Genomic DNA, 72,089 nt, shown 5'->3' on the forward strand with positions numbered 1-72,089 from the left:
ATAAGAGCATCAGCTAATTCCTGTCCCAAAGGATAGGGATACATTTTTAGTTGTAACTCTTATTTAAAATATATTGATGGTATTACATGCTTTTATGTTTTGATATTTGGCATGTATTGTGTTGTTGTTACTTCTGTAGTAAGATGGCTATTCCCTCAAGTTATGTATCTTCCATCCCAATGCTCATTGGTAACAACTATCAAAAGTGGGCGAAGGAATTAGAATTGCATTTAGGTCTTCTTGACTTAGACTTGACACTTAGGGAGCCTAAACCTGAGCTTCTCACAGACTCGAGCAGAAGTGCTGAAAGGACCAAGTTTAAGAAATGGACTAAAGCAAACAGAAAGTGCATACTGGTTTTGAAAAAGGCAGTTCCTGAATTATACTTGGGAACATAGAGATCAAAGACACTGCAAAAGAATTCATGGATGCTATTAAAGCTAGATTTCAACACAACAAGAAAGCTGAGAAAACCACATTGATGACCAGGCTAATGAATACAAGGTATGATGGATGTGGGAGTGTTGGAGAATACATTTTGGGTGTAGCTACTGTTGCTGGTAAACTTAAGGATCTTGGAATACAGATCGATGAAGAATATATTGTACACATTGCACTGAATACCCTCTCTAGTCAGTATAAAGTTATCCAATCTACCTACATTGCACTGAAGGATGATTGGAGCCTAAATGAGCTCATTTCCATTTGCACTCAAGAGGAAGAAAAATTGAAACAAACTAGGTTTGAGAGTGTAAATGCAACTTTCCACAAGGGATCTTCTGGTGGACCAAGCAGAAGGAACAAAAATTTTTTCAACAGAGGAAGCGTCAAGCCATATGACAGGACTAATAGCTCTCAAGAACTTGACACATCTCAAAAGGCTCAGGATGAAGAGAATACCAACAACGTAGAGTGTTTCTGGTGCCATAAGAAAGGACATGTGAAGAAGGATTATTTTATTTTCAAGAAATGGTTAGAGAAGAGGAAGAATTCTGGGGCTGATAAGCAGGATGATACTAAGAAAGGGTGAGGTAGAATGATCACCAGCAATTGAGAGCAAGTAAAATTTGGTCCCATCAAGTAGTTAGGATTTCTTTACATACAGTTATTTGAAATGCTTGATTAGTGGGAGCTCTGGTTTTGTTTAGTATTTGTTTATGTTTTGAACCTTAGCCCGTATGTTTTGGGGCACAGTTTGATGAATTATGGTTAAGTTTTAGCATTTACATTATGCACAGTTATTTCTTGAAATATTTGGTTTATGATTTCATTTGAGAATGTCTTTATAGGCAATAATTGTCTTTGTTATAGGCAATATTTTGCCACAGTTCAAAAGATAATGTTTGCCACATTTTAAGACAGTATTTGTCACAGTTCATAGGCAATATTTGCCACAGTTTATAGGCGGAAGGCCACAGTTAGATATTAACCACATATCAAAGGCGATTTTCCACAATGAAGGTTAATATCACAGTTAAGGACCTACATGGAATGACAACAGTGTAATTTGAGGATATGCCAATATTTCTATGATGGTATCCCACATAGTTTCGTGTTAAGAAACTTACTTATGTTTGTAATAACAGAAAGTTGTATGCCGTATATTGAGGTGTATCTTCTGCTGTTATTCGATGTGAGTGGTTGTTCAACTGAATCACAGTAAGAGTGGTTAATGTAATAAGATTCTATGGCCACGACGTCGTCATCTATTATTACTACGTTCACTAGAGGTCTAGAGTTGATGTTGAGGCGATGGTCGTAGTAGTCAAACCTCGAGTTCACCAGCCGTACCTCCCTCCGAAGTCGGCCAAAATCTACTGAGATGGCATTGGCTGTGGTGTCCAAGTCCTGGCCCAGTCTGAGGAAGGAATCCTCCAAAGTAGCCTGCCTCTCCAGGATGCGTTCCTCCCTGGAAGTACTCTCGTTCAGCCGTCTTAGCAGCTGATCTTCGCCATCCTTCAAAGTCCTCATGGTGGACATCATGCCCTCAAAATCATATGCACCACTCTCAGGTGGTGGGGCTCTATGCTGTGGGGCTGCAGCTCTGGTGAAGCCAGGATCGGTACCTCTTGACTCCCGAGGCATCTCCTCAGGGATGTCCTCATCCACCAAATCATCCTCCTCATCCTCCTCACTGGACTCCTCCTCCATGGGAACATCCTCCATAGGGTCAGCTCTCCTATCCCTACCTCTCTGAGCTCCTGCTCTCTGAGGTGTATGCATAAGGGTGTGGAGACCCATCCTCAAGAGGTTACCCCTGTTGAACTTGTTCGCCGGAGTCTTCCCCTCCTCGCCACTCAGGTCCACTCCAAAGAACTCGAACATCCTAGTGAGGATCCTGCCATATGGGAATCCTCCATCCTCGGGGTGAGAAGTGTGGTGCTCCATGGTCTTGAGGATGACATAGGGTAAGCACAAGTGCTCGTCACCTCCCTCTAAAGCCTTATAGATGCAGAAGGCTAAAAAGGCTGCCATGAAGCCCACTTGGTTCCGGTGACCTCCTCTGGGGAGCAAGTTGAACTAGACTAGTCGGGCAAATACTCGAACCTCTGGGAAAAAGGATGTCTTGGACTCCAGACGGGCACTGCTGCCACAGATGGTCTCATAGATGTAGTTCGGTGTCTCCAAACTCATGAATGGGCCCAGGGGCTTACTCCTGGGAGGACTGTAGTAACGGTGCCCGGCTGCAGAGATGCCCAAAATGCTGGCCAAGGTGTCCACGGTCAGCTGGATGTCCACCCCCTTCACCATGCTAACTATAGCATACTCCCCGTACCGATAGGAAACCTCCAGGTTACAGTAGAATCTACGAACCAGCTGCTCATAGCACGGACGGTCTACCTGGAGGATGGACTGCTAGCCAGTGCTGTAAACCTCTCTCGGAGCTGAACCTTGTGGAAGTCATCGACTACCACAGTCTTCTCCATCATTACCGACCTCTTCAGGAAGGCCGGCCAGTTGGCTGCTACCTCTGAACTGTGGAAGAGCTCCTCATCGTAGTCAGAAGGATCAAACCGGCCAGGTCTGGGTCTCCTTGTGCGGGGGGCTGGAGAACTAGTCCCCACACTCTTCTGCTTAGAAGCGGTGGTCTTACATCGAGTGCTAGAGGATGCGGGCTCCTTGCCTTTGCAAGATGACATTCTGGCAAGAAAAAGAGGAAAGAAGGGTAAGTGACAAAACAGAAATCATGGAAAGAAATAGAATGTGATACAATGTGACAAGTGAGAAATGATAAAAAGTCTATGAATGAAATGCCTGGGCAGTGACAAGACAGAGAGTAGGGCAAAACAGCAAGGTGACAAGGGGCATATAAGGCATGACAATTAAGGAAGGAGAAAACCCCAATTCTCAAGGTGCAAGTCCAAGCTAAGAAAAAGTGCAAAAGACTCACAACAGAGAAAGCATGAAGCTTACATGTTCATGGATGAAATGCCGTCAATCTACAAATTAAAATATGCAAAAACATCTACTACTATGCTATTGAGGTCCACAAATACTAAAGGATGTAAAGAAAATCAAAGAAAACCTAACACAAAAGATGGATTTTCATGGGAAGAAATGGGGTTTTACACATAAGGGACTTCTTATGATCTCTACAGCATGTTAAGTACAAATCAAGCATAATGCATTGCATTTGAGTCATTAATTGGGGAAAAAGAGCAGGAATTGAAGAAATCCCCAAATTTGAGAAAACTAGGGCAGGATTGGGGTTTTCTCTCCAAAATGGAGAAGTAACTCCTAAAACTAGAAGTAAATCACAATAGAAGCATCACATTCATATGTTAACACTTTTCTATGGAAGGAAACATGGGAAAAGAACCTAGATTGAAGCCTACACATGAGTTCTACCCCCCAAGTAAAAATTCTGAGAAGAAAGGGAAGAAGAACTTACTTGTGAGTAGAGGAGTGATCCTTTCCAAAAGCGTTGAATCGTTGAGTGAGATCGCGAGTGGAAGCGTCACAAAGCTCTCAAAACTCGCCTGGGAGAGAGAGGGAGAGAGAGAGAGGAAAATAAAGGAAGAAAAGGAGGAACAGGGCTTAAGTGCCCTGTTCGCAAATTTTAGCTCGGTCAGAACCGGCGGGCCATCCTGCCCGCCGGTATCAGCTCGCCGGTTGAAGTTTCTAACCGACGGGCCAACCTGCCCGCCAGTGTCACCCGGCGATTGAGTAAAAACTTTAAAAAAAAATTGGAATTTTTATTGTTATTATGGTTATTATTAATATACTTATTATGATTATTGTTATTATTCTTATAATGATATGTTATGGTCAAGTGGGACCATTGTCATACTTGTTGGAGCACTAACCCTGTATTTTTGGAATCAAGTTGCGGTTAGCTGTAAATTATCATACACTACAATACCCTGTGGGTTGGCATACAATTATGTGCCGATATAAATTCTATGGTGTTTAACCAATGTGATGTATGATATGTTCCAGGTGCAGGGATACAATGGTACGTACTAGATCCGGTAGCCATGCCCGAGGTACCCCGTGTGGTCCTCGTCCGATCGGTCGACCACCGAATCCCAGGAGGTCTCGCTCTGTGGGGCAAACCTCACCTCCACCACCTCTAGAGACCCTTGGTCATGGTGGGGCACATGGGGACCCACCTATGACTACACTTCCGGACCCTCCACCGGTTATTACTCCGGGGGACGTTGCTACTATAATTTAGCAGTCACAACAGGCTTTCTAGCAACAAATGCTTTAGCAACATCAAGCATTTATGACTGCTATTCAGCAACAATTGGACCTTTCTCAATCAGGTCAACCTCCCCGGATACTTACTCCACAGGACCCGCCTGTAGGGTCTGGTACGAGGCCACAAGTGGGAGGTACACCTCCAATTCCACCATTCAGTATTCCTCAGTATGGGGTGCCCCCTCCATACTCTTACTATCCGGCTTATGCTCCTAACTTCCCACCGACGAATAATACGTCAAAGGTAGTGGAGTCATTTAAGGGGAACTTACCACCTGTATTCTGTAAGGTGGGGAGTGATCCTCTGGAGCCGGACCAGTGGATCCAGGAGTTAGAGAAAATATTTGAGGTGATTGAGTGCACAGATGCACAGAAACTCATTTGTGCGGGGTTGCAACTCAAGAAGGAGGCCAACTCTTGGTGGCAAGCCTCTAAGCCCATATTGTTGGCTGCCCATCCAGAACCCACCTGGGAACAGTTCAAGGAGTTGTTCTTGGACAATCATTACCCAAGCAGCTTCAGAGACCGCAAGGAGACTGAGTTTATGGCTTTAACTCAAGGAGGTAAGACTATCCTTGAGTACCAACAGCAATTTGAGAGCTTGTTCCATTTTGCCCCAAGGCATATGAGGACAGCTGCAGAGAAGGCTGCAAGGTTTCTAAAGGGCCTAAAGGAATCCATTGGGTTTGTACTTGAGGTCTTGGATTTGACTGACCATGGCCAGATTATGCAGAAGGCCAAGACCATGGAGGATAAGCAGAAGGGAGAACAGTCCCTCACCCCTGGACTGTGGAAGAGAACAAATCCATTTCCGGATATGGGCAACTCCTCCAAAGCATACCGTGGGTCGTACAGTTCTGGGCCTATGTATAGGCAGCCCTATAAGCCATCTGGCTACCCTCCTAGACCAGCTGGTGGTTCGGGCTCCACATCTTTTCACCCGAATACTAGTGCGGCACCTACAATTCTAAGGCCACCCCGACCTCCACCTGCAACGGGTCAAGTGCAAAGGGGCCCCGCCCCAGTTCCAAAATCTCAGATTCGTTGCTTTAACTGCCATTCATATGGGCACTATGCAAAAGACTGCCAGGTCAGACCAGCCTTGCCCTCCAGTCAGCCCTCGGCGTACCGACCTCCCTTAACTCGGGGAAGTCAACCGCAGGGAAGGATGTATACTCTATCAGCTGAGGAAGCTGAGGCCAGTACAGAAGTAGTAGCAGGTACATTTTAAATTAAGAATTTCCTTATGTTAAATATTGATGACCTGCTGAAATTATATGCATTGTTACACTAGGTGTCCTACCCATATCAAGCATACCAGTCTATGTTTTATTCGATTCAGGAGCTACTCATTCATTCGCATCTAAGAGATTTGTTGAGAAACTTGGGATGCCACCCAGGATCCTAGATCACGGAATGATTGTTAGTATGCCTACTGGTAAAGTTACTCAGTTGAAGGAGGTGTATGGGCCGTGCCTAGTGGAAATTAGTGGGAAGAACTTTGATGCACAACTCATTAAGTTCAATATGCAGAATTTTGATGTTATACTGGGCATAGATTGGTTGTCGGCTCATCGAGCTAATGTGATGTGTGCTGAAAAGCTGATTAGGGTGACAGATGACGAAGGAAGAGAATTGGTATATCGAGCAGATAAAATGAAATGGGTGAGAAAGGTCCTTGTCTCCGCCCTTCAAGCAGTAAAATTGTTGAAAAGTGGGTGTCAAGGCTATTTAGCATCGGTACTAGATTTTGATGCAATGATTACACCTCTAGAAGAGGTAAAGGTGGTTAAAGAGTTTCCCGACGTCTTCCCAGATGATCTGATGCATTTACCACCTGATAGAGAGTTGGAGTTTGCCATAGATTTGACTCCTGGAGCAGCTCCAGTATCTAAGGCTCCGTACAGGATGGCACCAGCTGAATTGAAGGAGTTGCAGATGCAGTTGTAGGAATTACTGGAAAAGGGGTTTATTCGCCCAAGTGTTTCACCTTGGGGTGCCCCAGTATTGTTTGTCAAGAAGAAAGATGGCAGCTTGCGTATGTGCATTGATTACCGGGAGTTGAATAAGCTAACCATTAAGAACCGGTATCCTTTGCCATGCATTGATGATTTATTTGACCAACTGCAGGGTGCAAGGGTATTTTCAAAGATAGACCTTAGATCAGGCTATTATCAGCTCAAGATAAAGAGAAGCGACATCCCCAAGACAGCATTCAGGACTCGGTATGGTCACTATGAGTTCCTAGTGTTATCTTTTGGGTTAACCAATGCACCGGTAGCATTCATGGATTTAATGAATCGAGTATTTCAGGATGTACTCGATAAATGGGTAATTATTTTTATTGATGACATCTTGATCTACTCCAAGATCGAAGAGGAGCACACTCAACACTTGAGAATGGTGTTACAGAGGTTGAGAGAACAACAGTTGTTTGCCAAATACAGCAAATGTGAATTCTGGCTTGAGCAAGTTGGATTCCTAGGGCATGTAGTGTCCAAGGCTGAAATCGAAGTGGATCCTGATAAGGTGAAAGCAGTAGTAGAATGGGAAAGCCCTAAGCATGTCACTGAAATTAGAAGCTTCTTAGGTTTGGCTGGATATTACCGGCGCTTCATTGAAAATTTTGCTTGAATCTCAGCGCCTATGACTAAATTGACCAAAAAGGGTGTGAAATTCGACTGGGTAGAGGAATGTGAGAAGAGTTTTCAGGAATTGAAGAAGAGGTTGGTGTCGGCCCCTCTGTTGACCATCCCTGAAGGCACAGGTGGAATGACAGCTACACTGATGCTTCCAAAGTTAGGTTGGGTTGTATTCTCATGCAACGCGGAAAGGTGATAGCGTATGCATGACAACTAAAGGAGTATGAGAAGAACTACCCCACTCATGACTTGGAACTAGCCACAGTCATTTTTGCCCTTAAGATTTGGCGACATTATTTGTATGGGGAGAAGTGTGAGATATACAGTGATCACAAAAGCCTTAAGTACTTTTTCACCCAGAAAGATTTGAACATGAGGCAGAGGAGATGGCTTGAGCTCATGAAGGATTATGACTGCGACATTCAGTATCATCCCGGCAAAGCTAATGTAGTAGCATATGCGTTGAGTCAGAAGGCACAAACTGTATCACTCTCATGCTTAGCAGTCAGCCCCACTGTTAGTTAAAACACGTTTAAAACGCGTTCGCGTTTTTTTGCCGTTTAAAACACGTATTACCGTATGCTTCCTTACAATGCGGGAAAAAATGGGTACGGCTGTCTAAACCGTTTTAAACACGTTTTAAACGCACGTTTAAAATGCGTATACATTTTATAAGGGCAAACTGGGAATTTCATCATACTATTAAAAAAAAAAAAAAACCCAAAACCGAAGAAAACGTTTTAATATTCATTTCTTCCCCAAATCCCTTCCCTTCGTTTTCTTCCTGTTAATGTCTTCCAAGTTCCATCTCTGCTTCTTTCTCATAGAGCTTTTGAAGGATCCTTTGATTCCTTTCTTCGGCAAACGAGAGAGTATGGACTCTGGAGTTGATTGGCCTGAACCTTCTCTAGGATCGCTTCTTTCTGAGTTCTGAAATTGTACTCCGGTGAACGTGAATCGTAGCCGTAGTCCGGTGCTCCGGTGTGTCCGTGTCTCCGTGACTCCATCTCTCCCGGTGAGTCCGTGGCTCCATCTCTCCCTTCTTTCATGAGTCGATTTTCCAACCTAGGGAAAACCGAGCTAACGAAGCCATTACCTGAAGGCGACTCACGATTCACGAATGTTGGCCGCAGCGGATTGACGACGGTTCAGAGTTCAGACTTCAGAGCGGCATCAAAACGAGTGAGCAACAGCGAGCAACAGCTGCTGAGATCGGCGTGAAGGTTTTGGCCGTCAGTTGGAAGCGGATCCATCGTTCAACGGATCCACAGTTCCACACTCCATAGTCGGCGTGAAGGTTTTGGCCGTCGTCAGAAGCGGCATCAAAACCAGTGAGCAACAGCTGCTGAGAGCCTGAGACGAGTTGCCATCCTCAGGAGCCGTGGTTTGAGAGGGTTGCTGTTGAGGTACGCTCTTCGAGCCCTTGTTGTGACTTGTGAGCCTTTCTCTCTGTCTCTACTCTTCTTCTTCCTCTTGTTCTGTAATATAGCATCGAAAGTGTCTGGGCGCAAGGGTCACTTTCGCCATGGCTTCTTTTTCCAAGTTACTTTCAGTCTGCAATTTCAATCAACCATGGAGTAACTCCCAACTCCGGGGGCCCCTAAGAATTTCAAATTTGGAAAATGTTGGTAATACCAGGCCACCGTTCCTTCTCTAATTTAGAGGTTGTTATACTCAGTCATTGTCATAATTGCATGGTCTTGCCTTATCTAGGGCAATTGTCCTCTCTCAAATACCTCATGATCGACTGTTGCAGTGAGTAAGATATAATTCTGTTTTCTGATTGATTGGGTATTATAATTCTGTTTTTCTGATTACTAATCCGATTTGGCATTTTACATCCCTTTTTTTTTTCATTTACTAATCTATGATTAAATTTTTTTGAAAGGAATTTACTCATCGTTCATTCGTTATATGTTAATTATTCTATTTGTTGAGATTGGAAAGGATGTTTTATTATATTATGTAGGTATTTCAAAGTTGAGCTACCTGAGCTTAAACAAAATGGTGAGACCTAAGGATAAATTTTGGGAACATGTAGAGCAACGTGGTTTGGGCCGTTTCATATGTAACTATTGTGGACTTAATTATTCCGGGAGTGTTTCACGAGTGAAGGCTCGTTTAGCTTGTCAACCTGGACATGATGTTCAAATTTGCACCCAAGTTCCTGAGCACATTCAAGCTGATGCCCTGGCAGAATTTAATTTGAGTAGATCTGCTAAGAAAAGAAGGAGTGATTCTCTTGAAAGTGGAATGGGTTCCACAAGTAGCACACCATCTATGCCTCATGTTAGGGTTGCACATCAACCCACAATGCTAGAGATGGCTGCTAAGCAAGACAAGAAATCATTGGACATGTTGGTAACTGATTTTTTTGTCAATAATAACATTTCCTTCAATGTTATTCAGACAAATTCTATTATTGAGATGTTAAGGGGTGCATGTGCTTATGGTACAAGTTATGTTGTACCTAGTTATAGCAATCTTCGGACCAGTTTGATTCCTGGAAAAAAAGCGGAAATCATGCAATATGTTAGCAGTATAAAGGCGACATGGGATATTACAGGTTGCACAATTATGTCTGATTCTTGGACTGACATAAAGAAGAGGTCATGGGTTTATGTGATTGCTTACTCTCCTGGGGGTGCTGTGTTTTTGAAATGTATTGAGTGCGGTATAAATAGATTAACTTCCACATTTCTTTTCAATGAAATTTCTGATGTCATTGAAAAAGTTGGACCAAAGAATGTTGTGCAATTTATTTCAAATAATGGTTCTAACTTTTGTTCTTGTGGTGATATATTGTCTGGAAAATGGCGTCATATATATAGAACAAATTGTGCTGCTCATGGGATTAATCTACTTTTGAAAGATATTCACAAAAAAGTTAAATGGGTGAGGGAAGTTATAGAAGATGGAAAACTTGTAGTGGATTATATTCACAGGCACACAGGTATTGTAGCATTGATGAGAAAATTCACCAACAATAGAGATATCAAGCAGCCTTGCAAGACAAGGTTTGGTACTTATTTTTTTATGCTGCAGTCTCTTATTGTTGTTGAGAATGAGCTGAGGCTTTTTGTTGCATCATCTGAGTGGAGAGCCTTTCAATTCAATAGAGCTGAAATGGCAGTGAGAACTATTGGAATAATTCAATCAGAGACATTTTGGTAGGGGGCAAAGGAAGTTGTTGCTTTCATGGAGCCACTTATTCGTATTCTTCGCCTTGTTGATTCAGATGGTTCTACTGTAGGTTACTTATATGAAGCAACAGAAAGGGCAAAAGAAACATTGAGAAAATTTGTGGAGAAGGATGGAGGGAAGTATTTAGCCATAATGGATTTGTTTCAATTTAGGTTAGAGAAGAACATTATTCATCATGTTCATCTCTTTGGTGCACTTTTGAATCCTTCTATTATGTTTGGTGGTCGACTTGATATTGATGGAACTAAATTTATGAATGCACAAGATTTTATAATAGACATCATGGTTCCTTTAGAAGATCGTGAGCAATTCATGCAAGAAGTCATTGATTATCGCATGAAAAGTCCATTGTTGTTCAATATGACAGGGCAGACAATGATGAAAACTAATCATCCAAGTAAGTGACTTAGTTAATTAGTTTATTATTGTATTTTTTTTAATTAAATATAACATTCTTATATTTGTTTACTTATGTTGATTTGTAGGGATTTGGTGGCAATTTGTTGGTAGTGCATTTCCTGTGCTTCAAAATATTGCTTGTAGAATCTTGAGTCAGCCTTGTAGTTCCTCTCCTTGTGAGCGTAATTGGAGTGCTTGGGATGCAGCACAAACAAAGAAAAGAAATAGATTAGCCCCAGAGATGCTAGAGGATTTGGTGTACATCAGGATGAACTCTATGATGAGGGAGAACTATGAAAGCCAACTACATAAAGATTCAAGGCCTATTGATTTAGATAATCTTGGTGAATTACCTATAGTAGACTTTGAGCTTGAAATGGAGAGGCTTGAGCAGACGTACAAGGAACCTGAACCATCTGACACTGGAGCTGATGGAGGATCTACTTCATGTAGTTTAATGTCTCCTCATTGATCTTTTTCTTTTTTTTTTATCATTGATCTTTGGACCTGTTATAATGATACTGAGTTCTTTAGACATCTTGGATGATATGGATGGATGGTTTTTTTTTTTATATATTTTGGACATGTCGTTTTTAATATGGTGTATTAAGTATTAATTTGGAACTTACATTGGATGTTATATTTTGGATGATATATGCATGAATGTTTGATGTTGATGTAGTTTAGAACATTAGATGCAGGTATACAGACAATAATCTCTCAAATTACATGATGATATATTGCCATTTTTTTGGTTTCGTTTTTTTGAAAACTACACGTTTAATACTCGTACCGTTCGTTTCCGTCCGTTTGACGTTTCCTATTTTTTTGACCGTTTTTTTGACCGTACCGTTCATCGTTTTTATCCTTTTAAAACACATACCGTACGTCTCTGTTTTTTTGCCGTTCCCGTTTTAACTAACAATGGTCAGCCCACCACTCATACAAGAGGCGACGCTAATGGATGAAGCTCTCTTATATGAAGGAGTAACCTTAGAATTGGAACGTCAACCAGAAAACCTTAAATGGTTGACTATATCCTTGACGGCTCTACAGGTACATCCGGCTATTAGGCAAGAGGTAATAATGAAACAACCTTTGGATCCTGAATTGCAGCGGATCAGAGTTAAGGTTCAAGATCAAACAATGAACGACCTCAATTTTGTTTTAGCCGGTGATGGAGCATTGATATTTCGAGGCAGAATGTGTGTACCCGATGATTTGGATATACAAGACAAGATAGTGCGAGAGGCACATAGCTCCGAGTACTCACTCCACCTGGGAAGTACAAAGATCTACAAAGACTTCAAACAAAATTACTAGTGGCCAAGCATGAAAGTCACAATAGCTTTGTATGTGGCGACTTGTCTCACATGCCAAAAAGTAAAAGCTGCGAGGCATCGACCTTATGGTACTCTTCAGCCACTCCCAGTATCAGAATGGAAGTGGGAAAAGATTACAATGGACTTCGTCACCGGACTACCATGTACACCTAAGGGGATGGACGCGATATGGGTGATCGTTGATCGGCTTACTAAGACTGCTCATTTCATTCCCATCAAGACCAAGTTCTCTATGGCCAAACTAGCACAACTTTATATGGATAACATAGTGTGCTTACATGGAGTGCCAGTGAGCATTGTATCAGATAGGGACCCTAGGTTCACTTCCAGATTTTGGAAAAGCTTCCAGCATGCCTTAGGATCACAGTTGAATTTGAGTACTGCTTTTCACCCACAGACTGATGGTCAGTCAGAACGAACCATATAGATATTGGAAGACATGCTCAGGGCATGTACAATGGAAATGTGTGGTAGTTGGGAAGAATATATACCCCTTATGGAGTTTGCCTATAACAACAGTTACCAAGCTACAATTGGGATGGCTCCGTATGAGGCATTATATGGCAGAGAAGTGCAGAACTCCTTTGTATTGGGATGAGGTAGGTGAACGTCGAATGTTAGGACCTGAGATGATACAGATGACTTGTGACAAAGTCAACGTTATTAGAGAATGGATTAAAGCAGCTCAGTCCCGTCAAGAGAGCTATGCAGACACCTACAGAAAAGACATTGAATTTTAGCCAGGAGAAAAGGTATTTCTCAAGATCTCTCCTACTAAAGGGTTGCAAAGGTTTCATAGAAAGGGGAAGTTGAGCCCAAGATACATTGGACCATTTGAGATCTTAGCCCGGGTTGGCTCAGTAGCCTACATGCTTGCTCTGCCACCTTCACTCGGGGATGTTCATAACGTATTTCATGTATCCATGCTAAAGCGATACGTTCATGATCTCTCTCATGTATTACACGTGGAACCAGAATACCTAGAAGCTGACATAACCTATATAGAGCAGCCGACAGAAATTTTGGACCGAAAGGTGAAGACCCTTCGCAACCGCTCCATTTCCTATGTAAAGGTGCGATGGGCTAATCATTCACTTGAAGAAGCATCTTGGGAGAAAGAGGATGAAATCCAAGCCAAGTACCCTCATCTCTTTGAACAACCTGGTACGCCAATTTCGAGGACGAAATTTTCAGAAAGCGGGGGGAGGTAAATGTAATACCCTACTTCTTAAACCCGGTCTGATTATACGGTTGACCCGGTTTAACCATGCAGGACCCGAACCGGAGAGAGTTAGAGCGGGTTCCTTATGGACTATGATGGCAAGGGTGACCTTAAACATCGGCTGACCCGATAAGTCCGAGCCACTGCTAGAAGAGACGGGTGTACCCAAGCTGTGTACATGCACCTATCATAAGGCCATGTATGGATAAAGCAGGTATGTAGCCGTATATTAAGGTGCATACGTATATTATATCGTATGCCAAGAGTGAGATTCGTGCCAAGGGCCGAATTCTGTTAAAATTCCAAGTTTTGGCCCTCAGGTGGGCGGACAGGTGGGCGCATCCACCCACCAGAGTGAACCACCCATGTGAATTACTTAGTTATTTAAGAAGTATATATATAGCATTTATGTTTTTCTTTTCTTTTCTCATTTATGACACTCGTACGTTGGTGAGAAGAGTAAAGAGGAGAGAGAAAAGAAAAGGGAAGAAGAAGAAGAGAAGAGAAGGAAGAGGAAAAAGAGATGGATTTCAGCGGTGCCGAGGCTTGATCTTCCCATTCCGACGCCGGAAGAGTGATCTCCAACACTAGATCTACGTTTAGAGGTGAGCAAAGGTTGGGTTCCTTAAACTTTCACCATACCCAAGTAAAACCTTTGATTTGGGTAAGGTTTCTTGAGATCTTGTAAATCCCCCTTGAAATGATGAATCTAAGGTTTAATAGATGATTTATGTGTTGATCTTGAAGGATTTGAAGAAGTATTTACAAGGTTGGGGAAGCATTGTGGATTTGAAGTGATTTTGGGGTTTTGAAGGTGTTCTTGAGCAAAGAAGGTAAGATGGCTTTCCATTCCTTAAATCTAACCTAGATCTAGGTTAGAACCATCTTATGAGACCTTGAATGAGTGAAGAATGGGTTTGGAAAAGCCCCATTTGAATCCCCAAAGGTTGGGGGAAGTTTGAGAAGAAATAGCAGTTTCCCGCCAAGACCAGTGGGCCAAGACCGGTGGGCCACTTGGCCCGCCTGTGGGCACCCGCCTGAGAGGGCAGGGCCTTCGAGCCCAACCGACGGGCCAAACCGACAGGCCGACCTATGGGCCACCTTGCCCGTCGCTCTTAGCAAGACACTCTGGCCCAACCGACGGGCCAGACTGATGGGCCAACCGGTGGGCCAACCTACCCGCCAGTCCAGACTGGTGGGTCAGACTGGTGGGCTGTCCGACCCACCTGAGAGGCTCCGAATGTGATTTTTACGTCCGATTGGACCCAAATCGGACGTGTGACCTTCTTCTAGGATTCTAAACATGATCTTGTCATTGGATCGTGTTAATCTTGATTCCAAAATGGTGAAATACTAACCCCGCTTACTTATGTTAGGTTCACCAAAGCGTACGCTTCTCGCACCGTATCTCACCCGTACCGAGCGTGAGTCCTTGTACATTATAGGTAAGTGTGGAGAGGACGTTTGGCCTTATTTCAAGGCATTGGTTGGCATCATTTAATTGTATCTAGTCTAGCCATGCCATCATGAAAATGCTATGTAGATTAGTCATCCTCACATGGTTATGCATGGGTGTTGTGTTTATTTTCTAAATGCCAAGTGATAATATGCTTCTGTGATGAATGTGAACATGATTGTGCATGATGCATAAATAGACTAGATGCCGTAGTCGGCTTGGAAACGAGTACATTGGTGGCCCGTGGTATGGGATGCGATGGCATTATGCAATCGTACTATTGTCATATAGGAGCATGCAGTTTAGGATTATCATCTACCCGTGCTACGACCCTTCCCAGCAGGGGTTAAGGTGTTGGATTACCATTTGGGGGGAAGCAGTGGTCGCGGTTGTCGAGTCACTGTGGCGGTTAGACATTACGCCCGGCTAGTCAATAGGACAGTCGGCAACCCCAGTGGTACATTCAAGAGGGCCAATCGTACTGCTTTTAAATTGTTGGAGTCAGCGCCTTTAATTTTCAGTCATTTACTTTATGCTGAGAGCCGGTGGTCAGCATGTTTTTATTTTTTCGAGTACTCATGGTGGGCCTTCTCCGACAGCCCCATGGGCGTATCGCGGGATAGAGTTCGTGGCTCGTACCCAGAGCATACGCGCACTGTGGTTGTAGTAGCACTAAACCAAAGACTTAGTAATGTTGCTTAGGTGGATGTGATTTAAAATGTATTGCATAGCATATAGTGTATATGGTTGTGATTTGTTGTGTGGTTCATCTTTCCACTTACTGAGCTAGTGAGCTCATCCCACGTGTGTACCTATTTTAGATGATTTTGTAGGTCATCAACCAGATGAGCACGGGGCGGGTCCCACGGTCGAGTTCCCTGAAGAGGACTGGTGGGTCCCTGAGGAGTTAGAGCACGGCACTGATTGCTCGTGCGAGAGTTGTGCTGCGGGACCACAGTTCTGATACAGAGCTGAGCTCCACTTTTGATGCCGAGCTGAGCTCTACCTTATGATGCCGAGCTGGGCTCAACCTTTGATACCGAGCTGAGCTTTAGGCTGTGATACCGAGCCGAGCTGTATACTCTGATTTTTGATGATTTCTTTTATGTACTTGATATGTGAATTGTACTCTTATTGTGTAAATATCATGCCTTCGGGCCCACGTGTAATTAACTATTGTATCACAATTCGGGTATCAAGTATTATGGGATTATTCACAGGTAAACCAAGTCTTCCGCTAAACTGATGAGCTCTTTCTTAGTTGTGTGTATGCTGCGGTGGAATACTGTATCAGATGATCCTGACAGGTTTGGGTTAACCGGTGTTAACCCGGTCACTGGCCCGGTTCTATGTGAACGGGGTGTGACGACCGGCTGCCAAAAGCGGTCGACCGGTAGACCCAAAAAGTGATCGTTTGAGTGAGATTTCTTGTATATTTTTCATCCCTGACCTCACCTATAAATACCTATAATGCTATTCGTTAATTAACAATGAATTCTAACTTTGGAGAAGCATTATTTAATCATTAGAAGCGAGATTGGTTTATACCATCTCTTGAGTTCAAGATCTTCATTTTCCTTTCAAGAGGAACTCAAGTCTCTCTACAAGTCTTCTGCACTATCTTGACATTTGCATTGCAAGCATTAAGAAGACTTCAATGGTACATTATTTTATATCATTGCATTTCATTCATGCACCGTACAAGAGGTAACTCTAAACCTTTTTATTCCACTTTAAATTTGTTTTTGTCCAAGAGTTGGTTTAACTTTAGAATTTGACACATTGTTTACACATTATTCTAGATCGTACTTAAACAAGTGTGTAAGGGCCCTCTCATCCTTAAGAGATTATAATGACCCTCTCATCCTTAAAAGAGATTGTAAAGATCCTCTCATCTTCGAAAGAGATTGTAAAGGACCCTCTCATCCTTGAAAAATATTGTAAAGTACCCTCTCATCCTGTAAAGAGATTGTACGGATACTCTTATCCTTAAAAGAGTTTGTAAAGGTTTTCCTCCCTGTATTGAAAGGGAAAAGTTAATGGAATATCATACAAGTGAAACTTGTAAGAAGTGGTCTAGACTCGGATTGAATCGAACCACTATAAACCTTTGTGTTGTGTGATTGTGTTCTTTTTACTTATTATGCAATTTTTAATTCACAATCACATTTGGGGATTATTATTCGAAAAGGTTTAAAACTTCACTAGCATAACCTATTCACCCCCCTCTAATTTATTTCAAAACTTTTCTGTTTTAGCTCGGCATAGAGGTCACTAGCACAGAGGACCAAGATCGAAATAAATAAGATGCGAAAAAAGATCCAATACTTGACTGAAAAAAGAAAAGGACTTCATCAAACATTCACCAAAGTTCTTACATAAGGAGGGCCTAATGGCCATTACAAGAGATGACCACAAAAAGACAGAAAATGATCCCTAGCTACTTGGTGTCATGCTCGTGGACTTTGGCATCGAGTTCCTCCCTAAGGGCTTCAGTGTTCCCCTCATCAATTCCACCATGGTTGGGGGTAAAGGGAAATTTCAGTTGACAAGGCCCTCAACTCAGTATCCTCGACCTCTGCCTGATGCCAATCATCAGCCTTCACCCCCTCCTCCACATCATCACTTAGAGAGAAGGGGACATCACAAGTTGAAAAATCGACCTTGGGATAGTGCTGCAGAACCCAATTATGGACGTCAACTACACCTGACACAATGGACCAGAACCAACATCCACGACATAATCCTCGAAGGCCTTAGAAGCTTTATATTCTTGCACGGCTTAAACCTCGATGGTGGTGATAGCCTTAACCCTAGCCTTGTCGGATGCAGATAACTTCCTCACTAGCTTTTGCTTAGTTTCCTCCTTCGATTTTTTTAGGTCAGACTTGAGCTCAGAATCCGATTCTCGGCAATAGTGCACTTTTTTTCTGCAGCGACACGAGCATTGTGGGCCTGAGAAAGATCCTCTGTAACCTTCTCGAGTTGAGCAATGGTCTCGGTCACACAGTTCATAGTTTGCATCAAAATTTTGCACGCATGACAAGCAAGGAATAGCTGAAGAAATAATATGACTAGAATTATTTTAAAAAAAAAAAAAAAAAGGACCATGAAGAGCTACTCACACCGGCAAGAAAGCAATAGGTGGTCGAGGCTACGACATTAATCGTCAAGTCCCCCACCAATGCCTTATCTTGGGGGAGGCGCCCTCGACCAGGAAGGCCTTAGCAACCCTCGGGTCACCAATGGTCGTATCCTTAGTCTTAAACCCATAGGGAGGCACAAAGGGACCTCTCCTCAAGGTGTCCGAGGAACATTGATGCGAGTCCGAGCAGCCAAACCTTCAGGCAGACTATTCAAGTCCCCAACCACTACAAGCTTAACACCTTGGATTGCAACCAAAGCCTGAACAACGGAAGGATGGGAGGAAGAGTCCTGAGTCTTCTTCCCTTTATCCCCAATAGCAACATCAGGGGCCTTCCTCTTTGGAGCACACTCGTGCGCTTCCTTTTGCCTCACTAGTGCTTTCTCAACCTCCTTCTAGGTGATCCTCTACTTGTACACGATGGAATCAGCAACCATTGCCGAGTAGAAAAAGGGAGTTAGTACCAAGTAAACACACGGTCAGGCTCTACTTCTAAAAAAAGACTTAGGGACTTACTCAAGCTAAGTCAAAAGCCTCTTGTCCTCAATTTCCTTTGCCTTAACGGGAAGGTGGACGCTTTATTTAGCCATCGCAAGGGACTCTTCCTCGGATACGCTGAGAGGAGGCAATTCATTAGCTGACTTAACATCTAGGACCGACCATGTTGTGTACAAAGGAAACCTCTCTTCACCCCCGGGTTTGACAAAGAAGAATTTCTTTTTCTATCTTTTATTGAGGAGAAATTCTTGCCTACAATACAAACATCCTTAGATGCTGAAAGCTAAGCCATCCATCCTTAGTTGGATGAGCGAACAAGGCAAAGCAATTCACAAAAAGTTTAAGGGAAATCTCTTGATGAAGTCGATCAAAAAATACAATAAACGCCAAAATAGCGTGATAAGAATTCAGCACAAGCTGAGAAATAACTATCCTGTAATGCTAAAATATCTCAATAAGAAAATTATGAAGCGGGAGGCGAATGCCAACCTGGAAGGATTCCACGTAAAAGCAAGCCTCGCTTAAGTTCCTAAAGTTTGCACACTCGTGGATCCAAGACAACCTAACTTCATAGGACTCAGGAATGTTGTATAAAGCAACAATATACTCCAACTCACACTGCTTCCAAATGGTGACTATTTGTAGAACCCTAACCTTTATGAGGGCTCAGCCAAGGCCGCAGCCTAAGCTCGATCCTCAAGGTATGTGGAGGGGACCATGTCCCTACAGCTGTGAGTAGAGGACGAGACCTCATTATCACTTTGTGTCCGAGAAGAAGAGAGATGAGAAGAAGAGGAGCCTGAAGAAGATGAAGTAGAACCCCCCGTGCATGTGTGCCAAGCCATGTTGAATTCGAGGGTGTCTGAATAACTGCCCCCGCAAGGTTAAAGAGGACAACATGACAAATAATAAGAATAAATTGAGACTTACTAGTAGTCAAAGGGGGGGGTGCACTAAAAATAATACCCGAACCGTCGCCTCCACTCAATGGGAGACAAATGACCTGGAAGCTCGAGGAGATAATCTCCGAGTTAAGTGGACCAAGTAGAGCACTTTGACTAAAAATGTGTAAGTATGGATGGAAATCTCATTCCCCTATATAGATCCCAACCTCATTGAAATGGGTAGGAGAAGATAAACTTTTCGCTCCCCAAGGAAGAGATGGCTTGTCACCTTCTCAGGGTGAAATCATGTTAGCATTAATTGCACACTATCTTGAAAGAAAATCGCTTGAGGAAGACATGGTTCATGAGTGATCTCGATTCATTCAACTTGGTCATTTTTGAAACCATTAGTCGGAATTGAGTGTGCTAAGGTAAGAGGAGGCATGGAGACAATACCGACCTAAAAAACCTAGTCAAAATTTGGAAAGGAGACGTCGTGTGTAGGAGAATATCTAAGGCATGAGCCAATCCAAAGAAATATGATTTGAGTAGGCAGAATAGTCACCTAAAATGACAAAGTAAAAGGGAGAAGTTCAACTCAAGCATGCCAAAAGGGGAAGGCTGAGAAGCCAAAAGCCCGAGTTGGTAGGACCCAGTAACCACCCCATATGGAAAGCCCAAAAGGTGGAAGGCCAAGAAGCCTAAAGCCCGAGTTGGCAAAGTTGGGTAGCTACCTATATGACAAGGCCAAAAGGGAGAAGGCAAAGAAGCCAAAAGCCCGAGTTGGCAAAGGCAAGTAGCCACCCTATATGGCAAAGCCAAAAGGAGAAGGTTGAGAAGCTAAAAGCCCAAGTTGGAAAAGTTGAGTAGCCACCCCATATGGCAAGGCCAAAAAGGGGAAGGTTGAGAAGCCAAAAGCCTGAGTTTGCAAAGCTGGATAGCCACCCCATATAACAAGGCCAAAAGGGAAATTTCGAGAAGCCAAAAGCCCGAGTTGGCAAAGATGAGTATCCACCCCATATGGCAAAGCCAAAAGGGGAAGGTCGAGATGCCAAAAGTCTTGAGTTGGCAAGGCCATGTAGCTTCCTAAGAAGGCAAGGTCGAGAAGAAAAATCTCGATTTGAATAGGCTAAGTAGCCTCCTAAGAAGGCAATGCCAAAAAGGGAAAGCCAAGAAGATAAATCCCGACTTGAATAGGTCGAGGAGCCTCTTAAGAAGGCAAGGCAAAAAAGAAAAGGCTGAGAAGAAAATCTCGATTAGGATAGGACAAGTAGCCTCCCAAGAAGGCAAGGACAAAAAGGGAAGGTCGAGAAGGAAAAGACCGATTTGGATAGGCTAAGTAGCCTCCAAAGAAGGAAAGGACAAAAAGGGAAAGTCGAGAAGGAAAAGACCGATTTGGATAGGCTGAGTAACCTCCCAAGAAGGCAAGGACAAAAAGGGAAGGCCGAGAAGGAAAAGGCCAAGTTTAGTAGGCCGAGTAGACACACAGAATGGCAAATTTGAGCTGAATAGGCCGAGTAGCCACCCAAAATAGAAAAAGGCTGTGTTGAGTAGGCCGAGCAAGAGTAGACACCCAAAATGGACAATCTCAGCTGAATAGGTCGAGTGGCCACCCATAATGGAAAAGGTCGAGTTGAGTAAGCCGAGTAGACACCCATAATGGTAAATTTGAGCTAAATACGCCAAATAGCCACCTAGAATGGAAAAGGCCGCATTGAGTAGGTTGAGTAGGCACACGGAATGACAAATTCAAGTTGAATAGACCAAAATAAACACTTAGAAATGGTAGACTTCGAGAAAAAAACAGGACAAACAGAATCCCAAATGATATTAAAGGTCCATAAGAACCCATGTCAAAGAAAGAGGCTGAGGAAAATCGAGCTTTTACTCCTTCATAGCCATAAATGGCCAAAAGGGGCCATAAAGGAGTAGGGGACATGATATACCCAAAAATATCACACCATTAGATGGCCGACATGGCATGAAGGAATGAGCATAAACTGCCCAAGACAGCTAGAGTCCTCATAATCCCCACCATTTGCACATGAAGCACTCATCCTCAGCCTCAACCTCTCTTAAATGTGAGAATGAAGGTAACCCGCTTAGCTAAGACTCCCCATGCCGAAAGAAGAAGATTGGTCAAGACAAAACCATGACCCAATCTTTTCATCACCCGAGGGAGTGGCTAACCGTTTAAAGGACCCTAGCACCATAAATAGGGGAAGACCCCTGAGGTACGGACACTTCACTTTTTCATACTCTATTGCTCTCTCTCCTCACTCATAGAAGACGTTAATGGCATACTGCTGCGGTTTCTTTATGAAAATATTTTGAGGGAGAGATTGTTGGCATTAGTGGTTGAAGCATTTCAAGTTGGCTAGACAAATGTCCTCTAATTTCTTTGTCTAGATCGAACTCTCAGAACTATCAGAAGCAGAAATGACGTCGAGAGGGGTCAAACCTTTTTCTTCTTCAGTTGCTTTCATTTTTAGAGAACCAAATAGAAGTACTAATGATAGCTCTGGTACAACCAGATATGGTGGATGTGTGCTTGACTGTGGAGAGGCTACCTCCTTACCTTTCCTAACTCATTTCAGAGGAGGATCATCTTCATATTGAACATCCTTTGAGGCCTCAAGTTGTTCCCTAGAAGTACTAGAAGGGAAGGCATCTGATGGAAATGATTATGTTAGAGAAAGAAGAAGAAAATTAGCAATGTTCAGAGTGAAAAGAAAGATACCAAATCTACGATGGTAAACAACTCTACTGACACAATCTCTCAGGCCCGTTTGATTTTGTTTCTAGAAACGGGTTTTCCATTTTTCTGAGCTCAGAAACAGAAAAACATCATATTTTCTGTTTGACTTTTTGGTTCTGTTTCACCTATTTATAAAATAAAAATTGAAATTTATATCTATTTTTGTTCCTAGAAACAGGAATGAAGAAATACCTATTAGTTGTTTTTTTGTTTCTTAAAACAAAAAGTGACAGAGAAAAATCGTGAAATCCCAAGTCCCGAGTCCCGACACCCTACCCTCTCTATCTCCTTGGAGCTCTCCACAAGCTGCAACTCTCTCGCGAAGCTCGATGACCGTCTCTGCTCTCTCGTGAAGCTCGACGTTCTCTACTCTCTTGTGAAGGTCGACGTTCTCTGCTCTCTTGCAAATCTCTAAGTTCTCTTCTCTCTCACAAAGCTCGGCGTCTCTCTATCTCGTCAAGCAACGGTCTCACTGCAACTCTCCTTGAAGCAACAAGTTCGATCGTCAAGCTCAGGTATCATTTCGAGCACTAATTCACATATCTGATTTCATCTCTGTAATGGAATGGAACCCGGATTGGATGTGGTGAGGGATTTGCATTGCAGTTATGTTTTGAATTTTTGTGTCCCTTGTTCAATCGGGTGTTCCCTTGTTCCTAATTGAGAGGGGTAGCTATAAAACCTATAGAAAGAAGCCAGTTGTACCCTCTTGATCATCAGGATAATGATCAACCCCATTAGAATATAAATGTATATATATAGTGTACGTTGGTGGACAGAATAAAATTGAAATTCAAGGTTTTGGAGCGCTTCAATTGCGTTTAACCTTAGGTCTTGATTGAGCGAAAGGATCCAGTTTTGTTTGCCATCGTTTATGCTCAGGAGGCAGACAATTGTGCCCCCTAGAAGCAATTATATTTGCGCCCCTTCACTTATAAGATTCTACTTCTTGATGACAGATTGCGTTTTATGTATCATTAACAGGGAAGCGTGAAAGTGTGCACCAAATGCTGATTTGCTTCAATTTTTTTTAGCTTTTTCAACAGCATATGGAGGCTTCCCTAGTTGCTATTTTTCACATGGTTGTTTTATGTGATTATAATATTTTTTTAAAGGACAAAAATAAGGAATTGAATTGCCACCCTCTTGGGTAGCCGAATAAGGAATTGAATTGCCACCCTCTAGGTAGCCTATATAAACCAGTTTTCTCTGATGAATTAATTGATGATCATTTTTTTCATCTTGGTTCAGTCAACTATACAGAGAGGGGGAGTTTGAACTGGGTGATGCCCAATTAGATTAGGTTGGAGGAACTAGTGAGTTTTTTTTTTTTTTTTTTCTTACTGTGTTAAGACAGCCATGCTCTTAAATCTGAAGCTGGAATTTTATAAAACAGCTGTTAGACGAACCATGTTTTTGGAGTTGAATGTTGCAATTCCAAGGAACAACACAGAAATATAATTGATGTGTTACCTGATGAGATGTCAAGATGGATGAGTAGCACAACTTTTGGGAACAGAATGGGGAAGATAAATATGAACTAGTGTAGCAATTGTAGGAAAAAAATGTGAGAAAATATAAGTAAGATGGTTTAGTCATTTGTAAGGATAATTTTTGCCATTTAATGGTTCTTTGGTGCAATTTGAAGGGGTCGAAGAGAAGAAAAATGTCAGTATTATGATTCATAAGTACCGGACAAATCTCCCTCATTTGAGCTAGTCACAATTTTATGTTTCCTAGTTATTACAAAAACAGCTGGTGAACTACAGTTGTAAGTTTACGGAATTTTTGTAGAACCTCAAGAGTGGTTGAAATATTATGGAGGCTGGTGTTAGAGAGTGACAATATAGAGCCTTGAGGTTCATGAAGCTCTTAGGGATTGAGATATTTATATAGTTTGCACCAAGATTAATAGACCTCAGTTTTCTACATGAGGAGAAAACATAAAAAATAGGGCCATGGGATTTGTTAGAACCGATATCCAAGGATGTGAGAGAAGCCATGGCTGAGCATATAAGATTGAGTGGACCACCAAGAGAATTGTGTCCCAGCAGAATAAGGTAGTTGAGGGTTGGGGTATTGGAAAGGGAAATGGGTAAACCACCAATGAACATATTGCTCGAGAGATTGAGGAGCCTAATTTGATCTAGACCAGCCAAGGATTCAGATAAAGAACCTTTCAATCTTCTAAACCCAAGCTCCAACCCAACTACCCTTCTGCTGGAATCTGTAGAATTCACCACTTCCATGGCTCCAGAAGAGCAAGAAACACCAACCCAATTACAGCAATAAGAAGGATCATTACTTCCCCACCCAGAAATCCCTAATTCCAAGCCCTTCATGAAACACTCCAATGCTTTCAAGTCCTTGGAGTTACAGCTCTGGGCTTGAGAATTCTAAGCCTGAGCTTGGAAACAGAGCAAAAGACTCTCAACTCCAAATGGTACTAAGAAAAATATTTAAATTCATGCCCCCACCCCCTCTAAATTTTGGGCTTTCCAATTGAGTCCATTACAGCTTCCTCCTAGAAACACATTCTTTATCAAGATTACCTTCATGGCATGCTTTCCTTATGCAAGTCGGATTCTTTTATTTACAATTATTACCATACAGAAAATATCTTTGTTATTGGTTGAATACATGCTTATTTTAGCATTAAATGCTGAGTTTGATCCTAGTGATTTGGTGATGTGATATCATGATAGCAAAGACACACAATGGTTGATTTGGCATGACATGAATTAAATATAAAATGATGCTGGTGCACATAGATGCTTTTCTTGAAAATAATAGATCCATAAAACTAAAATGAGAAAAGGGAAGGAATCCAAGGAAAATATATACTATGGAAAGAAATGAGGTTCATGTATATAAACTATTTAATTTGTTGGTTTTGTTGATTTGTTTGTCACATCCTTGACTCCATGTTAAGATTATACTTTCTATTATTGTGAATTCACTTATTTTGGTGAGTTATTTTGTAGTAGTTATCTTTTATATTTGTTGCAGGAAATAAGATTCTTGCTGATATTTTGTTTCCATTTATTGTTACTGTTTTACTCACTTTGGAAATTTTGGTTATTTCTTTTGAGAGATTTCCTTTTGTCATTGTTATATACCAGCTTGTGAATGTTCAATATGCATATCCGATTGTGAGCTGATGATTCTTGACTTCAACATGATTAATGTTTCATTTATGAAGACAATATGTCATATAGTGGAAACCCTACTCCTGCTCCAACCATAACCACAATCCTTTGGAATGCTTCTGAATTGAACAAATTCACCAACTTAATGATTGATAATGTAAGGAATGGTCAGAAGTCCAACTCCACATTCAGTAAGGTTAGGTGGAATAACATCAAAGCAAGACTAGAAGCAACTTTCCAGCATCAATTTCGAAAAAGAGAAGTTGCATAATAAGATGAATAAGCTACGATGTGACTATAATAGTTTCAAACGGTTGCTCGAAACTACGAGATTTGGATGGGATTCAAATACCAGGACTGCTACAGCTGCAATTCTATTTGGAAAAATGCTATAAAGGTAATCCATTCCTTGAAGCAATAGTCAATGGATAAGCACTTTTTTTTTCTTGCCAACCGTGTATAATATCGAAGGGGTGCAAGAGCACCGAAGGAGTTGTTCAACCACAAACATTCCTCCTTATAGAATGTTATTGAAAGAACCTTTGGTATATTGAAAAATAGATTCCAAATCTTACAAAAAATGAAGGGTTACTGTATCGAGGACTAAGCCAGCATCGTAATTGCATGTTGTGGGCTTCACAACTACATCAAAGAACAAGCTATTAAAGATGATCTTTTTGATGAATATGGCTGTGAACATAATATAATTGATCAACTAAATCCTCCTAATCATCAAGACTTCATTGCTCCAACTACAAGTACAAATCAGAGAAGAACAAAACAGATGTCAATGTTGAAGATAAATATAGCAAATCAAATGGCTATATCGTAGGGAATGCCTGTGATTCCAATTGATGGATCTTGATGTTTTGATTTTAATGACTTTATGTTAGTTGCTACCATTAATGATTTTATGTTAGTTGTTAGAGTATATGTTACGTAATAGAAAACTCTATGTTCTATTTTCTTAAGTTACATTTAAAAAGATATTTCCTATTGAATCTCTATCATATTGGGTTTTTTCATTTTAAAAATGTATGATGTTTTCCCTTTTGTTAAAATTCTAATGGCATAACTGTAATTAAGGATACATGCATAAGAAACTGTTTTCAAAAACATGTGAAATCAAACACCATTGTCTAAAAAACGATTTTTTGAAACAGAAAAATCAAACACATTTTTTAGGTAAAAAAATTGTTTCTTGGAACAGAAATGGGAAAAACCATTTCTGTTGTTTCTAGACACAGAAACAACGAAAACAAAATCAAACGGCCCTAAGTGATTTGTAATCAATGTCATGGTAACCGGAATAGATTATGTGTTTGGTTGCCTCAAAGGCCTGAACGTTCGCCATGTCAGCAATGGCGAAAAGAGCATCTAACAAAAGATATTGTTTCTCCATTAGACGGTCAAATTATTTGTGAAAGCTGACTCATGTTTACAGTCAAACCACGTCTAGTCTTACTTGCATTCTTTGGATGGGCGAGAAAATCAGGAAAAAATTCGTCTGTTTTTCTTCATCCATGTTTTTCTTGTTTTGCTGCCTTTAGAAGGCGACATGTGGCATTATTTTAAGTGAACGGCCAAGATTGCGTTAAAAACCAAACTAGATGTAATAACCCTCATCCAACTGAATTAATCTTGACCGTTGATGACACGTGTCATCATCTGCAACTAGCAAAACACAAGAAAAACAGGAAAGGGAAAAACAGACGATTTTTATCCAGAAAATCATGACTATTGATGGTCTCTAACCTGTCTACAGCTTGACGGTGTTTCTCCTTCATTGCTTGACAGTCTGGATCATACTTTATGTGAAAAAACTTTTCATATGCAAGTATGGATTGGTAAAGAGGATTACCTTTGTCCACCTTGAGAGGTTTCTTTTCTCCTTTCTTTCTTTGCACGCCAAAAATACACTCGTCATTAGTATTCTCACTATGATCAGAGGTTGCGGAAGCAGAGTCAGGCGTTTATCAGGACTGATAATAGGAGGACCACCACCTCAAGAATTCTTCACTGGCTTTAGGGCATGATCGGAAGTAATAAGGTGTGAATTCAAATAAGATAAAGAGTTTTTAGGTCAATGATTTTTTGGATTTCATCTTCATTGAAGAGGATAGGACGATCAAGTTGGTTGTAAGTCAAAAGATTAATAACAAGGATGTGGAATGGCTTGGCATAGACCGAAGTGGCGCGCCAAGAAATGGGGATTGTAGCATTCATTACCACACATGTTGTTCCTATAGTGCTCGAGAGTAATGCCGAAATGAAGGTCACAAGAAGTTAAGGATTCTGGCCCACAAATCTGGGTCAATCATGGAATCTTCAACCACCAAAGAAAACAAGAAAAGAACATTTTTGGATGAGTGAAAAGGGGTAAATTCAGAAGATCGATCAAGAGGCAAACTGGAAAAGAAATAAAAAGTATTCATGATGAGACATTAGAGGAGCAAGAGCTGAAACATAAATGAAGCTAAAGATCGGAAATCTATTTACAACTTGGATTGGGTAGACTTCTCCCCCCACCCCCCACCCCCCCGCCGCGTCCGTTGGTAAAGTTTTCTTCCCGGTAGAGAAAAGACAAGACAAAAGAGGCTAGGTCTGCAGGGCTGCCATCAACGAAGGCATCGGTTAATGTGAGATAAAATTTGGTGATCTTATCTAAATGGGTACAGATCAAGCAACAACAAATCTAGGAGAGAAGAAAGGCTTATGCACTCTTTTTGACTCACAGGGCCTGGTCACGCCTACAAATTTCGATATAATAAGGATAGGTATACTCTTTTGTGAACTCACGACTGTGATCATCAATAGAAAAAGAGGCACCATTGAGTTCTTCCCCACTTGTTTTAAGGCCAATCATGCTAATAACGAGGAGAGTAGGGCTCATCATCCAAATGAGAAGTGAAAAGGGATTAGTGGAGTTGGACCAAAAACATAGAGCGGCTTGAAGAAGTGGTCGCGTCAGCCGTTATTGGAAATTTGGAAAGTTGGAAGGCATGGAGTATGTCTGTCCTAGCCCACTCGTCAGATTTAACTTGAGTCACTTCAATGTTCTAAGTGATTTGGCTAAAACGGTGAAAAGCTTTGGGTCTGACTTCTACCTCAACAGGAATTGGTTGTCTAGAGAGTAAGATTTCTTTCCTATGCCTAAGAAAATTTGGAAGGGAGGAGAAGCGAGTTGGACCAATATAAAGGTAGCAGATGGTCGACAGTAGTTAAAATGGTTTTACTGATTTGTTCCCCTTTTTAAAAGGAAGGTGAGCGATTTTTGAGGAGTCGATCATGATTGCATCCTTACCGCCATAATGACACACAACTGATTGACGTACGTAAAAAGGATGATCTTCGATGCCGACAAATGTCTTGTGACACGTGGACAATTAGATCTAGACCTCTTCTTCTTCTTCTTCCTCTCCTCTGTTGCCCCTCTTCTTCTTCTTCTCTCTCCTTCCTCTCCTGTTTCAGGTTGGCAGTACCAGCGCCGGAGGAGGTAAGCACTCTCTCTCTCTTCTTCTGCTCTCCGTCTTCGTTTCCTCAGATGTATGTTACTGAACGAGGACTGGATGGCCAGATCTAGGAGTCCCCTCTTCTGCTTCTTCTTCTTCCTCTTCTCCCTCCTTCCTCTCTTCTGTTTGAACTAGCACAACATAAAGCCAGGAAGGATACGTAGTATCTTAACCTTCATTCTCTCTCCTGCAAAACCCAACATCAACTGTTATATTTTGGGAACTCAAACACACAAATATGATCTGTTTAGAAAGCTATAAACCATTTTGATCAAATTTCACAATAACAATTAGGCTCTATTTGCTTGCAAAGGGATTTTAAAGGGAAGGGAAGTGAAATTTTCATGCTTAAAAAATAAATGTTTATAATCATTATCCCATTTGATTCAATGTGATTATATAAACTACTTGATTTTTTTAACCATATATGGTAATGATACATTTTACATGTAATTTTTATTTTACATATTATAGCAAAGGGTTTTGAATGTAAAGTAAAGTGAAATTTTATAACCAAATATGGAATGATTTGAAGTAATGATATAGTCACATGGGATAATGATTATATATATTTCTTTTTTAAGTATGAAAATTTCACTTCCCTTCCCTTTAATTCCTCTTGCAACCAAACATAGCCTTACTGATTTCTTTACAAACAGAGAGAATGACAGATATGAGCACTGAAACCAAATAAAGGGGGTTAAAAATAAATAAATATTTCAAATATTCTCTGAACAAAATTATAAGAGTAGGCCATTTGCCAGTGACTGGTAGTCTTTAGGGCAAAATAGAATAATTTCATCATCCAAAAACTAGATATCACAATCTCTGTGACAAAGAATTTCAAACTCAAAAGAACCATCTCTCTCCTACAACCTTGTTTGCCCCTAATCAAACATCTGTGAAAAAATACCAGGGTAAAGAGGCTGCATTTTGGTCTTAATCAAATCAACACCAAAGATAGACTAGTGAATTAAATTTCTGGATTTCAAAACCGTAAAAGAAATGCTTTTTATCACACAAGACAGTAGCATAATCACAATATTTACAGGAACAGATCAAGGTCACGTACGAGAACATTCTTGTACGTCCCTGATTCGTCGATTTAAAATCTATTAAATGAAATTCTAAATCCACAGGCCAAGATCGTTCTGGTATCTGAACCTAAAATGCTCTCGCATTCAATAACGTACATCTGAGGAAAAAAAGACAAGGAGCAAAAGAAGAGAGAGAGTTTACCTCTTGCGCCCATTACTATCACCCTGAAACTGGAGAGAGGAAGGAAGATGTAGAAGAAGAGGGGGCTCTAGATTTGACCGTCCACATGTCACAAGACAAGTGTTGACATCCGAGATCGCCTCCGATAGCCTCCGCCAGATTCGCTGGCCGCCAAGAGCTCGATCCGAGGTGAAAGGTCATAACCCTTCAAACTTCTGGGCAATAGGTTGACGTTGTGAAGGGCAATTGTTGGAACCTTAATTTAAAAAAATTTCTGATCAGACAATTCACAAGCATACACAACGTTGTTAACCAATCAGATGAAGATACAAAAGATATGGGGGCAAGAAATAGAGTTTAATTATGGGGCGAGTGGTAGCAGGGCGTACGTATTGCAATCTTATTTTCACTTTCTTTTAATATTAGCCGTCCAGTTAAGTTTAGATTAATCTAAACCATCTATTAGTTTTTATATTGTAACTGATTCCTAGTTTTTAGGGTGGAGAGATGACGGATGTAGTTACTTAACTTGTCTAATATTTTTTTATATAAATAAATAAATAAATAATAAAAATCCAATATAAGCGGACTCCGCCTTCGATTTTGTTAGGAAATCTCAATTCTCTCTCTCTCTCTCTCTCTCAAAATAGGATGAGATAAGAAAAAAATCAACATATCTATTTTTAGGCACTGAACATATGAGAGACTTGGCCACACATATCCAAAAATCATGTTTACATATTAATCTTCAGGGAAGGGATTTGGATAATAAAGTTTGCATATATAGCAAAAGACAAATTTGAATTTATAAAGTAAACAAAGCTGTTGATTATCTAGGATTTTATTATTACTTATTGGGTAGATATTATTAACCTATGAGAATTTACCATGGATGCAAATCTTCACTGAAATTGGTAAATAAAACTTCAACTAGACTAGAGAGCGGTGAAAAAGGAAGAAGAAAGAAGGAATAACTTTGAAGAAGAAGCAAGGAGAGAGAGAAAGAGAGGATCGAGATTTCTAAGCAGAATGAAAGGAGGAGTCCACTTATATTGGGATTTTTATTATTTATTTATTTAAATATTAATAATATTAAACAGAGTTGTAACCGTTTACAACTCTGTTAACAGGATTAACATATTTAACACGTGTCAATCATATCACTTACGTGAACATTCATTGAGCTCCGAACGTTCTGCATTCCTATTTTTCTGCACGTACCGCGACCATTTTGCCTTAATTATGTGTTGAATACCAAGCCGTTTCCTTGATCTGGTGTCTTGCAGTTACAAACATTCTCACTCGAAAATTTAAAGAATGAAAAGGTGGGAACGGTTACCAAAACTGTTTCTGAAATTTGAGAAACTATTTAAATGGAATGCTGAAGCAACGTAGAGGGGCCAACAATTGAAGTCAAAAACTTCTCAAATATTATCTTCCTCTTTTTAAGATAGGCTATGTTTGGTAGTCATTCAACCTCAGATGTTTCGTGTCAAAAAAAGATTTTTCAATTTATGTCAAAATACCATTTTAAAACAAAAAAAATGGTGCTTGGTGATTGATCGTGGAGCAATTAAAAGTCAGATTCAACTTCTGAGTTCTAAAGAAAACACTAGCATGCCTATGCATAAAGAACAGTCAAAGTGTGCTCACACTCAAGAAAAAATGTCCAAACAATAAAATAGAAAGGTAATTAAAATAGGGCGAGTGATAGCAGTACGTACGTATTGTAATATTATTTTCACTTTCTTTTAATATTAATCGCCTATTTAATATTAGATTAATCTAAACCATCTATTAGTTTTTTAAATTGTAACTAATTCCTAGTTTTTAGGGTGGAGAGATGACGAACGTGATTAATTAACTTGTTTAATATTTTTTTTATATAAATAAAAAATAAAAATCCAATATAAGCAGACTCCTTTGATTCTACTGCTGGGAAATCTCTCTCTCTCTCTCTCTCTCTCTCTCTCTCGATAAGAAAAAAAATCAACATAACTATTTTCAGGCACTGAGCATATGAGAGACTTGGCCACACATATCCAAATACCATGTTTATATATTAATCATTAAAGAAGGGATTTGGACAGTAAAGTTTGCATGTATGGTAGAGGACAAATTTGAATTTATCAAGTAAACAAAGCCCTTGAATATCTAGAATTTTATGATTATTTCTTGGGTAGATATTATTAACCTATGAGAATTTACCATGGATGCAAATCTTCAATGAGATTGGTAAACAAAACTTCAACTAAACTGGAGAGTTCTCAAAAAGGAATAGGAAAGAAGGAACGGCTTTGAAGAAGAAACAAGGAGAGAGACAGATTTCTAAGCGGAATCAAAGGTGGAATCTGCTTATATTGGGATTTTTATTATTTATTTATTCAAATATTAATAATATTAAACATTGTAATTGTTTACAACTCTGTTAGCAAGATTAACATATTTAACACGTTTCAATCATATCACTTACATGAACATTCACGAGGCTCCAGACGTTCCGCATACCTATTTTACTGCACGTACCGCGACCATTTTGCCATTAAAATATGTCAAGATGTAAATATACCTATAGAAGTATCATTTTGGCTATTTCTTCAATTAATGTATACAATTGACTTAATATATTAAATTTGGGACAAAGAACGCTTGCTAGTATGGGTTGCACATCTAGGGTTTTCACCCAATTAAATTTATAATATTTAGGTTAAGAATAACTTGTGACCTTTTTTTTTTTTTCAATAAGAAGCCATGAAAATTATAAAAATAAGACCAAGCTTGTCTCGCACTAAGCTTGGCCCTGGTTTGATATATCCCAAGTCACACAGCCCGAGCCCCCTAGGTTACAAGCCACCTCCGTACCTGTTATACATAAAGAGTCGTACCTGAGAAAAATTATATATATATATATATATATATAAAGAGGCGTATCAAACCCTTGAGAGTAACCCTGAAAAAGACCATGAACATGGCCTACCGTCTACCACTGTTAAAGAAATCATAGATGATTGAATTTTAGGACATACAAATGCTTTATTAACATCTCTCCTAGTACATTTATCACAAAAAGTGAATAAAAATAGGGTACGAAACCCAAGAACGATTCTAAGAAAGTAATTTCAATAAGGCTCTGTGTTTGGTTGTAACTTGTAAGGTGAATTAAAGTGAAGGGAAAGGAAATTTTCAAACTTTAAAAAAAAAAAAAAATATTTGTAATCATAATCCCTTGTATCACTAACTCCAAATCATTTCATATTTAGTTAATAAATTTTACTTTACTTTGCATCCAAAACCCTTTGCTATAAAATGTCAAATAAAATTACATGTAAATCGTATCATTGCTAAAAATGGTAAAAAATAAATAATTTATACCATCACATAAGTTAACGATTACAAAAAGTTCCTTTTTTTAAGTTTAAAAATTCCACTTCCCTCTTCTTAAAATTTCCCTTCCAATCAAACATAGCCCGAAGTAGGAGTTAACACAGAATGAATGAAGGAAAGCCTTTTCCTCATTCTCCTCTCCCACATCTTTTTCCTTCTCATGCATCCTCCAAGGAGTTCAACCAAATGCAAGACTAAGACTTGAATTACCACTTATCCCCACCAATAAGTAATCTTCATGATTACAATAGGCTATGCAGAAGAAACATATAATTCCCAGAAACAACACAAGTGCCAGGAACAAGGCCTCGAGTATGAGAAACAAACGAGAAAGGAACAGTCTTTAGAGCATACAGGATCATAAATCAGTTCGCAAAAAGGTTAGGTATCAGGCAGACAGACAGCAGATTAAGTCGGTCAGCTGTCCAATCTCAGATCAACTCGGAACCGAGTATCCATAGTGAATTCCTTCCAGACCACCTACAATCAAATTCTGGAGGGCATTGCCAAAGTAAACTCAAATCCGGCCAGCCAAAGCCAATCATGGTATTATAGGAGGGCAAACTTGCAAGTTCAAGACACAGTATCCACTCTTTGCCTCGTTCAGCACTAGCAGACTTAAATTACTCTTAATTCAGAAGTAAAAATCACTAGATTGGAACATACAATTACCAAAGAGAGGATAATGAGATAATAGTATCCTAAATTGGAAGCACACAATTACCAAAGAGGATAAACAACTCTACACCACCAGACCCAAAATCTCCAATTTCTGCCTTGTGGTTCTTTAGACGTTCTAACACTTTTGGGCAACGTCAACCATATGACACCACCATGTAAGTGGTTCTTCCATGGTCCTCCCTCCCTCCCTCCCTCCCTCCCTCCCTCTCTCTCTTCACTTCCAATGATTTGTGAACACCAAACAAACTACCACATGGAAAACTAGACTTTCTCCCAGGGATATAGAACGTGGAAGAAAAACCGACAGGCAAACCGCAAATCCTGCCTCCTCCCCCACACCCCAAAAAAAAGGTTAGGGGGCTTGAAAGGATCTTACTTCTAACCTGAACATGCCAAATGCTACTGACCAGAAGTTTATCTATCCTAACAAGTCGGGAACCCTAATAGGCAAGAAAAATGATGGTGACTTTGGTGGGAGGGACCAAGGCAAATTCTATCAAGATCAGAGTGCATTTATCTATTCAGACCCGAAGGAAACCACACAAAATTTACAGCCCGACAAAATCCTATGCTTAGCTCACATCTACATACCATACCAACTAGAATAGAGTTAATTTCCTTAGTACAAAGGCCTAACTGAAACCAAACCAGGAGAACCAACATGTAAGAAAATCACGCCAAATTATATGGCTGACATATGACAAGTTCTGAATAAAAAAAAGATCCAAAAAAGCCCACAAGTGCATTTTCCAAGTATCAAAAACCAGCATAAAGGTTTCTGCTAATACAAGTTTGACACTGCTCATGGGAAGGCAGAGTAACTCAACAACTGCTGCAACATGACGATGACAACAAGACTGACTTTCAGACACCCAAATTGTGCAATGCCGAACGACGACTCTGGACCTTCTCAAACCTCAAAGTGTTCTAGTACTCACTGGAACAGTAGACAACTGTGGATCAATGGATGTAATGGAAAATACAGAAATACTCCGGGGGAAATATGAAAAAGAAAGAGGAGAAGCAGCAAATTTTTGAAAAATATCAGTAATAAAGAAAAATGATAGCAATTTTATGTATAGCAAATTCAAACCGGTTACACTGAAGATTTTGAACAGGTAAGACCACAAAGTCAAGCACTTAATGGACATATAGAAAGCAAACACCCCACAACAAACCTGTTCTTCCTCTTCTGATGTTGGTGCAGGGGACTTGTTCGTCTCAGATGGTTTCTCAGCACCACAATTCTGTCTATTGCACTTGGTCCTAAATGGATAATTTAGGTTATTACATTTCTCACATTTCCAGCTACCCTCAGGCATTTTTTGTTCTGCACAACAGGAGGATTGTTAGAATCGGATCAGAATGCCCAGCCAACCAGATGAATTGTCATCCAGAAAGCGACTTACTGGAATTTTTCTCAGATTTGGCAGCCTGCACCAGAAAAAAAAAATTTAAAAGAAGAGTGTTAAAATTTTAAATATTGAAAGAAGTCCAGAGTCCAAATGGTCTTGAACTTCAATTTTCTGAAACAGTGAAATACTATTGAATAACAGCATCAGCTCAAGTCGAGAAAAACCAAATTATGCAGCAATGCTTATACGGATACAAAACCATGGGATTTAAGAGACCGGATGGAGGGGGGTAGGTAGTCTGAACCCTAGGTTTAGAATTCATACCCCTTCAACAGGATCTCAAGAAAACCCTAAACCAGAAATTGGGGCAACAATAAAGTCAAAGTCAACCTTTTCCAATGGAGGCCAGATTCTGACTAATAGTAATAGACAGAATAGATAAACCCCAGAATACAGCAATATTTCGACAGTCAGATTGAGCACAGTCAAAACAGTGAAATCTGAAACCCAAAAACCAAAATTTGGGAGATTCTTGTATCAGCAGATCTGATCAGCTTGAGACATTGGTTGAAGGTCACTATTGGAGGGCGCCCTTCAATGCCCCGAAGTGTGGACGGAATCTGCTGGTTAGATTCCTCTCAACAGCAGATATCGATCTCAGCCAAATAGGCCTAAAACAGGGCTGCCGCGAACCTCACTTGCTGTGTATTAAATCTCAGTACTAACAGCATGTAAATAGCAATAACTGTAGACGATGATCCCACCCAAACTTGGATTAAAATAAATTCCAGCAAGCACACAACAGTTGACAACAGCCCTTACTTGAAGTAAACAGAGTACAGAGAAAAAGGATATGACCTTTGATTCCCCACCAACAGACCTCAATCAGAACCTATCTAATCCTAGATTTCTCACTCTTCACTGAGTCTCTCAGCAGCTTTCTTTCTCAGCAGCAAAAGGCAATAGCCAATTCTTCATTCATCAATTCGTTCGATGGCAAATAGCCTAACAATAATCTTATTTAAAATAGAAGACTCCTCCCTTGGTAAGAACTCGTCTAACCAATTTACATAGTCAATAGGACATTTGAAACAAAGAACACTTAAAAGGAAAGCCCCTACACCATGTAAAAGGTCTTTAACTAAAATAAAACAACTTAAACTAACCTGATAGAGTAAATCCAGTTTTCCTACCTCCTACCCATTATTTAGGCCCATTAGAGTGGATAATTACAATGAAACTCATTGGACCAAAGGCCCAACACATAATATAGTGCAACCCAAAGCTTATTTTTAATAAAATATGGCATTTTATATGATTTATCTGCATCACCAGAAAATACACAAACTGTAGTGGTTCATACCTGGGATCCTGGCTTCAGGGTGCTGCACTTCCTCATATTGCAAACTGTTCTAAATGAGAAGTTCACATTTCCACAATTGGGACAGGTCCAGTCATTATCATGTGTTGCCTCTACCAGGATAAAGGAGGCACTTGTTATTAACACACACAAACACAAGTAATCTAATGTAAAATAATGTCAGAATTAACAAACAGAGAGATAATGCCCTACCTGCAGGCTTTTTATGAGGATTTTCACCTGGAAAAACTCCTGGTCTTGCCCCCTATCCAAATTTTCAACCATCCACACACTTAAGATGAGAAACCTGGCTGTAAATTATGCATGCAATGCTTCTGAACAGAAGAACAAGCCCAAGCTTTTACATGAATTTTCTACTACTACAAGAATCAGTGTGCTGTGTTGTGAGTGTGTGTGTGTGTGTGTGACCAACCAGCACTCGGAGGGCATTTGATACATACCATAGGAGCATGGCCCATGGGCAAACCCAGGCCATAGCGGTCCATCAGAGGGGGCATACCGTACATCCCTCCTGAAGCAAGAGTACTCAAAATATTATAATATGTTAAGAAAATAGATATAACTGACAAAAAATGAAAAACAATAAATGTATCTTTCACCATGAAAAGGGGGGAACACTAACCAGTTCCTAGCATAGATCCACTTGAATATGGAGAGGGTCCAGACAAATGCAGTGGTCCATAAGGGCTTCCTGATGAAAGGCGGCTCCCATAATCATAAGGATATCCTGACCCCCCGGAGAATGGAAGATCATATGGAGGAAGAGATGTTCCATTAAAGAGTGAAGAACCATATGGTGGAACAGCCAGATACAATGAAGAGGGTGCACCGGAACCTAGATAGGGAGCTGATGAAGAGTAAATCTGAGGGGCTTGAACAGGCTTTGTGGCAGATTTCTGGAAAGAGGGCAAAGGTTAGTTTAAACTTGCAACCAAAGCCCTTCTTTAATTATAACTTGTGTGGTAGCAAAAAAAATTTCTGGACTTCTGAACATTAAAAATAAGTGAAGGAAAACACATGGCAGAACCAACAGCTCATGTCATCATGAAAAATAGAAGAAAACCATCCGCATTGAATCTCAAAATGAAAGGTTAAGAAAATATCTACATATATGAAGTGTCTATTGGGTATAAGATAAGGCAAAATGGGGTTTCTCTCTAATAGAGTTATTAAAACTAGATGAATCATCAGCCCATTTGGGGACATTGCAGAGGGTTGAGTCAGACAACCCTTCCAACATATCTTATGTATAGTAACATGGCATATCCATACCATATGTTTTCCATTTTCTTCCTTATCGTGATTAGTACTAGAGTACAATTTTGACGAGTGACTACATGTTCAAGTGTACATAATAATAACTAAATAATAATAATGCAAGCAAGGGGCATGATGTAGATAAATCACTTAAAGGGTTTATATTATTGGAAATAAGTCTTGGGTTGGGTTATGTTTGTGTTGGGCCCATTGTTGTCAAGGCGCCGCCAATGCTGCAGTAAGTAATACTTAAGATATTATTCATAAATAAGCAAATACCTCCTTATTTGAATCCAATAAAAATAGTTTAAAAATCAAATTCCAAAAGGATAAGAAGTCAACACCCCAGTTGAAGAACAAAATCTGGATTTCTGGTTGTAGGGGTGACTTTCAACTTTCAAATGCTGAGGTTTTTCTCATATGAAAATTTTATAAATCTTATCATGGTAAAACATTGCTAAAAACCAATAGTCTGGTAAAAATCAACATTAAGCCACACCAAGTCATAAAAAATCGACATTAAATCATATCAAATCATAAAAAATCAACATTTCGAGAAATGCTCTTATTCTATAACAAGTTTGACTTAAAAAATGATTTTATTTTTACATAAGACTTTTTAACCAGGGTTTTTCTCATTTGAAAATTTTATAAATCTTATCATGGTAAAACATTGCTAAAAATCAACAGTCTAGTAAAATAATTTTTTGTTTTGATGTCCATAAAATTATTTTCAATCAGGAGATTTTAACAGCATTCACAAACTTTAAAATGAGTTTGACCAGAACATAACTTTGTCATTACAACTCAGATTAAAGTGATTTTAGACTCGTTGAAGAGCTGGTTTTGTGTTATACCTAATACAAAGTCTTATGTGAAAATAAAATCAGTTTAACAGTCAAGCTCGTTATAGAATAAGAACATTTCTCGAAATGTTGATTTTTTATGACTTAATATTGATTTTTTTTATGATTTGATATGACTTAATGTTGATTTTTTATGACTTGGTGTGGCTTAATGTTGATTTTTTATTATATAAGGTATATGTAACATACTTAATAATATTAAAAAAAATGAAAAATAAAAAATAACACTTGGTCGCCTTGTTCGTCTTAACACTAGCACTTAGGCAACCCTCTAACACCTTGGTTTGCCGTGGCACCGTGCCAACTATGGCCCTTTGATCCCATGAGTTTTATTTGTAATAGGCCACTTTAATGAGCCTACAATATGGGTAAAAAGTAGGAAATGATACTTAATTCATTTTCTATCTATTTAAAGTTTATTTATTTGTTATTTCAGTTTCCTAATCAGTTTAGGTTCCTCAATTAGTTAAGAATTGGGTTAGGCCTTTCCCTTTTAGTGTTTAAATCTGTTTTGAGTCATCTATATAAATTTGTAAGGGGCTACAAAATGGTACACGCAAGGATTATAGTATGTGTATCAATCGGTTAAATTTAAGATACGTATTGGAGGGTATTGTATCGTATCGGAGATATGCCAAGATATGCTAAAGATCAAGGATTAAAGTACTAGTATTGATCGCCGATGAGTTGGCTAAATTTAAGATACGTATCGGATGGTATCGTATTGTATCAGAGATACTTTAAACCATGCGTACACAAATTTATGAATGAAATTGTAACTTTGTGCTCCCAAAATTTAGAGGATTTCTTCAACAATTGATAAAGCTATGGAAGAGAGGCCCAGGTTGAGATAGCCATCCCACCCACATCTATGGCATCTCAATTCTTCATCTTTCTTTTTTATTCTTTCGTCATGTACCTCATCCAACAAGAAGTATTGCTCTTCAAGTTTTCTTTGAATTTCTTGAAGTCTTCTAGAAGATTAGATGTCACACTTTTTTGGAAATTCACCCATATGATTGAACTCAAATTTTGACCAGGCATTCAAGAACCCTAATTTGGATAGCGATTCAAATTTGGGCCCTTTTTGATGACTTGATCTTGAAATATTTACAAAATACCAATTCTGCCCTTCCCTTCTCAAGATCTGGAAAAAGTTACTTTTTGTGTTCACATAGTTACTTTTTTACCTCCATTTGTTGATTCAAGTTAACTCTTGAAATCAGAGACTGTTTGTGATTTATTAACTACTTTCTAGACCCTAATTTTGGGCTGGAAATTGCTGTATTGTTTTGTTTTTCCTCCATTGTTGCTGTCTTATTTCACTCCTAGTCTTCATTATTTGCATCTAAATTATCCTCTGAGACTAGATCCTTGTCAACTGGCTACTATTTTGGTTCAGATATAGTACTACATCAGAGCAACATGGACATGCTTATACAGGAGCATCCAGTAGTAGAACCACTGATTCAACAGAGTTTTCTTATTGGCAGTATACAAACTCTTATTGAGCGATTTTGGTTTCCTTGCAGTTGGTAATTAATGGCAAATATGAAATTTCATTATAGTTTCAAGCCGGAAAAACAAAAAGATGAAAAAGCACAAGCCCCGAATACATATTCACAAAAAAGAGGGCCGCGTACAGCAAGGACCTTGTCATGATCATGAGATGAAGCTCATTCTGATTAACCAAAATATGGAATTATATATATATATATATATATACACACATATACAAGACTTACTAAGTTGTGATCAACCGGCCTGGACTGGGTACAGTTACCCCTATTACATGTTGTCCTAAAAGAGAAATTGACATTGCCACAACTTGGACACGTCCAATCATCTTCCCGGCGGCTACCTACAAATAGTAAATGAAACAAATAATCCATTTAAAATATTGTACCAAAATATGCAAAACAAAAAATGTAAGATAAATATGAGTAGGAAACCACATCCAGAACCATGTGTTATAGAGTATTAATATGACCAATACGAGGCTCTTCAATCCTCCTTTTAGTACTGTTGGGTTGTATTCAAGGTCTCAAGTATCAGTATCAGGCAGCACATCAGATAGATGGTTTTAAAAAACAACTCGGAGACATATCAGAGAGACACAAGATATGCATGGATATGTTATGATATATGCAAAACTAGAGTTTTTAAGTATCTGCACCATAAATAAGCCAATGTCAGGTTATCTATGCCTTCGTGACAACCATGTGAATCAAATTTTCTGGCAAGTGAAATATCAAACCTGCCAATAAGTAATAAGAAACAACTAAGCAAGAATATTGAAAACATAAATCTCCGTGATTATGGAAAGTGCAACTTTTTGCTTGTTTAATCACATCCTCCAAGTTGTTTTTGAGAGTAGATGGGATCCAATTAGGTTTTGACAAAAAAAAAATTAAGAGTAGGAAAAGCTTTCAAATTTGGGATTTGTTTGGGCTTTGACAGCCTGTTTATAGAGCGTATGAGCCCATATCAGTGGCGCATCTGTTCGAATCAGTAACATATTGGTTTCAATACAATTCTGTACATAAACATGTTTACATGTCGGTTTTATATTGTAACGACAAGAGATCCTAATATGCATGTGACCGTACCAGTTGATACATATCGAGACTTAAAACCATGGTTGTATTTTAAAATTAAGACGAACAGATATGACATTTCAGACGCATCATCAATTGCTATAAAAAATGGGAAAAATGAAAAGGAAACCCAAAATTAACTGTATAGAAAGATTTATACCCGAAGTACAAGTTCATTTTTTCGTTCCTACAAAATGTCACCAACTTAACTAACAAAATTGTTCAGTACAACCCTTACAACTTTAATTTCATTAAGGAATTATTGTCTTTATTATCTCAGCTTTAGTCTGCTTTCTCTTGGCTTTCAACTTTGTACTCACTCTTTATGATGGAGGGCCTGTAGAGAAAGGGAAGAAATCCCTGATTGAACTCAGAGTTACAGGAGAGAAGAGAAGAATAGGGGGGGAAAGAGGTCACACGACTTGCACCATACCCAGCACTAAAAACCTTCAATCCAACTCATCATTCAAAATCTCTTTCACAAGTTGGGTTACATGCCTTTTTATACCAAACTGAAATTAAAACTTCCTAATTAAAAACTAAACTGAAATAGAAGTAAAATCTCCTAATATCTCCTGAAAGTTAGACTAATAAAATTAGAAACTAAACAAAATTCGAATTGGTAACTCCCTACTTGTATAACAACTACCAACATAAAAGATTGCAAAATATCCTCCAAAATAAAATAACTAAATATTTCCCAAATAAAATAAATCCTAAAAGATTCTACTAAAATCAAAAATCCAACCAGACCCGGTTCGTCTCGGTCAAGATTGCCGAAAGGGTCATCAACTCGGTTCAGCCTCGATTCTACATCACTTTACCACACCAAGATCAGCAATAATAAAGCCGACTTAAGAATAGAGTGATAGAACTAAAAAGAAAACACTTGCATACTGAGAAGACATTGAATGTAACAAAATTTCTAATAGATTCATTGTCCAATGCTTTGAACTATAATCAATGTTCAAAATTTCTATTCCTATTCATTGGGTTTCAATTGCTGAAACAATACAAACCTTTTGTATAAAATGCATGGTTTCAATCGAAACCTCAACCCATTTCTTTGTTGTCACAGTTTTGATCCGAAGAGGAAAATTCCTAGAAAGCCTTGGTTTTTTTTTTGTAATTTTCTGCCAAATCTGATGCAGGAGCACTTCCTTGGACCAGCCCAAACCCATTTGGGAACCCAGATGAAGTGAACCAGGTCCAATTTAGTTTTGATCCAGTAAGATATTGGAGTTTATTTAATTATTTAGATTTATTTACTTGGATTTATCTTGTAGTCTTTTGTTTTACTTCGAATAGACTACGTAGTGGTATTCCATTACATTTTAGTTTTAGAGTTTAGTTAAGAGTATAATATCCATCTTTACATAAAAGGTTGTAACCAACAACATTGCAGATGAGAATAAATGAAAATTGAGTTTGGATGAAGACTGCATGGCTGGTTGTGTGCTTCTTCCCCATCCACGTTCTTCTTCCTCTTTCTGTTCTTCATTCTTCCCTTCTATTTTCTGCTACTATGGTGATTCAAACCCCAATTTCCCTGCCCCAATCATCCCTCTACCAAGTGATTTGAAGTCTTTAGATAAATTGGTTCTAAGTCTTACCACCATCAGGAAGCTTTATTTGAAGGGTCGAGTGCTGCATTGCTGGGCTATCACTTGGGTTTCATAGGGCTACAGTATATAGAGGCTGTCCCAAAATGTCAACTCCATTGGAACAATGTTGAGTGAAAAACAACCTTAGTGAGGTCCTAGTTTCCAGCTCTTCGCTTCTGTCCGCAGGTATCGAAGGTTGAAGACAACCCAAACCCCACAATTTGTGATTGCTTTGCTTTATTATTTTATTTTCCTTCAATAGTCCCCTCGTCTCTCTTAACTCTATTTCATCCTTTAGTCCTAATTAGTATTGTCTCATCCTCTTTTCCTCTTTGTAGAAAATAACCTTTCCCCTCCTCCTCGCACAATTTCACTTATTTTTGGTTCTATCCCCACTTTCCAAAATACCCCTCCTTTTCTCCTTTATTACTCCCTGCCCATTTTTTGATTCACTTCCAAGTCGAACACTACACAATAAATAATAATAATTTCCCTTGTGTCCTTCCATGTCTATCAAGTGATCTTTCCTTATTTGGTTAATTACAGCCTTGCCATCTCTTGATAAACTTCAATATATTTACAAGATTGCGATTGTCTTCTTATTATTGCCTATTGTCATTAGGTGACCCCATAAGCGAACCCAGATAGGGTTCTGTGCCCCGGGTTCCACATCAAAATCACTCTCATATCTTTGTGGAACAAGGTAATCAGCAGTACTAGAACACATCTACAGGAATTATTTGCTGCATTTGTGGAAGTTTTTTCACTTTTTGCAAGGAATTTGGTATGCCCTGGTAAAGAGGGGTGTCAAGCACATATGTGGATATAAGGATATGTATGAGGGAGTGATAACTAGTGTGAAATCTGTGGGAGGTCTAGGCAAAAAATTCCCAATTACGATTGGGTTACATTAAGGATCGGCCTTAAGCCCCTCTTTGTTTGCGCTTATCATGGATGAGTTAACCAAGAACATTCTATACGAGGCCCCCTGGTGTATGCTCTTCGCCAATGACATCGTTTTAGTGGGTGAGACTAAAGCAAGGATTAACATTAGTTGGAGCTATGGAGATCAACCTTAGAAACAAGAGGTTTTAAGATTAGTTGATCGAAGATGGAATATATGATGTGCAACTTTAGCCACTCTATGATGGATAATGAAATGGTGAAAATTGAGGAGAGAGAGACACAACAAAATGACTATTTTAGATATTTGAGATCAACCATAAATAAAGAATGTGACATAGATGATTATGTTTCACAAGAAGTAAAGTGGGATAAAGTGAAGAGGTGCGTCCGGAGTGTTATGTGACCCGCGTATACCTTTAAAGCTTAAGGGAAAATTCTACAAGACTGTTTATGCGACCAGCTATAATGTATGGGACAAAATGTGGGGCAGTTAAAGTGTCATATATAAAAGCTATGTGTAGCTGAGATGAAGAAGTTAAGATGGATGTGTGGCAAAACTAGGAAGGATAAATTAAGGAATTATCATATTAGAGCTGATTTGGGAATTGCCCTGATCAATGACATGCTCCAAAAGTCGTTTGAGGTAGTATGGCCATGTTCAAAGGAGGCCTAAGGACACCCTAGTAAGGAGCGATCAGATTCATATTGGAGGAGCTAAAAAAAACTAGGGGGAGGAGATGCAAGAATGGATCCAATGGACAAAGACAGAAGGGAAAGAAACCTAGAGCATAACCTCAGAAAGTGAAGTCCCATCTGATGGAGCCGAAGGCCTTATGGATATCAATCTTAAGAAGAGCAGCAGGAGAATGAGATTTCCCGTCAAAGTCTCTCACAATTGCATGACAAAGGATGATATTATCATCAATAAATACTTCACCCCACAATAAAAGCAGACTGATTAGGGCTGACAAGATCATCAATGAAAAACAGGATTCGGTTGGACAAGATTTTGGCAATGAATTTATAAAGGAGATTGCAAAGGGAGATGGGTCTGAAGTCCGCCATTGAGGAGGCACCCTCTTTCTTGGGAATGAGGCAAAGGAAGGTGTGGTTGACTCGTTTGACTTGGCTAGGGTAAAAAAAGAAGCTACAAATGGCCTTGATAAAATCCTATTGAATGATATCCCAACAAGAAGTGAATAAACTCATGCTAAAACCATCAAGGCCAAGGGTTTGTTAGGCTTGCAAGAGTGTACAGCAGACAAAATTTCCTCATTAGATGGAATTGCTTCAAGGGAAGGAAGGAGATGAGAAGGAACAAATTTATCAAGGAGGAGAAGAAGAGGAGGGGCGATTGAATAACTTAGAAAATAAATTCACAGCTTCAGATTTGATGCTATCAAAGGAGAGGAAGAGAGTTTTGTCCCCAACGGAGAGACTTTGGATGGAGTTGGCATTGGATCTAGCTTAAAGGGAGCGATAAAAATAGGCAGAGTTAGAATCTCTAAGCTCAAGCCACTTAATCCCAGATTCCCGACGAAGAAAGCTTTCCTCTTGAGCCATCAGGGAGAGGAGCTCAGAGGAAAGGTTCTTCCCTTCGAAGGCAAGGGAAGAATTATGAATATCCGATTAAAGGTTAGATTGAACCAAAGCCAACTTGTCTTTGCAAGAAGAAACAAGGGAAGTGATGTTGCCAAATTTGTTCACGAATCTGAGGGCCATTTTAACAGTTTTTAGTTTCCTTACAAAGGCAAATAGAGGGGAGGAGAATGCATAGACCGGTTTAGACCAAGCTGTTCTAACTAAAGGAAGGAATTTATGATGGGGAGTCCACATGTCAAAAAATTTAAAGGGCTTAGGTATATTTTGATTTTTGTTCACAAAAATGGTTTTGACTCCATTTGGTATCATTTATGGAGCTTGCTTCTATTTAAAAAAAAATGATAAAACACAAAAACCAAAAAGAGATCAAGAGTCATTTATGTGTTTTGGCCATAATTGATTTTCAGTTATTTTTGCTCTGAACTTTAATGAGCATGTACTTAAAGTCCCAATATGGAGGGGTAAAGTAGTCATTTGCTTTGTAATTAGAAATCCAAGCTCCTTACCCCATCTTCTTCAGTCGGAAGTAGAGAAAGGGAGTTATAAAGAAGATGAGTGAAGAGAATCTCTTCACCCATTTGTTCAAAAAACCATTTTACACATAGAGATACTAAACTATTTCTCACAAAAAACCATTTTTGTCAAGTAGTTACTAAACCATTTTTATTTTTTAATAAAAAATGGTTTTCATTAATGATTTTTGTCAAATAGGTAACAATAAAAAAGAAAAATGATACCAAAGACAGCCTTAGGCCCAAAGGAAGCGTAAGGCTAGATGAAGACCGAGATGGGGCTATGATCAGAGATGCCAAGGAGATCGAAGGATGCATGGGAAGAAGAAAAGGAGGATAGCCAAGCTTCATTGACAAAGGCTCTGTCCAATTTGCAGGCAATTCTATTAAGCCGTTGTCTGCGATTAGGCCAAGTGAGCTTTGCACCAGACCACCTTAAATCATTCATTGCTATGTCATCAAGGCAATCATTAAAAGCATGGACAGAGTCAGAGTCAATGGGGGAACCACCAAGCTTTTTGTGACTGAATCTGACATTGAAATCCCCACCTATGCCACAAGGATGGGAGCCTACTAAAGATAAAAGGGAACGAAGGTCATTCCAAAGAGAAGTTCCGTCAGCAAATCAATTATGAGCATATATCAAAGTGAATGAAGAACTAAAAATACCATTAGCATTAGAAATGGAGAGATAGATGCATTAAGGGGAAGAGGAAGTGACTATGATGGAGAGCTATACAGGATTCCAAAGAACCCAAATCCGACCAGTGAGGCAGGAAGGATAATTGTTGATGAAGCTACAGGATGTGGCAATACTAGAAGTGAGACTGGAAGCGTTTGATTCAGACTCTGGTTTCAAGCAAGCAGAATATGTCAGAATGAGAGGACTTAATGCGGGATCGGATATCTGCAAGCTTAGCGGAGAATTAAGGCCCCTCACATTCCATATGGTCCAAGAGATCATTGAGATGGAGAGATGGGCAACTAACGCTCTTTAGAGTTGATACCTTTCTTCGATTTCCTTGTCGACTTGCCTGAAGTGGTTTTCTTTTTGTTACGACTTTTGTACTCTTTGAGGGGAGTCGAGCTTGAAGAGAAGTCTCTAATAACCAGGGTTTAAAGTATCTCCAATACCGATACGATACCTTCCAATACGTATCTTAAATTTAGCCGACCGATACGATACACACCGGTACGATACATTGAATTTTTAAAATCTTTTCGTATCGATATATATCGTACGATACATACCGATACGCACCAATACGATACGATACGCACTGATACACACCGATACTCTATGAAAACTATAAAATCGAGGTAAAATGTACGTTTCGATATGTATCAGTGAGTATCGGTATATATTGACAAGTACATATCAATGCGGTACGATACGTACCGATACACAGCTCTACGGTTATATAATGGCCAAGGTGGGTCTTTTTTTAGAAAAACACGATTTTTTGAGGGGCTTTCGTTTCAAAGTTGCTGCCAGCCATATTTCTAACTAAAGTGGAAATCAAGGTTAGTACAATTACAAACCTTGAATTCTTGGTGCGATACCCTCAATTTAGCGTTTATGCATAATTCATGTTATCAATAGCTTTTTTTAACAAATTTTTTATGCAAAGGTGTTTACATAAGTGTTTCCTATCCATTTATATGCATATCTTTAGCGTATCTTAACGTATCTCCGATACGATACCCTCTGATACGTATCTTAATTTTGACTGACCGATATGGCGACCGATACTTTAATCCTTGCTAACAACCACATCTTAGGGGATAGGACTAGAAGGGGAGCTTCTAGCAGACCTAGAATGAGGGGAGTGAGGAAGCTGAGAGTTGAGGGAAGCATCCTAACCTTTGCAAAGCAGACTAACTGAAGAGGGTGACTGGAGGTTGGCTTCGGCAGTGGGGAGCACGGCAAAGGTAGGTGGAAGAGAGTATGCTTCAACAATCAAAAGCTGAGAACCAAAAGAAGACCCGTTAGAGAAGACAACCAGCAGAGAGCAATTTGATGAAGCCGTGGCAAGGGGAGCCCAATCATATGGGCCAAACACCAAGTTGGAGAACTCACTAGAGATGTAGTTGTCGAGGATTGCAGAGGACAGTCGGAGACGCTGACATTCCCATCCAGGAGGGCCGAGCCAGAGGGATAAGATTGGCTACTGCAGGCAAGCGATGACAGCGAGGAGGGATGAGAGGCGTCGCATGGCAGACAATTTAGAGAGTTTGCTAGAGGCGAGTGATGATAAATGGCAGGCGTGGTAGCAACAGGCCTACCCAGAGGGGTCAGGCAGAGATTCTCAGAGCTAAGGCCAGTAGCAAGAGCCCAAAGGGACTGAAGGGTAGCAGTGGAGACAGGCGAATAAGATGAGTTCCCCGAAGAAGTTGGGTTAAGAAGAGGGTCCGAAGAGATGGGCAGATTCAGAGTGTCAGGCGAGTTGAATGTGTTGACAAGAACGGAATAGGTGGATGGACGGTTTGGGTCAAAAGCTCGGTTAGTTTGGGTGGAGTGGTTGGGAGGCGATTGGGTTGGTTGGACCGAAGGAGAGTGGAGAGTTCTTGAAGAGACAAGGGAAGAGAAAGGGGGTCCCACCAAGGTAGAGGGAAGTGGTAAAAGAGGAGGTAAGTCGGCCGGATGAGGTGAGGTAGCAGAGGAGTTACCTAATTTGTGTAAGGAGGGAAAGGGGGTCTCTGCAACGGCAGGGTTTCTAGTGGAGGTGCCAGAAGGAGAAGACAGGTGATGGGGACCAATCGCTCGACAAGACACAGAGGATACCATAGGCGGCATGCCAAAGATATCTTTGTCCATCTCCGAGCCCGAGGTGGCTTGGAGAACCACAAATCGGTTAGTACCAGTAGATAGAAGCTCGCAAGGATCCATCGGACCAAAGGAAGAGTCCCTCGAAGTGACCGATAGACCACGGGGGGAACCAGTAGCTAGCGACGAGTGATTCCCAATAAGCCACTGATTTCCATTCCTCCGTCGACCACGGTTGTTGTCGCAGCTGATGGAGGCTCTGGGGTGGCAAGGGGGGGAAGGAAGTAGTTCGAACCGGAACATTCTCAAAATCATTAAAGGGAACATGACCAGAATCTGATTCAGGTCCAATGTTTGCGGGAGAGATCTTGGATGTGCAAATCTTAGTGTGATGACCAAAACTCTGGCAAATCAAACATTGAGGGGGCAGCCATTAATATTTAATGATCTACTGGAACAAGAAGCCCTTATCGTCTGTGATAGTTACAGATGATGGAGGAATGGTGTCAGCAGTAATTTCTACACAGATTCGAGCAAACGCTAGTCCATCTTTTTTTTTTTTTTTTTTTAATATCAAAGTAGGGGATGTCCTACTGATCCAACGATGCTTAAGCCTTCTTCACACCAAAAATGGAGAGGCAAATTGGGAAGTGAAATCCAAAGAGGGTGGTACACAGGTCCATCTTGCTGAGCTGCATGTGTTAATCCCATTGTCATAGGAAAATCGGCTTCCTCCCAACCTGCCAGGGCCGCCTTCCAAGGCAATCAGTTTATCACCTTCATCTGAGAAGTTGAAGATGAATAATGCATTGTCTGAAAGATAAGTATATAAACATCCTCTGATTAAAGAGAGAAATTAACTATATTGAAGGGGGGTCTGTTGCCGAGAAAGTAACCAATCAAACAATTCTTCCATTTAGAAATCTCATTATCAAGCAAGCCTGCCGGACAAACACCAACGATCTTGTCATCGACCATAGAAGGGGGGGACAAAATGGAGGGAGAAACCTCCCTTCGCGGGGAACGAAGGGGGGACTAAAGAGGGAAGCATAAGGTCTTGGAAAGGGAGGGGAGGGTGAGCTGAGGGTGTGACAGTGAGGGGCTGGAAGATTGGGTGAGGGTGGCCGGGGAGGGGGTTCCTGTGGCAAGGCCCACTGGTGGAGAGGAGACCATGGCTGAAAGTTAGGACATCTAGGGGGGAGCCTCAGAGAGGTGTGTAAACAAAATGAACTTTTGCCTTGGACGCCTTAGTCTCCTTGTTGGTGTCGCATTGTTTGGACCTCCTTCAATGCCTTGGGTCACCTCGACACCATGACGACTATGATCATGGACAAGGTTTAAGATCTTGCTCTCACCCATCTCGCTCTCCCAAATAAGCAAGATCTAACGATATCTCGACGAGATCTCTCTGAGATCATGTATTTTTTTCGCGTTCAACTCACTAGTTGGTCTGTGGACATATGGTCTTTGTAACCTCTAAACTTTGTATTTACCCTATTTTAAGCATTCTAAACACAATGGAAACATCAGTTTTTTAAAAATCAAACTCAAAATGGTACTTCGACTTTGTACCCTATGTAAGTAGTCAGTGACTCTTCGGACCCTTCACGTAGTATGATATATTCCTCAATCCACCTTCCACAATCATCATTCTCACACAACAAAATCATTATAATATAAAAAACATCATCTATTACTACTGATGATTGATGAGTCACATATATTGGAAATTTGAAATGACATAAGATAAGCAACATAACAAGTAACAACGTAGCTGCATAAAGTAAATATTAGTAATAACTAACATTGATATAGTAGACAACTAGACATTTAGACACCATCCTAAAGACTTCGACTCTTAGTACTGAAATGAGTGTGGGGTCATATCATCATAGCTTCCATATTATTGATGCTGATATTGAAGCATGTTTTGCTCTGATTGAATAACAAGGTTTGGGAAGAAATTTTTACCTAAAAGGGGTTCTTGAGAAGAAAAGTCACCACAAAAATGCTAAGAGCCCTACTTCAATGACTGTAAGAATAAATATCTTCAGAAGAAGCACCAAATCCCAACTTAATGGTGTTTTCCCCTAAAAAAAGTAGAGAGGCAAAACCAGCGAGATTCAGCGAGATTTGCTTGCTTGAGGTCAAAATCTTGCTTTTATATCCCTTGGTTGGACCAAGTTTGGACCGAAACCAAGTCTTGCAGAGTTAAGTGGCAAGCGAGATCTTGTCCTTTTTACACCTCGCCAGTGGTCTCGTCTTGCTAAAAGAAAAAACGAGATCCCACCAAGACATTGTCTCAGTGGATGAGAATAAAACAGGAATTAACACTAAGTTGGAGCTATTAAGCTCAACCTTAGAAACAAAAGGTATTATGATTAGTAAATCGAAGGAGTATGATGTGTAGCTTTAGCCACTCTATGATAGATAACAAAAATTGTGAGAGAAATCCCACAAAGTGACTGCTTTAGAAATCTGGGGTCAACCATAATAAATGTGACATAAAGGATGATGCTTCACAAAGAATCAAACTGGGATGAATGAAGTGGAGAGGTACGTCCGAAGTGTTGTGTGACCGGCGTATCCCTTTGAAACTTAAGGGAAAATTTTATAGAACTATTATGTGACCAACTATGTTGTATGAGGCAGAATGTTGGGCAGTTTAAGAGGTGTCATATAGAGAAGCTATGTGCAGCTGAGAGGAGGATGTCAAGATGGATATGCGAGAAAGCTAGTAAGGAGGAGTGACTTGATTCAGACTGAAGGAGCTAAGAGAGCTAAGGGCAGACCTAAAATAACCGTAGGTGAAGTGATGAGGAATGACATGCATAATCTCAGTCTTATCCTAAGTATGACCTTAGGTAGAGCATATTGGAGGGCAAGGATCCATGTAGCTGAGCTTCTCCTTACCTTTGTGGGTTGGGCCTCTTTCCTTTTACTCTCATCTTTCATCCTTTCATTTATACAATGACGAGACTGTGCAACCACCCCCCATACAGAAAAGTAAAACATAAGGGAAAAATAAGAACGCCAAAAATAAATGGAATGCAACCACCCCCACAATGCAATGGGTTGTGCCCTTTGACATCACTATGAGGGCTGTGGCGATTACCAATTGCCCCAACATAGTTATAGCATGAGAATTTCTATAAGTTAGCATTGGATCTGCATATGGCATGGAGTCGACAAATTTATCCAATTCCTCACATGCTCTGCTCTTCAGAATCCTCTAGTCTATTGCATGATTCAAAAACTCAGCGATATCTTGCCGAAATCTCAGATTTTTTTTTTTTTTTTTTTTTTTTTACCGAAACGAAATTGCAAGTGAAACACAAAAAAGACAATTTCAGTCATTAATTTCGTCCATTTCAGCCTAAAATGGCCAAGTGAAACACATGGAAAAAGTAAATTGTTTTGGAAAATTTTGGTATTTTTGTGGTTAACACCAAAACGAAACGAGTTCTTGAACCTTGGTCTATTGAAGGATTTCACTACAAAGTCTCTTCAAAATGCAAATCCCAATGTTTTTCCAACTTCATGAACAAGTTTTTCTGCTTCAAGTTTAAAGTGAAATTACCCATTCACATTCCACATTAATCTCCCCATGATCTAACAAACTTCCTATCCTCTTTTAATGGTTAACCAAATTCCTCCTTTCAATTAGTGGTTACCAAGTCTCAGAATCAAAACTCTTTCTAGTCAACGAATTTACATTAATATATTCTCTCTCTTTCACGCCAATGACACTTTCATCCACAGTAATGGCCTTGCCACGTCTTGATGCAAGTGCATTTCTGTTAGATTCCATATCCATAGGGTCTGGTCCATCACCATGGTCATTCTCAAAGAAATGATCTCCCCAAAATAGCCACACAACAACTGAATCATCAGCAAGTTCACTGCCAGTAACTAACAGCAATCACTAATTTGGAATTTGGAGATTACACCAAATATGAACCAAATTATCAATCATATTAACCCTGTTCAACCAAATAACATCATTAAACCAGAAAGCCCAAATAGGAGAATCCATCACAGCCATAAATCATCTGATTTCCAAAACTAGATTTTTTAAGATACTTCCAATAATATATTTCCTTCCAGAAAATAGTCTATGTACAGAGAAATTTGAGTCAGAACCCAAAATAACTACAAGGTAATAACTGTATCCTGAAACAAGTATAAAATAAACCAACATAAGCCAGAAAAGACCACCATATCTCCCCAAAAGCCCAAGAACAACTTAAGACGTAGTAACTCCTACCAATAAGAAATGTTATAGCCTATAGGCCAACCTGTTATCAGAGAACTTGGGTTTAATTGAAATATTAAGGACATAATTTTAGTTCAGAAAGAATGGAAGAAACTAGAAGTTGAGCCCTCCAAGAGGGAGAAAAGCTCATTGAGCAACCCAGAACCAGCAAAAACACACCACCTATTTAAAAAAATAATAAAAGAAAAGGATATCTCACAAATGGATAACATTCCCAGAACACAACATAAGTGCAACCACTTCTTATCTTGCCAACATATAAGCCACCTCATTAGTCATGCCTCTCAGATCCCACTGGAATGAGCAGTTCACCAGGGAGGGTAGGTGCCCCATGGATCTGATAAAATGAGCAACACATCATGTCTCCACACCTGTTTTGCCAACAAAATCGGCCATCTCATTTGCATTTCTCCAATTCCAGGTGTAATTGCTGCAAGGGTCTGGTATGAATGATATGATGACCAAAACTCCGTAGCTCCTCTGCTGAATTTCTCACCAACCAACAAAATTGGTTCTCTCCTCCATCACATGAGAAATCCCTTTCTAACCAACATCACCATAGCCTACATTGTATCAATTCAGCAATTGTTGAGTCACCTTCTCTTACCATCCCAGAGAATATACCAATTATTGTAGCATCCCACAACATGATAAAACCACCGATTCTTGACAAACCCAGGTGATCAACATTCAACTCATAGGCTTCGTCAAGTTGGAAGTGAAGGGAAGGTAAATGAAATTAAAACAAAAACAAACAAACAAACAAACAACAACTCAGCCTTTTCCCAACTAAACGGGGTCGCCTACATGGATTTATCAAAGAAAAAGAATAGAGGTAGAAGGAGTGATCAAGAAAAGAAATAAGGCAATGCAACACCTCCCGGTCATCCCACTTAAACGCAGTCCGCCACATGGATCTTTGCCCTCCAAACAGCTCTGTTTGATGTCATATTAGAGTCAAGACCTAGCTGTTGCATGTCTTTCCTTACCAACTCATCAATGGTCATTTTAGGCCTGCCCCTAGTTCTACTAGCTCATTCCAATTGGATTTGATCATGCCTCCATACTAGAGCATACCCAGGCCTCCTTAGAACATGGCCATAGCACCTTAAGTGGGATTCTTAGAGCTTGTCCTAAATCGGGGCTACTCCCAACTCAACTCTAACCCTGTCATTCCTCACTCTATCTTTCCTAGTTTTTCCGCACATCCATCACAACATCCGCATCCCTGCTACACTCAACTTATCTATGTTACACTTCTTGACTTGCCAACATTCTGCCCCATATACAACATAGTCAGTCTTATGACCGCCCTATAAAACTTTCCTTAAAGCTTGAGGGGAATGCGTCTATGTGTAACTAACCCAAAAATATTCCAAATCTAGTAATTAAATTTTACTTCAATTCTCATCCAAATCCCCTAGATTCAAATAGGGAAATAAAGAATCCACTTGGCAAGTTTAATTACGATATTTGACCACATTTTAAGTTAGTTACACAATTATGATTAAAATAATTTCCACTTTCTTTCTAAAAATAATTTGATTACCTTTTACTTGCAACAAGACAAAGCCGCATTTCAGTCGTCTATAGATTCAACAGCCTTCAAAGACATATAAGAAATACATGTAGGCAAGAGGCAATGCCCAAGTTAACCATTTGAAATCGTCCCCTTTCCATCTCACTTGAACATCATCTTGAAAACCTACCATCTCTAATTCCACCACTAAAAATGAGCCTAATTCACATGAAATCAGCCTAAAACTCCCAGCAAACTTGTAGGAGTTTCTTGTGCATCCTCCTTGCAATCTGCATGTCTTTACCCACACCATGGATAAAATTTTAGATAGTTTCAGTTTCACTCCCATCTCTATCCATCACAAAGAGCAGCAGGCAGCCCCACCAAATGTTACCACTTACCTGAACCTCTTTGCATCTGAACTTCTATAAACTCTTCTCTCACCCCAACCTGATTTCTAAATGGCTAAACAACAGGACAAATAAATTAGAGAACAACAAACATGGAATATGAACACCAACAAAAACCCTAATCCATCGGAACGGCTTTATCAAAGAATCTCAATAACTTATTGGACATAAACCTTTAGGAAAATATATTTCAAACATAATTATTAAATAAATAATAATATTTAAATTGAATTTGTAAACTCTTCACAAAACTGACATCAAACTCAGATTTCGTCCACTCACAATCGAATAACCCTCTCAAGATATTCACCCCAGTCGGGATAGGATTTCATGTCGAGCATTTCTTCCATTTACAAATGAACACTGCATATGTAGCACACTAATATAAAAATGTATAAGCATCAACCTTTTGTCGACCAAAACATAAAATGCCCCACCATAACAGTAAGAACCTTTTCGTATCAAAAAGAATTTTGTTACTTAAAACAGCAGACAGTGGTCCATGCAAGATTCTCCGTTGATCTAGTTCGATACATATGATTACTCATGTTTTATTTTGGAATCACATTCCCAAAGATATACAACATGAGAATCATATGAATAGAATGCCCAGTTTTGCCTCTAATTGCGAACACTTAGGCATAACCGTGGGATATCAATTGCCATAATATATAAATGCAAATTAATTAGCATTAAACAATTTAATTGGACCGTATATATATATATATATATATCCAACAACAAGGACAACTGGAAGTGACATACCATCAGTCCGAGCACGCTTGGCTGCAGAAGAGTTTCTATTATCCACCTGCAAAATAAACCATTAGGACACTAGTTGCAATGAACTGATTGATATAGTGCATAAAGTAACAAATTATTAAATAAACAGGAACATAGACAATGCATAAAGTAAAAATATCCTATGACAGTAACTTGAAAGTGAAGATTACACAATTCCCTCGTAAGATGACAGCTACCGGTGAACAAACCACAAAATCTAAAATTTAACAGAAAAAAAAAATTAATAAATAAACTAGAACGCCGATGGAAAAACAGTGCAAGATACTCAAGGGATGGAGAAAAGCTCTTGGATCATGATCTCAAATAATCCGAAGATTTCAAAAAAGCAATCCCAGTTAAACACGGTAGAAACTTAAATTAAATAAAATTAGATTTTGGGAAAACGAATTGAAAGTGAAAAATGTCAGATAGGAAGATAGAACGAAAAATAAGTACCTGAGACATTGGACGAAAATTACAGATCAGAAAGATCTTTCCTGGGATCGATGGAGCGAGCTTCTTAGTTCCGGTACCCTAGATGGGAAAGAGGGGATGGGAAAATAGGGTCGGCGACTATAAGGGATTTGTTTGATCTAGGGTTTCGGTTCGAAGATTTTGTGATACGAGAAAAGGAGGGATGTAAAAGCAGGGGAAAGGAAAAACTCAAGTTTCCAGGGATTTACAGAAACATCCTCCTTTCAAGACTTTTCGTTTCTTATTTTTCCGAAATCTTTCCGGACTTCAGTAGCCTTTTGGTTTGATTTATATTTGTATTTATTTAGCTTATTTCTAATTTTTTCAATGTTTGGTATAATTATAATACTTATTTTTATTTATTGTAATTATAAATTAGAATAAACCACAAATCTTATTAATCATTTATTTGATTTTTACGCTAAACTCTAATTAGTACTTATCTCACTTTACTTTGTGCTCATTATTTATTCTCTATTGAAGTAGCATTGCCATCTCTGATCATATCTGGTGCGCCTATTTAGTCCCTGTTACTTTGAAAAAATATTTGCTTTCGTACTTGTTTTCGGGTTCTTTTTTCGGTTATTTATATATATATATATATATATATATATCTATACTATAGGTGCGTCAGGTAGGTAGGCAACACCATATCTACTTATACTCAGCCAATCCCTTTTGCATGGATCCTTCTATCATTGAATTATAGTTCTTTTATTGTCTTCATACTTGCTATAGCATGTCTTATGGTACTAATCATATGTGTAAGCGTAGAATTAGATTTGCATCATGGGAACATTGGATCTCTGATGGGTAAAAGTATGGAGTTGATAGATATTATACGGCAAAGAAGGATTAATGTCGCATGTGTTCAAGAGACGAGATGGAAGGGCAGTAAAGCTAAGGGGTTGGATGACTTCAAGCTATGGTACTTGGGAAGCAAAAGTGGGAGAGGTGGAGTGGGCATAGTAGTAGACAAAGACCTTAAAAATGACGTTGTTGAGGTAAAGAGATTTGGTGAGAGGATTTTTTTTCATTAAGTTGGTGCTAGACGATAAGATTATCAACATTACTAGCGCATATGCGCCCCCAAGCAGAACTTGATGAAAGTATTAAAGTACAATTCTGGGAGCAAATGGATGATGTGATGCATTGTGTTAGTCAGGGATAACAAATCATTATAGGTGGCTATCTAAACGGGCACGTGGGCAAAGATCCAAGAGGCTATGAAGAGGTCCATGGAGGATACGGATTCAGGGAAAGGAATGCAGAGGGGATCTCAGGGCCCATTTGATAACGTTTCATTTCAGGCATTTCTATGTTTTTCTGTTTCCAAAAACGGAGAAACGGGCAAAATACCATTTGACAAACTTGTTCCATTTCTCCTATTTTCATAAATAGAAATCAAAATTTTTGTTGATTTCTATTCCTAGAAACGAACATGACAAAATAAGTATAAAAGTTATACTTGTTTCGTCGTTTCCATAAACAAGTGAAGGAATGGATTTTGGAGTTGTGCCCGATAAAAAAAGCTATACTCACGCCCTCTTTTCTCAAACCTCAAACGACTCCACGTGTTTGCAACTCGAGTTGCAGCAGTACCTCTGGTGAACCGTCTGCAAATCTCATAACCGCAGGTTTGCAAAGGTGCTCTAGGTTTCCTCCTTCGCTGCTCTGCAATTTTATACAAGGTACGCCCTTGATCTTCTGAAGAACCCCTTCTCTTCCCATTAACGATTGAACCCTAATACCTACCGTTCCCCCTATCCACGACGCATACCTCCAGCAAAGAATCCGAGTATAGGCCGATGAGACACCAATGGGCTACCGATCCCTTTTATAAAACCAGTTTTGAGATGAATTCCTGGTAAGGCAAGCATCCTTGGTGGGATTGAATCCCTTTGAAGTGTGATCAGGGGAGAAACTTTTGCCTGTTTCTTCGCTTCGTTTTACATTTTGCTTTCTCTTTCTTTCCCACTTCTTCAGATCTCTTGAATTCGATCGGAAACCCATTTCCCCAATACAACTCCGCTTTTGAATCCAACCTTCTTTTTTATTTTTTCTCTCTCTCTAAAAGGTTTAGATGGTTTTGGGTTTTCGATCTCCTCAATGCTCTTCGTCTCCCACTACCTCTCTTTTCTTGCTTTCTCTGAGCAGAGAAGAAGCTTCAGTGCATTTGTGTTTCTTTTGTTCTTAATTTCGAAATAGGGTTTTTGGGAACTCGCGTTCCTTTCTTGTCTTTGCTTCTCTTTGTTGTATTTCTTCATGTCGATGTGAAATCGCCGTTCTTCTCTTTCCATGGCTTCTTCTTCTTCTGCAGCGAAGAGGCATGTGTCGTTAGAAAATGCAACTGAGGTCTCGAAGCGTTGTTCGTCCCTCTGGAATAGCTGCAACTCAGGTATGGAAGAAACATTTTTAGAAAGATCTATTATCAAACACCTACAAATCCGTTTCTATTTCTAGAAACGAAAATTTATGTTTCTATCGTTTCTTAAAACAGAAATGGCAAAAACGTTATCAAACGGTGCCTCAGTGTTGGACTTTACATTAGCATATGACTGTTGCATTGCAAACACTTTCTTTGAGAAGAGAGAAGAACATTTAGTTACTTACAAAAATGGGCAGCATGCAAGCCAAATTGACTTCTTTTTCACTAGAAGATCTGATAAATGGTTGTGTAAAGATTGTAAGGTTATACTGGGAGAGAGTTTAACGTCTCAACATCGAATGCTTGTCCTGGATTTGTATCTAAATATGAAGCAACGTAAAAAAGCCAAACATTTCTGCCCTAAGATAAAGTGGTGGCGGCTACAAGGAGCTATCATAAAATCTTTTTTTGATAAAGTGCTACAACAAGGTAAGTGGGACTGGAAAGGGAATACTAACAAGATATGGACAGATATGATGACTTGTATTAAGAAGGTGGCCAAAGAAGTTCTAGGGGTATCAAAGGGTGGGGGTCGAACTCCTAGAGAGACCTGGTGGTGGAATAACGAGGTCCAGGCCGCTATTCAGACTAAGAAAGAGTGTTTTAAGTCATGACAAAGGACTAATGAGGCAAAAGATATGGCACATTATCACACAACTAGAAATGAGGCTAGGAAGATTGTGGGGAAAGCAATGGCAAAGAAATATAATGAAATGTATAAAAATCTTAATACAAAGGAAGGGGAAAAAGAGAGATATATATATATATATATATAATAGCTAAAATAAGAGAAAAGATGACCAGAGATTTGGACCATGTCAGATGCATTAAGAGTGAGGATGGAAGAGTTCTTGTACGAAGTGAGGACATTATGAAGAGATGGGGTGATTATTTTTGCAATCTACTAAATGGAAATACAACGACTGATAGGAGAGACTCAGGAGTGAAAAGAGAATAGACATCATTCTAACACATCCCAAGAAAATTTATTGTAGGTTGAAGAAATCGAGGTTAGAGAGGCCCTAAAAATGAATGTAGGTAGAACACCGGGACCAAATGAGATTCCAATTGAAATATGAAAGATCCTTAGAGGACATGGGGTGTCTTGGCTAACCAAACTATTTATGTTAGATGAGTGGATGAGAAGCAATGTATTTCCTATTTTTAAGAACAAAGGGGATATTCAGAACTACAATAACTATAGGAGTATAAAACTTATTAGTCATAATATGAAACTTTGGGAAAAGGTAATTGAAGCACGTCTAAGGAAGGAAACTAAAATAACAGAGAACCAATTTGGTTTTATGTTAGGGAGATCCACGATAGAGGCTATTTACTTGCTAAGGTGGATTATGAAAGTTTTTGGAGCCCACAAAAGGACCTACACATAGTCTTCATTGACTTAGAGAAAGCCTATGACATAGTACTAAGGAAGCTCATTTGGAATGTCTTAGAGAAGAGAAGTGGTGTGGATAACTATGTAGTTATAATCAAGGACATGTATGAGGGAGTGATGTCGAGTGTCAATATGATGGAGGGTAAAAGTAATGAATTCCCAATTACTATTGAGCTACACCAAGGTTTGCTCTAAGTCCTTATTTGTTTGCACTCATAATAGATGATCTAACCAGGCACTTACAATGTATGCTATTTGCAAATGATATTTTACTGATAGACGAAACAGTGGAAAGGATTAATACTAAATTGGAGCTATGGAGATCAAATTTGGAATCAAGAGGTTTTATGATAAGCATAATGGAGATAGAGTATATGATGTACCCCTTCAGTCAGACTAGAGGAGGGGAAGGAGTGGTGAAACTTGGGGAACGAGAGCTACCCCAGAGTGATTGTTTAAAATACCTAGGGTCCATATTTAACAAAAAGGGGGATATAGAGGATGATGTGGCCCACAAAATTAAAGTGGGATGGATGAAATAGAGAGGTGCATCAGGAGTACTATGTGACAAAAGAATGCCTACTAAACTTAAGGGAAAATTCTATAGGACAGTGGTACGACCAACTATAATATATGGAGTGGAGTGTTGGGCAGTTAAGAAGAGTGATTTAACTAAATTGAGTATAGCTAAGATGAGAATGCTAAGAGGAATGTGCAATAAGACCATAAGAGATAGTGTAAGGAATGATTGTATAAGAAACGAGTTGGGGGTTGCCCCAATCCAAGACAAGCTCCGTGAGAACTCGTTGAGGTGGTATGGCCATGTGCAATGGAGACCTATAGATGCCCCAATAAGGAAGAAAGAGCAGATTCATTTGGAGGGAGCCAAGAGAGGTAGGGGTAGGCCTAAAACAACTATTAATGAAGTGGTGAGAAAGGTCATGCATATGGTGGGGCTCGATTCTAGTATAACCATAGATAGAGTTTTGTGGAGGACAAGGATCTGGGTAGTAGACCCCGTGTAAGTGAGGTCCCTATGATGCATCTTTGATTTTTGCCTTATCTGCTTCTCTTAGTCTATTTTCACTTATTTTTCCTTATTTTGTTGCTTCTTGATTTTCATTTTTTTTCATATTGGATCCATGTAGCCGACCCCATTTAGTTGGGATAAGGTTATGTTTGTTGTTGTTGTTGCTGTTATAAACCCCTCCAAATCAGGGGTAAAATAGTAACTTATTCTTCTTTTATGCTTATCTAATAAAAAAAACCTCCCAAACCCTATCCTCTCTCTGTTGCAAATCCGTTGACGATGCTCCTTCATCCGATCTATTGGAGTCTCGAGCATTGTCTTTAGCAGTAGAGACGGTAACAGGTATTCCCTCTTCTCTCTCTCTTTCTCTCTGCAATCGTTGTCTTTTCCTTCTCTTCCAGTGTTAACCGCAAAGTTGGGTTCTTAGGCTGAGACATCTCACATTTTGAATCCGTTGGTTGTTAGCTGTTATTGAATCTCCAAGTTTAGCTTCTTGATTTTGCTAATTAGGTTCAAATGAGAGCAAAAGAAATGGGAAGTGTTTGCAATTTTTTGTATCATGAGATGGTCAATCTTTTACACACACAAGTGGCAGGGCCTTCCTAGCCATGGCATCTGCTATTGAATTCATAGCCTGTGGAATATATATATAAAATAAATTAAGCTGAAAGATGAGGAAAGCCTCTAGGTATCGAATAACTGCTACATCCAATGGTGGAACTCGTTAGGGATCTTGAATATACTCCACCTTGTCCTTGTTAGATTCAACAACTAAATGGTTGTAACCTGCATCCAAATCTTGTGACAAAAGCATACCGTACTGCAAGAACTTCACCTTGGGAAGGTGAGAAAACTCTTCACGGAGTGGAGATAGCGCCAACTGATTAGATCATGTGCTATCTTCAAAAATTAAACCCAGACCTCCCTTTGAGCTTCCTTTAGAAATTGCAGCATTGCAATTCACTTTTATCTTATCCGACGGAGGAGGAACCATATATTGGGGGAGGAACCTGAAGCAGTGGGGGCTGGTCTATGAGCGGATTGAGGAGCAGTTGTCGAATGGAACTCAAGGAAAACCTTTTCTGCAATAGCTATCACATTCCGAGGACACCAAATTGTGGAGTTGAAGGTAGACTCATTTAGTGCACGACATAGGTACCATAAGATGAAAGAAGCTTTCTTCTGGGCTTCTTGGTCCACCCTTTTATCTTGTCGGAACAACGAATCCAACTTCTTAACTAGTCCACAATCTTTGGGTCATCAAGGGGAGAGTATTGCATCGAGCTCCCAAACCAAAATAGCCATGCAAAGGGGCAATCAAAGCAATAGATGATCGATCGATTCTAAGGCAACCCCACATCTAGCACAAGATCAATCGGAATATGGCAAGTGCGCAACCTAGCCCTTGTTGTTATGCCCACATTATATGAATGCCAATAAATATTTGATCTTTGGAAGAGATCAAATCACAATCCTAGCACATGTTCCCATGAATGAACTCTAGGGGAAGACACATATATTACTCATCATCATATAAAAATTGTGGGTAATGTTTAAAAAAATAAGAAAATGGTGAAAATGCAAATACGCAGTGAAACATTGAAAGGCAAAGGATGAAATACCTATATGCAATGAGACAACTTTTACTTCAAAAAAAAAAAGTAAAACTATTTTTTTTTTTAAATCATATGACTACATTGTAAATTGAAATTTAAAATGGAATTATTGCCATTCTATAACATACTCTCTCTCTCTCTCTCTCTCTCTCTCTCTCTCTCTCTCTCTCTCTCTCTCTCTCTCTCTCTCTCTCTCTCTCTCTAATTTTCTCTCGGGATCGAATTCTCCTTGGAGTGATTCTTTGGTACTAGAGAGGTTAGGGATTTAATATGCTCACATCAAAGCAGCCTCCTCGATGAAGACAATTGACCCATCATCATCTACATTCACCACCATCCAAATTGTCATTGCAACCATTGTCTTCTTCTTCTTCTTCTTCTCTCTCTCTCTCTTTGCCCAACCCCATGCAAAAGCATCTTCTTCCCGAGAGTGGCAGACATTATCTCTTAAGTAGGTAAGGCCCTTCTCTTGAGTGCCTTCCTCTATTTCTTATCTAATCTGAAACCTAATTGCCCTCTACGATCCACTAATTGCAAAGTAGAGCTCTCCACCTTGAATCTTTCTTTTACTTTGTTTCTTTACTTTTCATTATAGAGAAAAATCTTCCCTTTATGCATTATATGTTTGCTTTTTTGCATCTGTAATTGTGCATTACAACTGCTATTCACATTAGTTACTATTTTTTTAATCGTGTATTATTATCCAAATGTAAAGATTGAGAAAATTTAGTCTTTGAGTCTATTCACATAGCTCTTTAAGGTTCAATTTATCAAAAGTGTGTCATTACACTTGATAAAGACCGCACTTTTCAATTAGGAGCTTTACAACATATACAACTACCTAATGGTTCTCACAATTGGTTTAGGAAGCTCATGTTCCATGCTTCAAAACATTTAAGGCAAAATGATATCTTGTTCATATAAGTACCCAACAATTGTAATCCAACTTATAATAGATAATTTGCATAATAATTATTGTTCTAATATACTTAATTTCATAAATGATATGTACTGTTATTAGAAGATTATATTGATATTGATTTAGGAAACCATTTATTGCCTAATACAATATATAATCAGTGTCCAAAAAGTCTAAGATTGCTTAAATCTAAGTTGAGGTGATAGATTATGATCGGGTTTGTTATGGTAAACGTATACTTACCAATACCATCCTGATACATGGAAAAGGGCCTAGGTGAGATAGACCCAAAGCCGGACCGTTGGACCCAATTCGGAAGTCAACAAAAACTTCTTTATTGCTCAATCTCTTGGTTAAACTTCTAATCTGAGGTAAAATTTCTCCTTTTCCCTTGATTGCTTAAGTGAAACTTCTTTCTAGTTTGCCCTTGATCACATGTAAGTCGATCCATGGGTAAACTGGTGTCAATATTGCATCGAATCCTCCCATTTTAGCATCTTTTATGTGCATGACATTGTAACCTGCAAATGTGAGAAAATCACATTATGTAGCCACTTTTATCACTAATCTAGAATCAAAATGCTCAATTAAAATGGCAATAGACGTATAATATACGGCCTAATCAGTGATGTCAGTAAGATATCTTTTAGATTTTTGTATGGACACTACGAGTTCCTAGGTAATCTCTTTCAAATTAACCAACGCACTGATTGCATTTAGGGACTTGATGAACTGGGTATTCCAGGATGTTTTGGACAAGTTTGTGATTGTGTTTATTGATGACATCTTGGTATATTCCAAGAGTGTAGAGGAATATGCCATCCACCTAAGACTGGTATTGCAACATCCGAGAGAGAAACAACTTTACGCTAAGTTCAACAAGTGTGAGTTCTGGCTTTCTCAAGTGGCATCCCTAGGTCACATTGTCTTAGATAATGGTATTGAGGTTGATCCAGGAAAATTGAAGGACGTTCTAGAGTGGGACACTCCCAAGAGTGTGGCAGATATCCGTAGTTTTTTGGGATTGGACGGATACTGTAGAAGGTTTATTAAGAACTTCTCCCTTAGCACCGATGACCCGACTTACACGGAAGGGTGTGAAATTTGAGTGGTCCGATCCATGTGAGAAGATTTTTAGAGAGCTAAGATAGAGATTGGTATCAACAACAATTCTTACTATTCCGATAGGTATGGGTGGTATGGTTGTGTATAGTGATGCATCCAAATTGGGTTTGAGTTGTGTGCTAATGTAGGATGGGAATGTCATTGCTTATGCATCCCGTCATCGAAGGACTATGGTAACCCTACCCATGATTTGGAATTGGCAGTAGTGATTTTTCCTTTGAAGATTTGGCGGTACTACCTGTATAGTGAAAAGGTTATCCATGAATAACCTGGCATGAGTTTTGATACTACATAACATAGCATCTATCTTAATACACATTAAAATTTTGATCATTATATATATGAAACCAGATCTAAGTATTGTGGACTCTGGATTTTCTCCTGGTCACAGGAGAGTAGTTACTCTCCTGCAATGTTGGTTAGGTGACGTATAGCATAGAGGGTACTAGCAACCTTGTCAGCCATTGTGTTGGCGGTAGATTTTGAAATTTCTTCATAATCGATTACGTTGCACTCATACATGAAGGGCATAAAGACATGCTGATGAAAAGGAGGGTGTTTAACTGATGTCTCCTAAAATAAGTCAAGGAAATTGTATCTCCCACAACGGTTTCCCGCTTTGTGGACTTTTGTATGTGTTCTCAAAACTCATCTCAATAAAATAAGTTATTTTCCTTGAGCTACAATTTCCTTGACTTGTTTTTGGATTTGATTTTTCTTCAACAATCTTAAAGTCAAAGTCCCTGGAGCAATCAGGGCAAGAGGGAAATCCATTCGTTTGATCGAAGTTAGATTGTATTAAATCCAGTAAAAAAAGATTCTGGCACACCTAAGCAGAAACTAATACAATCAACGTACTATGGGAGATCAAGAGGGATCTATTGCCAACATTTTTTGGCATGCTCGATGGGACACTCTCAAGTATGGTAGTCCAAACAAGGGAAAATTCCAGGAATTCTGAGGAGTGGTAGATGCCGAACTCTCCTAAGACATCTAGCCCAAATCCAAAAGCAAAAAGTCCTTCTTTTGGAGATTAATTGAGTATAGTGGCTGAGGACATAACTAAGCATTTGGCAACAACCATACATGAGGCATTTCAGCCTTCAGCCGAAAACAAGCACAAGATGATAATACAATCAAATGCCAGTTAGCATACTAAGATTGATTAAAGATTTGATCAAATGCTTGATAAGATGTTTTCTCTCTTAGCACCACATATTCGATCCACCAGTCAGGCCAATCCTAGTGTGCCTTCTTCAAGTAATCCTCTGGGTTTTGGGGAGTAGAGTAGAGATGCGAGTGTTCCAATTCAGAATGGCAATGTTGGGATCAATCAAAGTTGGTGCACGCAGGTAACATACACCAACCTTACTTACCAACAAGGATCATGGTATGCTCCCGGCTAGTACGATTGTGGCAGGGGCAAATAATACCCCACTAAATGGTTCATGGTATGCTCTAGCCAACACGACAACGATAGGGTGAATGTTACACTGTTAGGTGGTCAAACATGCCAAACCAACCACCATGGCCACAACGACTGTAGGAATGGAGGATATGGAAACAGGATGACCATTCCTCGCCAAAATATAGCAGATCTTCAAGGAAAAACCTAGAATGATTATAATGATATTGACTGTATGGATAACAGTCAAAGAAATCGATCCCAAATATGTCAGAAGCATTATTCGGACAGGGGAACCCCTTGATAGTTGACCATAAGGAGTTGATTAGGGTGATTCAGGACCAAATAAACCCTGCATTTCGTCGAATAACAAGGCCACCATAACGGAAACCTTATCCTAAGTATTTGGACTTTGTGGATGTTGGTAGAAATTTAAAAATATCAGAACTCTCCAAGTTTTTTCGGAGAAGATAGAATGTCAACAGTGGAACACATTGCTCGATTTACCATTCAATGTGGAATGGTAGGGGCAAATGATGTTTTGAAGTCAAGGTTACTTCCTAATTCTTTGGGTGGGGTGGCTTTAAGTGGTAATGTAATTTGCTAGTGAATTCTATACAGAATTGGGGTGAGATGGAAGAAAATTTCCACCTATAATTTTATAGGACTATCCCAACCATTTTGGTCTCCGATCTAGTAAGGTTGCATTAGGGTAATGATGAATCTGTTGACAAGTTTGTTAATAGGTTTAAGATTGCAAAGCATAGATGCGTCATAAATTTGCAGGAAAGTGAGTTTGCAAAGATGGCTTTAAGTGGCCTATCTAAAATTGAGAAAGAATTTTCCTATCAGGAATTTTCAGACCTAAGTCAATTAGTTGTGTAGGCAACTTGTTACGATCAAATTTTGAAGGAAGAAGAATAGGAATGTTTGTCTTCTATTGGAAATTCTATAAGGGACCAACATATAACTTGGCACTCATGGGTGCCAAGCAGTCAAAGATAAAAAAGTTCAAAACCAGAGTTGAATCAAATGGAGCTTCGCGAACTCATTTCAAGCTTAGAGTAATGAAAAATCAACTGAAACAAACTCATGAAACTCTAATGCATGCAGATACCTTAGCCTGTCTTAGCATGGTATCCCCATTTTTGGCAGCCTTGGAGGCAATGAAACCCATGGGACTCACAGAATCAAATTTGCTGGGCAGAGGACTCCAAGATCCCTAGTTAACATATCAGGCATTTCTCTACGACTCCCTGGAGTTTTGGGAGTGAAAGAAGATTCAGGGCCAAAGATACCCGAGACAAAAAGGTAGAAGAGGCCAAGTTGAAGTTAGCCAGCTGCCAAGCAAAGAGGCCCTTCAGTAGGCACTCTAGTAGAAGTCTCCTAGTTAACCACTTTACAAAATAAAGTTTTGAAAGTAGAAAAAAAATCAACCAGTTTCACACTACAAGGGTGGATGCCAATACATAGAAGTCACTGAGTTTGAACAGTTAACTGACCATGTGAAAACTCAATCTGAGAAGCAGACATTTGACCATCAGGTAGTCCAAGAAAAGAAAAAAAAGGGTCATTTAGTTATACAAAAACTCAAGAAGAAAGGTGTCAGCATGGTAATAATAGACTTTATCCTAATAAGGATGTTAAGAAAAGGTTGGATTTTGAAAAATCTTCAGAATTGGATCAGCAATCTCATCAGAGACAAGCTAGAGAAAGTGGTACATCTGTCAAAGACCGAGTAAAGCAATCTCTAACCAGGATACCTTAGAAGGGGTGTATCCCAATTGGAGACTGAATCAAACAATCTCCTACAAGGGAACCTGTGAAGGCGACTTCAAAGGAATGAACAGTCCATAAGGAGGTATGACTGCTCAAAGAGCCCATACCAACGAATGGTACGACCAAGAATTAATGATGATGGCCATTGGCATATAGCAAAGCATCCTAAGTTTCCGTTCGGTGAAGGTTACAACATGACTCATACCCAGAAGAGAGATGGCAGAGATAATAGGCCGCAATTAGAAAAGAAAAAGAAGAAAATTTAAACGTACGATCACTTCCCTGACCATTGATGAGCAAGGAAGCGAAAAAAAGAACGAGATAGATAGCTTCAGTAATCATCAGAATAGACCAGTTGAATGACCAACAAGAGAATTAATCAGTGGATCAAAGTTAGAACGAAATGGTTAGCACGTTAACAAGCAAATTTACTCAGGGGAAAACTCTAGAGATTGATCCTAACATTGGTCCAGAAGTAAACCCAGAGGCCAGTCCTAAGTTATCATTTCAAGATTGAAAGTAGTAGCGAATTTGAAGAATTTATCAGCATGATGTTCGGCTCGGTTGAAGCTCAGGTACCGATTAATATGATGTCTATCCTGCCAAAAGTTTTCCAATACTAGCTAATGTGTGTAGAAAATTATGATTCTCACGGTGGAAGTCAATTCCCGTAAATCCTTGGGATTGATATTAAGGACCTGGAAGTTGGCCGTGAAGTTTTGAATCAAAATAGGCCGAAAGAGGTTGAATCTATGCCTTTAGATTCAATACAAGGAGCGTCGAAAGCCTCATTTGAGCGGCCAACAAAGGAGATGACTCAACACCTGAAACCTCTGTATGTCAAGACAAGTATGGGTGGGAAGCCTGTTTGGGTGTTGATTGATAATGGTGAGACAGTCAACATATTACTAGCACGAGTGATGCCTACCCTTCAATTGGAATGAAAATGATTTTATTCTAGTTAATGTCGTAGTTAACAAATTTTCTAGGAGTAGCAAGTTTGCCAAAAGGATTTTTACTTGTTGAACTGAAGATTGGAGGACGTTATAATATGACTGCATTTCTTGTTATAGATGCAATGGAAAACTATAATGCCTCGTTAGGGTATGACTGGATTCATGCCAACAGTTGTGTAACATCTTCTTTGCATCAATTTCTTATTTTTTTGAAGTGAAGGTGGGCAGGTTGAAGTCGTAAAAGTTGATAATCGACCATTTCTAATGAATTCTAGTCTGGATAACACTATGTTTTACCATGGAGATGTATCACCAATTAAATTTCATGAACTAGATGAAGAAGGTAGGCCGATAGTTATGACAATCAACAAGTTTGGGGCACTATTTGCCCTACTTGGAGATCATTCACCACCAAGAGAGAGCGTTGGGGAAGGGCTGGTCTTAGAGCAAAGATCAGTTATGAGATGGAGTGAAAGAAGAAGATTCTATTGAGCATACTCAGAAGGCTCTCTGTATCTCGGTTTGAGCAGAGATTGCTGGAAACACCATCTATCATGACCGAAGAAAAGAAACATACTTTGGTATTGAAATCAAAGACTTGTTGCCAGCACTACCAAAAATAGAGGGAATGTTGGCTGAAGTTCAAGATCCCTTGTAGGAAATAAATTTACATTTTGAGGAACTTGTTTTTATAAGTAAATTGTTACAGTCAGAATTTAAAGAAAGGCTTGTAAAATTACTTATATCAAATAAAAGTTGCTTCGCTTGGGATTATTCTGAGATGCCAGGTTTAGACTGTAGATTGGCTGAGTATCGAGGACCAATTAAAGATGGTTACAAGTCATTCAAGCAACCTCCTAGACTAGGGGCAAGAAAAGTAGTCCTAAAAATTAAGGATGAAATCGAGTGACTATTGAAAGTTGTAGAACTGCTAAATACGTCGAGTGGCTATTAAATGTAGTCCCTATTATCAAGAAGAATAGTAAACTTACGGTTTGCATTAACTTTAGGGATCTTAACAAAGCTGCTCTAAAGGATGAATATCCAATGCCTGTGATAAATATGTTGGTTGATTTTTCTTCTAGCATCAGATGTCATCCTTCATGGATGGCTATGTAGGTGTTGGTATCTGATTTTAGCAAATCTGGCCTACAAGACAATTGGTTAATAAATCGACGTCGATTTATTGACCGATTGTGTTAAGGAGCTGACCGGTAATCAAGTTGGTCAAAAATTGATGACCTTGTATTAAGGATTTGATCGATCAGAATAACCATCAGATTGATCAAGCAGACTAACCGAATACTGTTAGATGACTGATTGTGGCTTTTTACGGTCAACTTGACTGATTGTCAATCAACATAATTTGTAAAAAATGTGGTTCAGTTCCAAGGAAGTTACAAAGATGTGGCTTAAGTGGTTAAGGCAGTTACAACCAATTAACTACCCCACTAAGGATATGAACATGGATTCATACAGTTATGAAACCGCCAAAAGAGCAGGATCTTTCAAATAAAACTATAAAAGAGACTATGGTGGAAAAAGAGGACATCATCAACAGATCAAACAAACTTAGACATCAAGTCTATCTTTCATTCTGTTTTTTTATCTTTCATATCATTTTTCTTTCTTCTTTTAGGCTAGTATTTTCCTTTTGAAGTCCTGTACTTCTTTCAAGTTATGTACTTCATTTCATAGTGTAATGATTACGTCTCTGTTATGTTTTGCATCAATAGAGATACATATCACATTTTTAGTATGTTTGATATCAACGGAGATAGCAGATCTTTTTTCTAGTATGATCAACATCAATAGAGACAGCAGATCGTATTTTTGGTATATTGAATATCAACAGAGACAAGATTAAATTTTCCCCTTGTCTATGAGTTACTATCATTTATCTTCATCTTCTTCAATCCTTGCATCACGTTTCTGCAAAGACCATTAAAAGGCCTTAGAGCGAACAAGGCAAGAGGAGTGCTCACATCTCCAGATTAGAAGTCAAAAACATTCTCCTGAGTCTAGACGACTCTGGCACACCAGCAATCCTAATACGAACCTTCTATAGGTTCAGTTGCAAAACAATTTTACGGTCAGTGCATCATTGCAGACAAACAACACGATTTGTTGCTAACAACAGGATATAATCAGATATTTATTGCAGAAGAAGATGTCCCCCTAGACTGCATTTCTTTGCATAAGTGCTTTAGGAACATATGCATGGGTTGTAATGCCATTCGGTCTAAAGAATGCAGGAGCCACTTAACAAAGAGCCATAAATGTTATCTTTCGTGACAAGATTGGGAACTTTCTGGATGTTTATGTAGTGATGGTAATCTCACCAATAGGAAGGTGGAAAGAATGTATGCTGGGCCACCATCGTTCGATGACCCTCTCACCAACCCAAGATCTAATTTCTTGGTCTCTAGAAGAGCCAAGCGGTGCAGGTAAGTATTGTTTATCAGGCGTGCAACCCTTGGGGAGAGTATTTTGTACCATTCCTTGACCATGTTGGGGTGCCCTACTACAGGTGGCAACTCCAAACCCCTTTTGCATGATCCCAATCCCCCATTGGACCATCATCAACCCAAGGAGGGTATACCTCTGAACTGCACTCCTCCTCCTCCTCCTCCACAAGAGAGAGAGAGAGAGAGAGAGAGAGAGAGAGCGGAGCCCTACAAAATAGGCCCCCACATATCTCTGAGCAACGATACGGTGGTGCGAGGCTCGTGGAGGTACAAGCCCAGGAAGATATATAAAGAGAGAGAGGAGAGAGAGGGCCAAAGAAGGAGAGGAGAGATCCTTTTCTGGCCACTACCCTCACACATTACACATTCTTTTCATTAGTTAATGAACTCAATTGTTCCTCCACTATATTGGCCTGAATAACATGCAGGGCTTGCACCAGACACTCAAGTTAATACCAT

The 72,089-nt window shown here is 39.5% G+C and overlaps 3 protein-coding genes across 4 annotated transcripts; 2 read left to right on the forward strand and 1 right to left on the reverse strand.

The window, feature by feature from the left end:
- Positions 1-9,350: 9,350 nt before the first annotated feature.
- On the forward strand, positions 9,351-10,520 carry LOC122076404. The gene has a single exon (XM_042641705.1). The coding sequence runs from the start codon at positions 9,351-9,353 to the stop codon at positions 10,518-10,520; it is 1,170 nt and encodes a 389-aa protein (XP_042497639.1).
- A 24-nt stretch (positions 10,521-10,544) lies between these two features.
- Positions 10,545-11,421, forward strand: LOC122076405. The gene is made up of 2 exons (XM_042641706.1): positions 10,545-10,947; positions 11,036-11,421. Exons 1-2 carry the CDS (start codon positions 10,545-10,547, stop codon positions 11,419-11,421), a joined length of 789 nt encoding a protein of 262 aa, XP_042497640.1.
- A 21,279-nt stretch (positions 11,422-32,700) lies between these two features.
- On the reverse strand, positions 32,701-56,763 carry LOC122076854 (ranBP2-type zinc finger protein At1g67325). Of its 2 annotated transcripts, none has more exons than XM_042642450.1 (10): positions 56,491-56,763; positions 56,017-56,062; positions 40,804-40,919; positions 37,558-37,831; positions 37,376-37,446; positions 37,128-37,179; positions 36,918-37,027; positions 35,609-35,633; positions 35,378-35,529; positions 32,701-32,996 (listed from the first exon to the last, which is right to left on the reverse strand). In XM_042642450.1, the coding sequence occupies exons 1-10, from the start codon at positions 56,497-56,499 to the stop codon at positions 32,973-32,975; spliced, it is 879 nt and encodes a 292-aa protein (XP_042498384.1). In that variant the 5' UTR covers positions 56,500-56,763; the 3' UTR covers positions 32,701-32,972. The 2 variants fall into 2 exon arrangements, with proteins under 2 accessions (XP_042498384.1, XP_042498385.1); XM_042642451.1 differs by lacking the exon at positions 32,701-32,996 and adding an exon at positions 34,747-35,136 and having other exon boundaries at positions 56,491-56,760.
- Between the last annotated feature and the right edge of the window lie 15,326 nt (positions 56,764-72,089).

Source organism: Macadamia integrifolia, chromosome 4 (assembly GCF_013358625.1).
Source record: "Macadamia integrifolia cultivar HAES 741 chromosome 4, SCU_Mint_v3, whole genome shotgun sequence".
Taxonomy (NCBI): Eukaryota; Viridiplantae; Streptophyta; class Magnoliopsida; order Proteales; family Proteaceae; genus Macadamia; species Macadamia integrifolia.

Bases quoted from the DNA above. Each gene is read 5' to 3' on its own strand.
- LOC122076854 (XM_042642450.1), bottom strand. The intron at 37,832-40,803 runs GTAAGTCTTGTA...CCCTCTTTCCAG, and splicing joins GGCCGGTTGATCACAACTTA to AAATCTGCCACAAAGCCTGT. The intron at 37,447-37,557 runs GTTAGTGTTCCC...CTCTTGCTTCAG, and splicing joins TGGATCTATGCTAGGAACTG to GAGGGATGTACGGTATGCCC.
- LOC122076404 (XM_042641705.1), top strand. From the start codon at position 9,351: ATGGTGAGACCTAAGGATAAATTTTGGGAACATGTAGAGCAACGTGGT.
- LOC122076405 (XM_042641706.1), top strand. From the start codon at position 10,545: ATGGAGCCACTTATTCGTATTCTTCGCCTTGTTGATTCAGATGGTTCT. The intron at 10,948-11,035 runs GTAAGTGACTTA...GTTGATTTGTAG, and splicing joins GATGAAAACTAATCATCCAA to GGATTTGGTGGCAATTTGTT.